Consider the following 72,089-nt stretch of genomic DNA (forward strand, 5'->3'; position numbering starts at 1 on the left):
TAATTTTGCTGCTAAAATTCCTCCCTGATAAATCACTCGGTCGTGACATTTAAATGAAGGCAAAAAGAAGAGGCTTAAAATTAAGAAGTCTTTATGAATATGTTGTTGCAGTGGATAAATGGATTTATAGCAACAGCACAAAGATCAATAATTCTATTAAAATGGAAAAGTGATTTTCTCCTTCACCCCACAGCCATTAGGCTGCAGGTTGCTCTGAAAATAGAGAAATGTGATAAATTGAAAAAACATCAGAATTAGGGCACTTAAAGTGTGAGTATTTGGGGTTAGGACACTTTTAATGAGTGCTGCAGTTACTTCTTAGAGTATCAGCAATCCAGATAAAATGGAGTTGGGGTTTTGTTGTCTGATGTTAAATCAATTCCCAAGAACAGGAATGAAAATGAAACCAGCTCCTCCACAGAGCCCCTTCGAGACAGAGCAGCCAAAATCAATGGGAGGAGGGTTTGGAACTGTGCCCCAGCCCAGCTCTCCACACCACAAATGACCTAATAATCCATGGGCACAGAAAATGTTTGTGTTTCCTTCTTTGAGGAGCCCCTGGAGTGACACATCCCTGAAACCGCTGGAGTCACCGGGGAGAAATGGGAATTAAAGTGACAGAACTGACTCTCAGTGACATGCTGACAAACTCGTGGGATTTTCCTCTCCTCTTGCTTTTGGCAGGGCCGTGGAGTCAAGGAGGAATCAGAGAGGAGACCTGGATATGAACACATCAGAGTGTGGGGGTTCATTTATCTTCCAAAACTTGCAGGCAAGGACATTCAGGGCACTGCCCGCAGGAGGAGGTCTGTGTGGGATGTTCCTACGCTCCACCCAAAGTGGTTCATCCCACTGGGAGAGGTTTGTAAAAGCCTAACTGCTGCTCCAGGAGACAGGGAAATCTTCATCCCTTCCTGGCTTATCGTCCTGCTTCCCATCCCTATGGATAACACCTGCTCGTTACCTGCACCAGAGTCCTGTAGTGGGAAGTTCTAACCCAATTTCAACCATAGAAACAATTTAAAAATTAAGACTTCACCCTCTGAACCTGAGCAGAGCAGCAAAGGACTGTGCAGTGGGGGCAAATCCCTTTTCCTGACTGAACTTCCATGAAAATTATCATTTATTTCCCTATTTTATAGCTCTGATTGCCAGAGGGCTCCTTCTCCTGGTTCTCCATATCTCCCATCTCCAAGTTTTTCCCACTTTCTCTGCCTGGAGTTTCCCCTCAGTCAGTCCCTTCTCCCTCACAGTTCCACTTCACAAGGGTCTGGAGAGACAGGACAAGGGGAATGGCCTTAAACTGCCAGAGGGCAGGGTTAGATGGGATTTTGGGAAGGAATTCCTGCCTGGGAAGGTATTTTGGGAAGGAATTCCTGCCTGGGAAGGTGATGATGACAGGCACAGGCTGCAGCCAGCAAGGGTCGCACCTTACAGCATCACCCAACTGCTTCTGCCATGACAAAATAAACTTCACCTGGGCCTACATTTATTTCTTATCCTTTTCCACCTCACAGCTAAAAATCCTGTTCCAGGAAAGTCCACAAATAAATTTCCCCTGAGTACAAAGGAGCCCATTCCTTTCCATGAGGTCACCCAGGTGTTGGATAATCAGATATTTAGTCCTTGCAGAAGGGATGTGAAAGCCTCCAGGAGAAACAGGAGCTCTGAGGGAAGGCTACACCCACGTGAACACGATATTTATCTCTACCTGATGCCTTGAGATGCTCAGTCACACATAAATAATCAGAGCTAAGGCAGCGTTGGGATGAGACAGCTGCTTTTAAGCAGCACAGAGCTGCTGGAGAAACACTTTCAGCAACAATTTTCTCAATTTGTCCTGCTGATAAATTCTCTGGGCAACAACTTTCTCATTTTTTTCCTGCAATCAAGCACATCAGTTTCCTTTTTATTTTAATTTTTGGTAATGAAAAGCAGATTTTTATTATTATTATTATTTAAATCCCCAGACTAACCCTGGCTCTCAGAGAAGTCTGATTCAGACTTGGTGTCTGGAGCTCCCAGCCCCATCTGCCTGTGCCACCAGTGGAAATCTGAAAGGGAAAGTTCAGCTGCTGAAGATCCAGATTAAAATGGTTCCCTCCATTTGAAAGGATGTGGAATTTTCTCCTAGATTGAATTTGACACTGTATCACTAAAGTGAATATAATTCACTCTGATCTCCTTACCGTTTGGAACCGATGGCCCATTCATGTGTAAATGCACAGTTAAAGGGGGAAGAAAGTACAGCAAAGACAGACCATAATGTCATCTGTATCCAAGCAATCACTTCCATTGTGTTCCTGGGATAAAAGGAGAGGTAAATATTAAACAGAAAAAGGATTGTGGTTTCACAGGCATTCAGGGATGTCCTTTTAGAACAAAATCCAGTCGTTTACTGTATTCCTGTTTAAGTCTGCAGACATGGGAATGGATTACAGAGGCAAAATCTGTTTGATACTGAATCCCACCTACTCTGCAGCCACAAATTAAACAACCCTGCAGGAAATAATCCTGGATAATTTCCCACTAAAAGATCCCAGAGCAGGAACTCTCTAGATGGGAGTGTGACCAACGCAGTGAAACAGCATCCCCAGCTGCGGATTCCAGAACATGGAAAACACTTTCCTGGTCTATTTATTAAGCCAGAAGCCAAGCCTAGGGTTAAGTGAGTCCTACAGCACTAAGGGAATGAGGAGTGACTGATATAAAGAGTAATTTAAGAATGATGAAGTAAGAAAATATTGAAGGCCAGTCCTCAGAATAATCATCAGGGCACAGATAAACAGGGTGGGGAAAATGTCATCCAAGAGATAAAGGCAGAAGCCTCCCCTCTGCCAGTTTTAGTGTCAAAGGCACTGACTTGGTTTCAGACCCAGGTCCAAAGGTTTTTAGCCATCACAGCTTCAACCCTGCCTTAGGGCTCCCAGGTGAGGACCCTGAGGCTCTTCCTGCAGTGCAAAACCTTCCGCAGTGTTGAACAGGTTTGAAAAGTAAAAATATAAATAAATAAGCAAGCAAAGGAGTCACTAAAATGGGCTGTAAATAATCTTTGCCTTTCTTCTTCTTTAGGTGAGGGCCCAAGAGTTTCATCCTGCAAATCCTTCCCAAAACTGAGGAACACAGGAAGGGGCTGGGTGGATTTCTCCACAGGATTTTTTACTGGGGGAAAAAAAAACCAAAAAACCCCACCACAGTCTGAGCTCATCTAGTTTCTAATCTCTCTTTCCCTGTCACAGTTACTAATCTAGATCTGATTTTATGGAAACAACTGCACTCTCCAAGGGGTCCAAATTGTGGGAATTCACTGCTGGAAGGTTTTGTTCATGTCCAGCCCTGCCTGGCTCCAACTGCCGCTCGCTCTGGTACAGTTGTAGATGATTACAAGAGTCATTAAGCAACATAAAATCATGCATGCTGGCTAATTAATGTGGAATTGATTCTCCTTTTAGTTTCATTTTTTATGTCTGTTGAACTCCACTGGAATCAATAAAGGCAAGCTCAGTCAAGATTGCAGTAAAATTGATGTGAGTGAAGGACGTCGGGCTGGAGTTTAATGAGTTACAAAATCCAAAGAAACAGAATGAGAAAATCAAACTTCCAGCTCCATCCATGAATTTATTGTAATTGTATGCGGCCAGGAGCATTTGGGACGTTTTCCTCAACATTAGAGTCCAAGTGGTGCATTGGAGGCTCAGTAGAGGAGAAATGAAAGCTCTCAGGGTGAGGTAAAAGGGGATGAAAACCCCAAAAAGTTCAAGCTAGGGCTCTGGAAGTTTCCATTCTTTACTCCCACCACAAACCCACTCCAGATTTACAAAGAATCTTCCCAAGCTTTCCTTCCATGTGCCAAGGGTTACTACCTTCATCTCCTTTCATGACCCACCTTCACTGTTCACTCTCTGTCCTTGCAGATCTCAAGCCCAAGTCAGGAAGTTTTAACTCGATTTAAACCACGGAAACAATTTTAAACTTAAAACTTCACCTCTGCTATTAAAACCTGAGTCAAACAACACTTCTTTGGTTTCCCTTCTCCCTCGCTGCCCCTCTCAGAGCAGCGTTCCCCAAACTTTGTTTAACCGCGACGTTTTCCGCCGCCCCAGGAGCGTCGCCGTGCTGTGACGCGTGCGGCGGGGCCGTCGTGTCACGTTATGGGATGTGCCTGACGAGCAAACCAGATCTGACACCACAACTCCGCGAGATTCGCCTCCACCCAGCCACGAGCTCGTGTCACACTCTCTGTGAGAGACACGCACAACAGATTTGTTACTTATCTCATTTTTCTTTTAGCTGTAGATTCAGCCCTTGACCTTTCGGGGCTGGCCAGAAATGAGCAGTGCCAGGTTTGCCTGCCTTGAGTGTTTTGACAGCAATTTTGGTGATGAGAGGATCAAGTTGTTGCCGCGCTCTGTACAAAAAAATGAAGGTTTTGCTTCAAAAATAGTTGTATTTTACAGCCTTAATGATATTAGAGCTAGATAGAGCACAGCTTTCATACCCATTCCTTCACAGTTTCAGAAAACCAAATTATAAAAATGAAAGAACTTCAAAAATTGTTGATTCCTCAAAAAAAACAAGCAAACAAAAAACCAAACAAGCCAAATTTCTAAAAGCTGTGCTTAAGTTTTTTGCCCTCTGAGGTGTTTTCTATGGATATTTCATGGCAACTTTAGCTCAGATTCCCATCAAAAGTTAGCTCCAGCAATTAGGCAGAAATACAGGAATATTTCTGTCAGACGCCTTCCATGATAACCACAGCAACATATCCAGGCAGCCTCTCCTCAGGGCACATCTATTTTTTAAATGGAAATACACCCAGAAAATTCAGAATGAGCTGACTTTTCTTCAGTCTCCCAGCTCAGAGAAGGTGCAGGATGGGCTTTTTTTATCCAGCCTTACTCATCTATTACAGTTCCATAAATTGTATTTTTCCTAAGGAGTCATCTGGAATTTACAACAGGCCGAAAATGGCGCCTGGGTAATTGGTCTAAAGAGGTTTCTTATTTATCCTCCCCATTTTTATGTTTAATATGGGTTATCCAATGCCAGTTTTCCAAATGACACGGGAGATATTTAAAAATCAATTTTTCCCTCATCCTGGTAATCAATGGGATTATTTTACCTTCGATGGCCATTTTGTCAGGGAGGTTTGAACCAACTCCGCTTATTCCTTCAGACAAATTACACGGATTCATCCCACTGGAACACCTGCAGCATCAAGGAACGCCTAAAATCACCCACCATGCTGTATGCACAGCTTGTCATTCCCTAAATTCTGCTGTAGGACGTTATTCCCTGGGATATATCCACTGTCTACCAGCATCAGTGGGGAATTCCTCAATGCAAGGAGATGGATTTTCATCCAACAGAACAATACCCACTTTTTCCACACATTCCTCAGAACAGATCAAGAGTTTTGCCGAAATAAAACCAAAAATTGCCTTATGCTTTAGGCTTCAGATTTATTCCACATGGAAAAAAATGACCAGAATTAATTCTAATATACATTAAAAAAAAAAAAAAAACCACAATCCAAGCCAGTGTTCAAAGGGAATTCTCTCAGAGGGTTGTTTGCTTTTTTTTTATCTCCCCAACAGCAGCTGCTGACTCACTCAGCTCTTATTTGCTCAAATTTATGACAACAATAAAATGTTGAAGTCAACCTTCCTTGCAGGATGCAGCTCGGGCTGGAGAGCGTGCAGTCAAAACCTAGGGAAGCGACACGGGAAGAGTGATCCTGGGATGATCCCACCCATCAATCCCCCACCAAGCCACGTCTCTGCTGCCTGCATTCATTTCTCTTTGCGTGCTGGAGGTGGTGTCAGTCTCAGGGAGCTGAATCCCCAGGGATTTCACAGAATCACCGAGTTGGAAGAGACCTCCAAGATCGAGTCCAACCCAGCCCCAACACAACTAAACCAAGGCACCGAGTGCCACATCCAGGCTTTTTTTAAACACATCCAGGGATGGTGACTGCACCACCTGCCCAGGCAGATCATTCCAGTACTTTATTATTCTTTCCCTGAAAAACTTTTTCCTAATACCCAACCCATATTTCCCTTGGTGCAGCTCGAGGCTGTGTCCTCTCCTTCTGTCAGCGCTGCCTGGAGAAAGAGACCGACTCCAGCTGAGCACAGCCACCTTTCAGTAGGTTGTAGAGGGTGATGAGGTCATCTCTGAGTCTCCTTTTCTCCAGGACAAGCAACCCCAGCTCCTCAGCCGTTCCTCACAGGGTTTGTGCTCCCAGTCCCTCACCAGCCCCATTCCCTCCTCTGGACACGCTCGAGCGTCTCAGTGTCCTTCCCCAGCTCAACTGTGAATTTCCAGCACGTTTAATTCAGTGAAACCCACACCCAGCACGGAATAGAAACCATAACTTTCCGTCCTATCCATAATTCAGAGCAACCTTCAGGCCTTTGCAACGGCTGAAATTAAATGGGAAATTAAACTATTCCCCCCAAGGTGGTGGAGTGGAGGCAAGGAGTGCTTTTAGAAAGAAGTGCACAAGTAGTTCATGCTGCTTTTGTGGGGATTACTCAGCACATCTCCTTAGCAGTCCCCTGACACATTTTTTAGGATATTTCCTGAAGCATCCCGAGTTTAAGCTGCCTTAATGCCTCCAGCACGCTCCCAGCTCCCCCTTCCAAGGGCGTTCTCAGACTGGAAAATTGGTTTTCTCCCATTGTAAATCCCTAAAAATCACACCAGGGCTTTCCAAGTGCTGAAGGCCAGGTTAGAGGGTGTGCTCCTTCCTTTTTTGGGGGGTTTTTAAATCAGCACAGAAATGAAATCCGCTGTTATTGTTGAGTAAAAATGAAGATATTCCCTTTCCATCGGGCCCTGCCTCAGGTAACCCTCAGACTTTCAAGGAAAGTGCTGATGCTCTCAAGTCTCAGCCTGTGCTGAGACAAACATTTCCTTTTGCAAAGAAATAAAACCTGGAAAATGTGAAACTTTGAGGGGAAAGAATGGGGTACCTGCAGAGCCAGTGGGATACTGGGAACACCCCAAATTTTTCATCTCACAAAAGTGACAAAAGTGGGAATTGGAGAAGTGGAAAGAATTCACAGCTCCTGTGGAAGGTTTATAATCCTTCCCTTCCTGCTGGAATAAACTGACATTTTAGGAGAGCTGCATTTATTTAAATGCCAGCCTGGCACGTAAATATTTGATTCCATAATGATTATTGGCAGTTATGATAAAAGAGCTCACGAGTTCACCCCGTGAGTTTATTTATTGCATGAAAGGATTTGCCCAGAAGCAAATTTCGGTCGTGATGAGAGCTTGTATTGACAAAGAAAAATTAAATGGGAATTTTTATTGTCATAAAATATCAGGATTAAGCTAATCATACCCCAGCTGTCAGCGACAGAGAGATTTATCAAAATATTGCAAAATTACAAGGCCGTGGAGCAGGGGTGGGTTTGGGGTTTTTTCCATATCATTTTGATATTAGACAAGAGCCTATCTCAACAGTGCACCCTCAGTTGCAATATTTAACAGTTAACTGGGAAAATTCAGCTTTATGAACAGGAGAATATCAGTCATTAATCATTAATTATAAAACCTGAAGAGAGAATACCATGAGGCTGACATTTTATACCGAGGGAAGAGCTGTGAAACCACGGTGTGCATGAGTGGCCCTAATTATTGAGGGAGTTGTGTGGTGGGGTGGTTTATCTGTTCAGGCAGTGCCACAGGAATCAGATTTGGGTCTGGTTTGAAGGAAAATGGGGCTCTGAGAGCCAGGAGGGTGGGAGGGAGCTGGGAACAGCTGGAATGAACCCCCAGGGCCAGAGGGCCCCCACATCCCAAAGCCACAACCCCAGGAGAGTTCAGAAGGACCTTAAATCCCATCCTGATGCCTCAGGATCTGAGCTTTTCTATTTTCCATGCATTTGTTCCCCTGCAGTTCTTTAGTGTGTGACTCCAAACTCCACACACGGCGTCAGCTGCTGCTTCCCCATTTTGGTCAGACACAGCAATTCCTCTGCAGGCCTGGGGATCAAGGACACCTCACTGCCTCAGGCCCCAGAGATGGAAACTAAAGTGAGCTGGGGGAGAAACTTGGGGTGAATGCCTTCATTAGCTGAAGCTGTAATTGGGAGATGAACCCCAATGTGCAAATGGAGCAAACTGATCCAAGTGTGAAACCGTGACCCGGGGTCCATTTTGGGTGCAGCCCCTGGGGGGCTTTGTCTGCCCCAAATGGACCTGGAGGCCCTTCAATAAACAGAACTGCTTTTTATTCCCTTAACTCTGTCTGGCCTCTGTTTTTAGGTAGGCCCAAAAGGCATCAATCCCACCCCTGCCATGGCAGGGACACCTCCCCCTGTCCCAGGCTGCTCCAAGCCCCATCCAGCCCGGCCTTGGGCACTGCCAGCGATCCAGGGGCAGCCACAGCTGCTCTGGGAATTCCATCCCAGCCCCTCCCCATCCTCACAGACAGGAATTCCTTTCCAGTATCCCACCTAACCCTGCTCTCTGCCAGTTTTAAGCCATTCCCAGCATCCTGTCCCTCCATCCCTTCCCCAAAGTCTCTCTCCATCTTTCCTGCAGCTCCTCCAGTCCACCCTGAGCTCACCCCAAAGCTTCTCCTCTCCACTCTGGACAATCCCAGCTCTCTCAGCCTTTCCTCCCAGCAGAGCTGCTCCATCCCTCTGCTCATCCTGGTGCCTCCTCTGGACTCGTTCTTCAAACATTTCCATGAAAATCTCCAAAGAGTGCCATTTCCTCATGGAAAGCATGCTGTAGTTGGTCACTTTTCAAGCTATGCCCCCTTCTCCTAAGCCACAACATCCCCAATTTCCCTCCCTGCCAACACATCCCTGCCCTTGTACCAGGTGTTTACGACACACCAAGTTCCTGGTGTGGGTACCTGGGGAAGGTCCTGCCCCACCTCCCTCTTTAATCCTCATCCAGAACCTTCCTTTCTGTCCCACCCATGCCAAGGACAAGACTCTTCCCCTGAAGGAGAAAAAAATAAATTAAGGAAATTGTAGGGAAAAAAAAACCCAAGAAAAACACACACTCTCAGGTAGGAAAATGTCTTTCGTGCTCTGGAAGCAGAATTTAGAGACTTCCTTTATCTGGGGTTTTTGTCCATCCCAAAGTCTCAATTTGTTCTCCCCTGATTGTTTCCTAACTTTTCCAATTATCTCAGGGGGGCATCAATTTGTTTTCAAAGTCAGGCATTAATTTAAAACAACACTTTGAGCCATCCTGCTTGTTTCTTTCTGAAGGTCTTTTTAATGGCACAAGCATCTGCACAGCCCATCAATCTTCCCTCCTGGATATCTGGAGAGCCATCTCTGTCCTTACAGGAAGGCTGCTCCAGGAGCATTTATTAATTCCAAAAGATTCAGATATCTCATTACACCGTACCTGGAGAGCCTCTTGTTGGCTGGGGACACATCGGAAAAGTTTTGTTGCAATTGTCTGCGACTCGACTTTTTTTTCTCCCTCAAAAATTACCCCAGGAAGCCACAGATTTAATGCAAAGAATTGTAAATAACACTGATTAACAGTAATATCATTTCAGTAGGCCTGAGGTGTCTTGGGAGTGAATATTCCATAGAGCTGGGCTCTCATTTAAGGATGAAGGGAATAATTTCTTTGTATTTGTAGCCTGTGAAATACTGCAGTGCTTATTTCAGATATTAATTGGAATTATCCAGGCAATTCTTCATACTGGCCTTAACTGTGTGCAGCTGAGTTTGTTCCTGAGCAAAGATTTGCTGGGATGAATGGAAAAATGGGATCAACAGCATTTAACCCTCTCCAAGGCATGGACTTGGCTGCTCTCTTCCCATTCCTTTCTCTCTGCCCAGCAAAGAATCCAGTATTTCCACACCTTTTCCATCCTTTTTACCAAAATTTGAGAATTGAGACTTAGAATCAGCACCCCGAGCAACCCAAAGTTTTCCAAAGTCTTCCAGGGAGACTCTTCTGTTTCCCTGAAAATATCCACTGTATTTTTCTTTAATTAATCTTTTAAAGATCCACAACTTCCTAAAGAAAAACGCCACCGAATGCTTGGGATATTTCGGATCTGCCACGAATCCCTCCAGAAGTTACACACAATTCCTTAAAATTATTGTGGGAAAGGAATCTCAGAGCTTTCAGGGTCCATCCCAACCACAGCATCTCCTCAAGCCCTAAATGAACCAGCCCGTTACCAACTCAATAATAAATTAAGGTATTTTTTAAGACTTTCCCCTTACAGTTTTAAGGAAAGGAAACAAAATGAGAAAGAGGAGAGGGAGAGAATTTCTACCATCCCCTTATTGAAGTTTCTACTGCACCATTCCAGGTGTTATTAAAATACAATAAAAAATGTAAAAGGTCAGATGCAAGAAGGAAATTTGAAAGGACTGTACTTGAAAAACCAAAATATTAAGCAGTTGATGCAGGAGATGAGTCAGAACCCTGACTAAACTTAAATTGTGCATTGGGAGGGCAACACCCCCATTTTTTCAGCTTAATTGAGCCTTGTGATCATTATTTAAATTTTGCGTCCTTTGCCTTATGATAAAAATAATGAAGCACCCCATTTTCCATGGTAATTATGCAGGGTATTGCCAGTAACCAGGAAATCAAAGGGATATTTCCTGATTGGTTTCCTACATCGGTTATTCTGGTTCAGGTCAATAACTGAGCCCCAAACTGAAAATTACCATGCAAAATCTGTTTACCATCGCATTTTAATTAAGGAAAGAACCTTACAGGTGATTAAATGTAATCAATCAAAATTTGTGGTTCCAAAGAAAACCTCGCACTTGAAAAGTCTGCGAGCTTTGTATTTTTTTTATAAAAGGTTCCATATTCCTTTTTAAGAGAGTTCCAGAGTAAAACCCCAATTTTGTGGCCTTTCCACAAAGGTCATTGTCCCTCAGAGCAGAATTCCTGTGTTAACAAGGCACCAGATTTGGGATGTAAGGATTAATGTTGTGTTTCACATGGGAGAGGCGGGATTGCAGAACCACAACATTTTAAAATCATTCATTTAAGTAAGAGTTGAAGCATAAACAAACTGCTGAAATCAGCACTAAACCGCTACAGCAACACAGCAGGTCCACTCTGAGAAGTGCTAATAAAATATACACATTAACCAAGTTCATCATGGAATATTCCAAAAGTGCTGGGAAATTATCAGAGCTTACCCTCCTGGATCAGGCCAAAAGCTGGTATTTCCTCCAAGTGAAATAACCCCTCCACTTTTCACATCTCGGCCACTTCTTAACCCTAAAACAGCAGCTGGGAGTTGGGGCTGGAAGCACAAAACTCTTCCTGCCTTTACCTCAAACTCCACCTCATTTTAAAACCCACTAATGAGGCTTCCCTTTAATTTCCAGCTGCATTAAAGAAATTTAATTCGGCCACAATTGCAGGCAGCTGAAAATGCAGAGCCTTTCTTGCCCTGCATTTAATCCCAGTTTTGTTGCATTAATGGTGAGTGATCACTGAGGAGTTGCATTTATTGGCTAAATCATCCCAGAGACATTAGCACCAGATTAATTTCTGCTAATCTGGGGGCAAATTCTGCTTCCCATTATAGGGTTGTGACTGCAGGAGAGCAGCACAATTTCCATGGATTTGTCTGGGAATCTTGCTCTTATTCCTGGGATGTGAAGTGTCAGGAGTTTCCTCAGCACCTGGGAAACACAGAGCAAATTAAAGGGGCTCAAGCTTCCTCAGGAATCTGAGTAGTTTTCTTGTTTCAGGGAAATATTCTCATTTCCGATGATGAATTTAAACCAACCTCAGAAAAACCATTAATTAAATAAGCTGGGGGGATGAGCATGACGAGGTTAATCAGAGGATTTGTCCTGACTGTTTGAAAAGCCGCTTTTTTTTCTGTTTGCTTCTTTGCAACTGTTACACTTCCAAAGAAAATTATTGCAGCTAGAAGGAAGAGAAATCTTTCCAATGGGAGATTTTCAAAACCAGATTTTAACTGGATCTTGGGAAGAAATTCTTCCTTGTGAAGATGGTGAGGGCTGGGATGGAATTCCCAGGGAAGCTGTGGCTGCCCCTGGATCCCTGGCAGTGCCCAAGGCCAGGCTGGACATTGGAGCTTGGAGCAGCCTGGGACAGTGGGAGATGTCCCTGCCATGGCAGGGGTGTCACCGGGTGGGATTTAAGGTCCCTTCCTACCCAAACCATTCCATAAAATGTAGAAATATTGGAGAAAGTATGAACCTGCCCTTGTAGAAACCAACATAATAAGAAATCTGATTATTATTTTGATTTATCTCAGCACACGGATGGCTCCTGACCCAAGCTACTTCTTGGAACAAAATGCAATACAACTTCCCACGGCATTAAGAGCAACCATCACAAAGATAAGTGGAGAAAAAAGTTGTTTTTTTTCTTGTTAAAATGCGGATGCAATTTTAAATTTTCTCATAACCGAAGCCTGAGAGTCCATTTCCTAGGAATATTTTTTATTCCATTAAAGTTCTCCCTATGCCTGCACACACTTATGCATGAAAGCAGTGGTTTGGGATGTTATTACATTCCAACAGCTGCTTGCTACTTTTTCATTAAATAGGGATAGATGGTGGAAATAACACTTCTAGGGGGAAAAAGAAAAAAAAAAGGCAAACCTGGAGAATATTTTGATAACTGCGGTTATCAGGTATTTTAGTTCTGCAAGTGAAAGGGGTTTTGACGAAGCAGCATGGGGGAATTGTGAGGGCATCGCCATGGGAAATTCAATCTTTGTCTGGGCAGGGGGGGTGGGAAAAAAAATTCGAATTCAAAGGCTCCGGTTTTGCAAGATATCAAGGATGACCTAAAGTTAGGGATTGGGAGCTTTGGAGCTTCCCAGGCACATCATGTGCCAAAGAAAATGTCACAGTCAGCAAAAATATGCCCAAACCGCAATGAGAGTCTGAGTGGAAGCGCTGAAGGAGGAATTCCATCCACACAACCCTCCAGCTTCAGGTAAACCCAAGGATCTCAACATCCCTGGAAGTGCCCAAGGCCAGGTTGGATGGTTTGGAGCAACCTGGGATAGGGGAAGGTGGATGAGCTTTGAGATCCCTTCCAATCCAAACCCTTCTGGGGTTCCATGATCCTCGTCCATTTAAATTGTAACATCGGATATCCCGGCACAACATCCCTCTCCCACCTGGATTTGGTATTTTTAAGGGACATCCCAGGGATCCACACACGTGACGTGAAATATTCTTTTTATTTACATTGCAGATTTGGGGGTGGGATGGCAAAGTTGGAAAGAGAAGCCTGGACTGCTCCCAGGGCTGTATTTTCCTGTTACCAATATGAGCTCCTTACTCCTCATCCAGAATTCCAGCAGGAAGCACAAGAAAAGTCCTGCAAAATTTCTCTCTGTGCGGAGAATCCATTTTCCCTCCTCTCACACAGAAAATGTTGTTCCGCAGAAGGCTGAAGGCATTCGCTAAGCAGAAAAAGCTCCTGCTCGTCCCAACAATTGGAGTGATGGAAAATGTGGTGTCAGGAAGAAAATCTGCTGGTGTTCTCCTAATTATGCAGAAATGCTTCCTCATCACTGCGTTCACTCTGCTAAAAGTCAGTTTCCAGCCCTAATTGTTCCTTTGGGCTCCCCGGAGATTGGGATGCTGCTCCCTCTGTGCCATTCCGGCTCGGATGCCGCTGTCTCCGGAGCCTGCAGAGGAAATTCCAGGTTATTTTGCAGTCAGGGAAGGTGGCCCTGGGCAGGAGCTCTACCCTTGGTCCCCACACCCTCACACTCCTTCCCTTTCCTGGGAAGGAGCAGCAGCACAAAAGGGAATGATCATTTTCTAAATCAGACTTGAAATGACTCCAAATCTGGAATTTTTCACCCGGAGGAAGGGAAGTAATAAATGATACTGAATTGCCACAACATCTGGGGATGGAGAGCAACCAACTGAGAGCCCAGCCCCGGCCTGGCCCCCATTCCCTGAACTACAGCATGGATTGTGCTGCCTGATTGGGACACTGGAATAAATCAGGACATTTTTATCCACGTGCTCCCTTCATGAATTTGGAGCATTGTGGAGGAAACCTCTTCTCCATGGCAAATGGAGGGAGCTGGGCTGGCTGAGGGCTGGGCATGCAAATAAATGTATTTTTACCCTGCTGTTGGCTCGGGCTCAGGCTTTGCCATCTGGAGCAGCAAATATTTCATGTGAAGAGGGCTCTCGACCGGGCTTGGATCATCGAGGATTAGACTGGAAAGGTTTGGCAGCAAATCTCCAACGAGGCTGCTCCCAGGAATGACTTCAGCGGGCCTGGGGAGAAGGGATGGCCATCCAACCCCCCCTGGGATTCCCAATCTGCCAGGGATACCTGTGGCCAGGGAGAGGGGGAAGTGCTGATATTCCAGCTAATTGTGGGGGTTTTCACATCGAGGCTGTAATTGAAAGAACGACCCCTTTATATTCCTGATGCTATCGGCGGCATCCAGCTCGGGGCTGGGATAAAAGAGCTGCAGTTTACCCCGCTCAGCATTCCCTGCTGCCAGGAATTCCCATTGTCTCCAGCAGGAGCTTTGCCTGCCTCAAACAAAAGGAATCCTGAATAGGGCCAGAAATAACCCAGCACAATCCCAGGCTCCCCATCATTCCCCACTCCCGCAGTCCAGTGGGGCACATCCTGCTCCATTCCCGGGAATTCCTGCAGATATCCCACCCGGATCCCGGGTTTCCCAACCACCATCACCTGCAGCTCCAGCAAACATCCAAGGGAGATGACCTGGGAGCTCAGCTTGGGCTGGAATTTTTGTTATTTAGGGTAATATAACAATATAATATCATTGTTGAAGTGTCCAAGGCCAGGCCGGAAGGGCTTGGAGCAACCTGGGATAGTGGAAGGTTCCTGCCCATGGAAGTGGAATTTTTTAAGTCCTTTTCCAACCCAAAGTATTCCGTGATTCCATATAATAATGACACATCCCAATGAGCATAAAGTTGGTGAGGAGAAGAGGATAAAAAGCTGGAGAGGGGAATGATGGCAGCTCCTGGGTTTGCCTTTCTCTGTGCCAGCAGCTGCAGCGTGTACAAATCCCAAGGGAATTTAAAAAAAAAAAAAGGAAAATTGATAGAAATAGGATCATAATCTGGAAACATCTCCGAGCTGGGAATAATCCATACAAATGTTGAGTTTAATCAAGCAGCTGGAGCTCCCTCTCTTTATGGAAATCATCCCCAAATGGAGGATGTGTCATCCCTGCTGCTCCAGCTCTCCCAAGGATGCATCAAGTGGTGATTTATCATCCTTATCCACGTGTCACACAAGCAGAGGTGCACTGGGTGTTTGTTCCCACTTCCCAAACTGGGATGGGAATTCCAAGGAAGGTGCAGATGAGAATGGGATTAAATTATCCTCCGGGAATGGAGGGAACAAGAAAAAACATTTAAAAATAACTCCCTGATTCCTCCAGGATTTGTCTTTCTTTAAGTCATCCTAAGACTTTAAAAATCCCATATTCTATAAAAAAGTCATTCCATTGAGTCTTTATTTTATTGTTTTGAGTCATTCTCTTTCCAAATACCATCTTTTATTTGAAGCAAATGTTCAGGTTTCAATTCAAGGGACTGTTTTAAAAAATGGGACTTTTTTTCCTTTTTAAATAGGAAAGAGAGAAGGAGGAAAAAAGACAAAGAAAAGGGAAAGGGGATTTTTCTTCTCCTTTTCCCCAATTCCCTAAATTTTATCACTCTAAATGAATGTTGAGGTCTTACACTGAATATCAAGGTAAGATGTAATACAGAATTAATGGCATTTATGGTCAACATTCTGCATCCAGGAAAAAAAAATTCCCAATTTTTTGCCGATTTTTTACTTCTCATTCATTTTAATTTTGCCATCCTGGAATTATAAAATGGGTGCTGAGATTTGTAACAGTTTGGGGAATTAATTTATAGACCTGGGATTTGAATTTTTGTGGGCGTGCTGATGACTGAATACAGTTTTATATATATAAAGTATTATATAATATAAATAGAGATAAATATATAGAATACATTGCATAATATAATAACATATTACATGAGATATATATATAAGTATACTTATATAGACTATATTGCATAATATAATTATATATAATCATAACTTCACATCAGAGTTTTACCCTGCCAAGAAGAGCTTTTGTAGCACAGAGTATTCCTTTTTACATTTTCCCCCTTTTTACTTTTTTCCCACCCTTTCTCCCCTTTTTTCTTTTTTCTTTCTCTTTTTTCCCTTTTTTCCTTTTCCCTTTCATTTTCCCCCCTTATTTTCCCCTTTTTCTCCCCTTTTCCCTCATTTTTCCTTTTTATTTTTCCCCCTTTTTTCCCCTTTGTCACTCTTTTTCCTTTTTTCCCCCCTTCTCCCCACCCTCTTTTTACCCCCTTTTTTTCCCTTTTCCCCTTTTTTTCCCACTTTTTAACACTCTAACACCCAACTCTTTAACCAAACACTTCAAACACTCAGCTAGGCTGACTCCCAGCAGCTTTTTCCCCATCCTCCCTCAACATTTTGGGAAAAGATCCAAGATCCAGGGAATTATGGAACAAAGGGGGATTGGAGCGGGAAAGGTTCAGGTGAGGCCTGCTCTGTTTTCCACTGATTTTCTGATTAAAAATCTACCTTAAATTAGCTTTCTAAAAAATTTCTGGATGGTGTTTGTCCAGGAAATCCAGGTTGAACACTTCCCTTATGATCTCCTCCATGCTGGAGCTGCCAAAGATCCCAGAAGAGAAACCCAGCAGCTGGATGAGATTATTAAACATTTTCCCATCATTTCCCATCTTTTCCCAAGAGTTTAAAAGCAATGTAGCTGCTCCAGGTTTTCCTGGATCTCACAGGTCAAGTTTAAATCTTATTTATGGTCCCACAAAAATTTCAGAACTGATTCTGCAACGAGGAGTAGATGAGTTGATGGCTGGAATGATGAACAGAGATGCTGATGCCACATTTTAGACTAAATCAGGTTCACAACGGAATTTTCTTTGGCGAATAAATATTCCCCAAAGGAGAGTGAGATTTACTGGATTTACCTGTGCTGGTTCACACAACCATCAGCTGGTTTTGCCCACGGATTTTATAGGAAGAAAAGACTCTACCAATGGATCTGTGAACTCCAAAATTCTAATTTCGTCATAAATTCCAGTCAGCAAAACCCCAATTACCTCACCAACACTTTGGAGTTGTGCTCTCGGAGGATTCTGTCCTGGGAGACTGGAATTAATCTGGTTAAACTCTTGCAAATTCTTAAAATCAAACCTGCTGGAGAGTCGGAGCTGCTGACATTTTTATTTCTTCACCTCTGGAATAATACTTATTTTTCAAACAGTGAGAAAAACAATCCTGGCTTATCATTCCTGATGGGAAAATCCCACACTGATAACTTCCCGTGGCATCCCCAGATCTCTTCCCGTGAAAACAAACCCTGCTTCTGCTCACCTGTGAGTGGATTCCTGCTGCCATGTCTGTCCAGCTCCTGGGGACTGGATATCTACAAAAGTGAAGTTTGAAATTGGCCTGTAAATTCGGGGGGAAATTGGATATTTTGGGATTGAGTATTTACAGCAGCACAAAAGTGAGGTTTGAAATTGGCCTGTAAATTCGGGGGGAAACTGGATATTTTGGGATTGAGTATTTACAGCAGCACAAAAGCGAGGTTTAAAGTTGGCCTGTAAATTTGGGGGGAAATTGAATACTTTGGGATCAAATATTTACAAAGCACAAAAGTGAGATTTTAAACTGGCCTGCAAATTTGGGGAAGAGTTGGATATTTTGGGATCGAATATTTACAAAGCACAAAAGTGAGATTTTAAACTGGCCTGTAAATTTTGGGGGAAGAATTGACTTCTTTGGGATGCAGAGCCCTTTGGGAAGTTACAGCCCAATCAAATTTCCAGCACGATCCCATCACTGAGGAGCAACAATTGCACAGCAATTTTGGAATTGGAATTTCCTTTTTTTTTTTCCCATTTCCCATCCTTTCCTGTCTTTTTGTTGCAATGGGTGAGCGTGGCATAACCCAGTGCTGATGTGAAAGCACCACCATTAGTTTTTCCTCCGTTATTGGGAGTTAATTTTTTGTTTGAGATCAAATTATTACTTTATTATTCGAATCCTGCTACTTTTAGTGGGCAGAGGTGAATGTTGGCCTTTTTTTTTTTTTTTCCTTGTCCTACATTTTCCAGGAAATTTGGAGTTTTTCCGTGTTAACTTCCCAAAGTTTGGCCTTGTTTATTTTCAAGTAGAAAGATTTCAAATTTACCTTTAAAAAAAATATTCTGGAGCTGCATTTCCCCTTCTGAGCAGTTTCAGCTCCCAGCTCACACAAGTTCTGTAGTTTTATATTAAATCCTTCAACTTAGACAAGATGGGCCTTTGTTTTCAGATGGTTTCTCCTGCTTTTTCAAAAAAATAAATATAAATAAAGTGCCGATGTCAGTCCCTGGGATCCAAGTGCCATCTTGTGTTCACACTCTGCATTTCAGGAATTTTTCCCCTTGCAAATTCCTCAAAAAATGAAGCTCCTTGCTCACCATGGAAATGCTTGGAGAGATGTTTGTATCGTTCAGCACCGAATTATTACACCAGAAAAACCATTTCATAATAAATAAAGCTGGATGTTTATAAATATGAGCTGTTTGCACAATGAATTCCTGGGATTTACTGTAAAATCCACTCCCAGTGGGATGCAGGTCTGGCTGTGCCATCACCCTCCTCATCCTTCTCCCAACAAGATGAACCTCAGGGGAATTAGAGTTGCTCGAAATTTCTATTTTATTTTATTTTATTTTATTTTATTTTATTTTATTTTATTTTATTTTATTTTATATTTTTATTAGCAAAAATCAGGAGTAGGAAATTGTAGGCTCGCAGGAAAATATTGCTCAGGAATTAAATTTGGATTTCCTGGAAAGGTGCGGCTGAGATCACTGCAAAAAGGTGGAAAAGCTGAAAGGCTCGTCTTGAGATATTTATAAAGTTTTAGGATAAAAGTTTCAATATTTAATAAGGGAGCAACATTTAGGAAGGAAATAAACAGAAAACTAAATCAGAGTTCTGGACCACATGGAATATCTGGGAGTCTGGATGAGCCCCAGGGCTGGAATTCAGCTGTTGATGCAAAATCACCTCTCAATTTACTATGACTTCCATGGAAGGGGACCAGGATCAGAAAAAAAATCCAATTAATCCGATTTGATGGATTGATTCCGCCCCAATTGAAAACAATCCGCCACAGGTATGCTACAGTTCTACAAAACTCTGTCAGGATAAGCAGCTACAGGTTTATAACAAATAATTCCCAGAAAAAAAAAAAAGAATTAAATTGAATTTGAACCCCAAATCTCTGAAAATAATCTATGTAGGATGTGCTCTGCTCAGCTGGAATTTCTCTGCTGTTTCTCCCTTCTCTACACTCTGTTTTCTCTCATTTTGTCTGTGTTTAAAGATTATATCCCTAATTTTATTTCTCCATAACTGAGAGGCTTCCTTAACTCTGTGCCATCAGTAAGCCAAGAACCACCTGGAATGCTCAAGTTCCCATTAAATCCTCATTTTCCCAGTGGTTTCCAGGAGGTCTGGGCAGTCACATCCCACCCAAGACACCTCAGGATTGATGGAGAGATCTCCCATTTCCCTTTCCCTTCACCTGAGTGAAATCAGACAGAAACCAAGGCAAGATTTACAATAGAAATGGAGATAAAACTGCAAATTGTTGTCTCCCAGGCTTCATTGAGCATGCAAGGCACTGGAATCATTGGAATAATGGCTGCTCAAATTCCAAACACAAGAAGAGAGAGCTACCACACGTTCTCAAAAAAAAAAAAAAAAAAAAAAAAAAAAAAAAAAAAAAAAAGTATCTGGAGTATTTTCTTTCAAACCATTTAATCTTTTACCTCTGCAGAAAAGATGTTTTTTCTCCATTTACATACCCAGAACAATAACAAACCTTTTTATGTGAAGGGAAAAAAACCAAACCACATTAAAAATATCACACAATTAATCCTTAATCCTTTTAAGAGTCCTTCTAAGGCAAGTGGAATCTCTGGGGATTAAAGGAGCTCTTGTTAATGCCAATGAATCAGCAAGGGATGCACATTCCCAGAGGGTTTATTCCTTCCAGGACCTGAAGGAAACCGTGAGGAAGATGGAGAGGAACTGGAGAGAGAGGATGAGGGGGAAAGGCTTCGAAGTGAAAGGAAATTTAGGTTAATGTGGAAGAAATTCCTCCCTGTGAGGGTGGGGAGGGGCTGGGCTGGAATTCCCAGAGAAGCTGTGGCTGTCCCTGGATCCCTGGAAGTGTCCAAGGCCAGGCTGGGCTTGGAGCACCCTGGGACAGGGGAAAGTGTCCTCACGGCAGGGAGTGAGGTGATCTTTTAATTTCCCTCCCAACCCAAACCATCCTGCGATTCCATTTTCCCATTTGCATCGCTCTGTTCGCTCCTAGGGTGCGAGCATGGGAATATTCCCAAAGCAGCTCCCCTTCCCAGTGAAAAAATAAAAATAAAAATGGGAAAAGTCTGAAAACCCACGAACACCCTGAGCAGCTCTGCTGAGTGCTCCAGCTCTGCTTCTCTGCTGGCTTGGAAAAAGCTGCTGGGAGTCAGCCCAGATGAGTGGTTGAAGTGTTTGGTTTAAGAGCTGGGTGCTAGAGTGTTAAAAAGGGGGAAAAGGGGAGGAAGGGGAAAAAGGGGAGGAAAAAAAGGTCGGGGGATGTTACCCTGGTTTTTCTGAGTTTCTTTATTAGCCTTTTGATTTTCATAAATGGAGTCAGATCTTTTAGTTACTGTAGAATATTAGAGCAGTTTTCTACCTTTCCCACAAATGTAACACAAACAAATCCTTTGTTTTTCATTCTCTGTCCTTTGTTTGCGTATTTCTAACCTGAAAACAATTGTAACTGACAGTTGGTCTGGCCACTGAGGCTGAGGGGTGGAAACCCCAAAAAGCCAATCTTCTGCTGGACCCACAAATGTATAAAAAGTAAAAAAACAAACAAAGGGGTCTCTTCTTCTCTCAGCTTTCAGCTGTGAGCTGGGATCGGAAGGACCTCTGCCTTGCGAAATCTCGTCCGCGTGTGACTGCTTTGTGTGTCTCGGTGACAGGGGGAAAGGGGGAAAAAGGAAAAAGGGAGGAAAAGGAAAAAAGGGGAAAAGAAAGGGAAAAAAGGGGAAAAGAAAGGGAAAAAAAGATGGAAAAATATTATAAAAAGGAAAAAAAAAAGGGAAAAAGAGGGAAAGGGGGAAAAGAAATAAGGGGGGAAAAGAAATAAGGGGGGAAAGGGAAGAAAAAAGGGGGAAAAGGGAAAAAGAAGTGGAATATAAGGCTTGGAGCAGCATTTTGGGTTCACTTGCAGCCATACCAATCCCATCCCTCCACGTGCAGAACAGGTGCCCCAGATTTGTCCCGCTCCCTCTTCCTGCGGAATCCTGCCAAAACGCGGCTCCGTGTCCCCTGCCCTGAGCTGCAGTGACAGACTGACAGGTGCTGCCAGCGAGGGGCCCGCCACTGCGGGGGGAGGTTTGGCTTTCCCTGGAACCCCACGAGGCACAAAACCAAGACGAAGCAGCAGCAGCAGCAGCACGCGCAGCTCCGGGAGGCCTTTGGCAAAGCAGCCTTGGAAATGCACAGTTCCGGAAGGTTTGGTTGGGAAGTAAAGAGCGTTGCCTAAAGAGCTGGTTTTAATTTGTTGTCACAGACCTGGATATCCTCGCTGCTTGGGAAGTTGGTGCCACCAAACCTTCGGCTTGTGGTTCGTGGGAGGTTTGGGGTTTATTGTGAGCCTGTGGTTAATTGTGATTTTTGTAGTTTATTGTGATTTTTGTAGTTTATTGTGATTTTTGTGGTTTATTGTGAACCAGTGGTTTACTGTGCACCTGTGGTTTATTGTGAGTTTGTGGTTTATTGTGAGGTTTGGGGTTTATTGTGATTTTGTAGTTTATTGTGAGGTTTGGAGGTTATTGTGAGTTTTTGGTTTATTGTGAGTCTGTTGTTTATTGTGATTTTGCGATTTATTGTGAGTTTGTGGTTTATTGTGAGTTTGTTTTTATTGTGAATTTGTGGTTTATTGCGAGTTTGTGGCTTATTGTGAGTTTGTGGGTCATTCTGAGTTTGTGGCCATTGTGAGTTTGTGGTTTATCATGAGTTTGTGTTTATTGTGAGTTTGTGGTTTATTGTGAGGTTTGGAGGTTATGGTGAGTTTGTGGGTTATTGTGAGTTTTTGGTTTATTGTGAGTTTGTAGTCATTGTGAGTTTGTGGTTTATTGTGAGTTTGTTTTTATTGTGAGTTTGTGGTTTGTTATGAGTTTGTGGTTTATTGTGATTTTGTGATTTATTGTGAGTGTGGTTTATTGTGAGTTTTTTTGTTTATTGTGAGTTTGTGGTTTATTGTGAGTTTGTGGTTCATTGTGAGTTTGTGGTTTATTGTGAGTCTGTAGTCATTGTGCGTTTGTGGTTTATTGTGAGTTTGTGGTTTATTGTGAGTTTGTGGTTTATCATACTCAGCAATCTAAACCCTGCACCCTCCTGCAGGTTAAAATGTGGTAAAAAAAAATAATTAACCACTTTAGCATAAGGCTGTGGCTCAGCATCTACCGCCACTTCATTTCAGAGTTTGTTTGCATGAAGAACATGCTGATGGAAAGGTAATAACTCCTTCCATGAGCTCAGAGAAACATTGTGGGTTTGGATTGGAAGGGACCTTACAGCCCATTCCACCCCTGCCATGTCAGGGACACCTCCCACTGTCCCAGGTGGCTCCAAGCCCTGTCCAGACTGGCCTTGGACACTTCCAGGGATCCAAGGGCAGCCAGAACTTCTCTGGGAATTCTGCTCTAGCCCCTCCCCACCCTCACAGGGAGGAATTCCTTCCTTTCTCTATTCCAGCCCTGTCCTCTGCCCAGTTTGAAGCCATTCCCCTTGTCCTGTGGCTCCATCCCTGGTCCAAAGTCCCTCTGCGTCAGCCAAGCTGTGAAACACCAATGCTGGGACCCTCCCTGGCTGAATCCCTGCTGGGATTCACTGCTCCTGAGCTTGGAGGAGCTAATCCTTGAACATCACCCAGCTTTCCTCCCTGCAGGGCTTTATCCCAGGGTGCTGAACCAAGCAGATCGGTTTATCAGCTCAGTTATTATCAAAAGTAATAAACAACATCATTTGCACTGTAAATAAAAGGGAAAGGCAGCAGATAACAAAATCTCCCACTTGAAAATAAGAGAAAACTGAATTACAGTTGTTCTTGCACAGTCCTAATCCTCTCAGGGCTAATGAAGCCCCAGCCATTCCATGTCCCTGCAGGAACAGCCCAAAAGTGCCAATGTCCAGCAGAGATTCCAGTGCCTGGAGCTCAGCCACGCAGCCAGAGGTTCAGGGTATCGTGGCACAAACATTTAGCAGCACATTTCCCCATTAAAAGTTGCTTTTTGTGCCTTTTTTCCCACAGAATTCACATTTAAACTCCATCCACCAGCTCCCTGAGGGGTGACCGGGAATCAGCGGCCTTGTGGAGGGAACCAGTTCCCTGGGAAATCAGCATATCCTCTCTGAGGGGAAAAAAAATGGATGAAAAGAAGAAATCGTCACCAGAGATGGCAAAGAACGTCCTTGTTATTCCTCGTACACTGCAGTCCTTGTTCAGTCTCTCCTGCATGAAAAGTTAAACCCGACCTTTGTGCTCCTGCCAAGGTCGGCGAGTGCTGCTCCTGCGACTCAGACTTGCCTGGGGCCTGCTTTACCTCACACAGCAAAAAAAGTCCTATAAAGAGGATTTAAACTTCAAGGAAACGAAGGGAAATTGAAAAGTTTGGACCATTTCTCCATCATTTTCATTTTTCCCCACCCTCCCATCCATCTGGTGGGAATCCTTTGTTTGCAGTGGTGGAAATGTGGGTTTGGAGAAGCTTTGGGAGGTGTTTCCCAAGGGTTCTGCTCCAAACCAGCCCTGTCCTCCATCACCCTCCAGAATTCGTCCCTCTGGATGTGTTATCCTTGTTATTTTTCTGTCAAAACCACAGAAAATTGGGTGACATCCCATTCTCCAAAACAGCTTCCAGTGGGTTACATCAGCCAGTCCATGCCTGAGTTTAAAAGAGAATTTCTGTAGCCAAAGCAAGACACAAAAACATTCCCATGCTGAGCTGCACGCAGGAAAAACAGAGCCCAAGGAACTTGAATAAAGAGATGAGCTCCAAAACCGTTATTTTTACATTTAACTAGGGCTTCATAATGTCATTAAAAATTTAGGTCAAGCACACGATGTCCAAAAGTTCTCAAGGAGCACGAGGATAAAATTATCTGCCAGGAACTGATGACCACTGTCGGGTAGCAGCAGGTAGCAGTTAATTGAAAAGTGCCTTATCTCTAATTATTCTGCTCCATTCTCCTTTGCAGCCCCATTAGAGTGAATACACAAGAAACAGCCCTAAGTACTCCTGAGCCTGATGTAAAAAAGAATATTTGGGAATGGTGATACTCTTATTTTAATCCATGTTTTCCAGAGGCTTCTCTTCAAAGCTCTTTTTAAGCTGTATCCGTGATGTTTTCTGAGCCAGGCCTACACATTCCACGATGTTGCTCCCACAAACATAAAATTTAATTTGACTTTAGCTTGTTTGGTTTGGTTTTTTGTTTTGGGGGGTTTTTTTGCCTCTACTTTTTCTGAGTTAGAGCATTTCTATTTTCCCTGCAAATAAAAATGGGTTTATGGCTGGAGGTGTTGCAGCTCATTCCGAGTAACTCCATGATGCTCCACAGACTCTAAAACTGCAAACCCATTCTCAGCCTCTCCATGAATTCCTCTGGAGATTTCTGAGGCCATTCTGACCCAGCAGCAGCAGATGGCTCTTGGCTACAGGAATGATTCTGACCCAGAGTTTCCCATTTCATTATTGCAAAGTTCACGCCTAAGAAATTGCTTTTTCCCTCGTTAGGAAGAGCTGTAACTTCTCCTTAACTACTCCCAACCCAAAACCAGTATTTCTCTTCATTGCAGCTGCTCCTTCCTCCCCCAGTTCTGTTTCCAGATGAGATGCCCACAAAAACAGCAGCATTTAAATTTTCCTGTGGCTTTTCCCTGCTGGGGACAACTGGTGGCAGCTCCCCATGGCCTCATTTGCCACACGGACACCGTCATGGAATTCCAGAGTGGTTTGGGTGGGCAGGGACTTCAGGGATCACCCAGTGCCATCCCCAGCTTTGGGGACACCTTTCACCACCCCAGGTTGCTCCAAGTCCTGTCCAACCCAGCCTCGGACACTTCCAGGGGTGCAGGACATCCACAAGAGGTGTGAGAGGATGTGGGACATCAGTGAGGACAAGGAGCAGCACACAGAGCCCTTCCCCCAGCAAACCCTTCAGACAAAATCCCCAGAAATTCCAGGCTGCTGCACGGGGCTGCATGGCTTCTTCTGGAAAAGGGGAAAGAATCCCCAAAATCACCTTTTAATGCCAAAGATCAGCTCAAAACCCACCCCCAAGGCGGCTCTGCTTTTCCCCACAGCATTTATGGGAATATTGTTCCTCATCCCGTGAGCTGGAGAGAAAAAACTGCTTTAATTACAAAGAGAACATCCCTGCTCCCTTCCAGCATCCCTGTTCTCCAGGCAGGGCTTTCCCAGGAATTCCCCCTGAGCCCTCCCAAGCTCCTCTGCCCTGTGTGGTGCCAGCTTTGATGCTGCAGCAAAAATATCTGCAAAGGCAGAGAGATCTCCCCTCCCCTGCTGAGGGAGAGCTCCCAGCAGGAGAGAATCCCGACCAAATTCTCTCCCAGGAGGAGAGAATCCCAATTAAATGTGGCTTTTCTTCAGGGGATCAGGTTGAGTGTAACCTTTTCTGGCTGGAGCTCAGCGAAAATTGTTCTTCTCAGACTGCAAAACGAGGGCAAAATCTCCCGACAAACTTTGGCGCTCGCAGAGCGAATACAAGAACCGAAAATAAATATTTGCATCCCAAATTCCTCTCTGTGGCAGCCACGTGGTCTGGGGCTTCTCCCATCCCTGGGAATCCACCTGGCAGCAGAAATAAACAGATTTTTCCAGTCTCTCCACATATCTCCTAGTGCTTCTCAGGATCTCTCTTGATTCATAACCTGATAGGGATTCAGAGCTGAGGATAAAATGGCCCCAGCTGTTTAAAGTGAGATTATTCTCAAATCAAACCCCTCTTTAATCCAGGGATCTTTCTCCCAGCTCTGCCCTAACAAAACTTTGTGGTAGTGACAGAGAAGGAAAACTTGGAGGCTGGAAAAACAAGATCACGGAACGATGCTGAGTTAGCAAGGGCATAAAGCAAAGCACTATAACTGATTTTCCAATTGCATTTAGTTTGGGGATTTAAGACTTAAATAAAGAGAAAATCATGGAAACTTCTTGGAGCCAGAAGCCATTAGCAGGCTCTAACTCTATATTACTTTAAAGAGATTCTGTCAAGTCCATTTTGAGCCTTTTAAATTTCTTTTTTCCATGTAATTAATATCCCTGCAACATTAGTTCCAGTGTCTTTGAAGCTGGAAAATGGTGTTTGCTTCCTTCTCTTCCCTGACATTGCACCTCCCCTCACAACTCCTGTGGAGACTCATTCCAGCTCTAGTTTGTTTGATTTATTTGGCCCCAATGATATTCCTGATTCCTGCTTTCCTACACATCTGTGGGATGCTCCATATCCTCTCCTGGGGTTTGGGACAATGACAAAATCACCTGGTGCCATTTAGAAATGTGAAACAACGTTTGGGGCTCTGTTTAGGCCAGTTCTCTTTTAGAACTGTTGGGAAAAGTATTAATACTGGCAAATTTTATTGAGTAAAAAATAGGGATAGATTGATCCCCCATTTTCCTTTCATTAAGCTGACCATCACTGCAGTTGGTGAGATAAAGAGAATTAAGGAAAAGCTTCAGGTGCCTGAATTCCAGAAGTTTCCAGGTAAAATTCCTTCATCCAGGGAAATTCTGATTTATTAAATGCAGAAGAAACTGCTGGAATTCCAACTGATGGACTCAGATGTGTCCAAGCAACAAACCCAGCTGCTTTTCCAGAGTTAAGGATGAAGCCTTGGAAGTTAAACCTGGATATAAATAAGTTTTGCAGTAATTAGTATTCCAAATGTTCTGTGGCAATTCTGCCCGGAACATTGTGTTATCACTCTCCTGCTTTTAATATGGCTTTGGGGGAAAATAAACACCTCCAAAATGTGGAGACTAAGCTTGAATTCCTTATTTTTGCCATGGGTTTGGAGGTCCCTTCAGTACAGGATTTTGCTGCCTCCGTGAGAGAAGTGCAAAACTGCGTTAACAGAAGTTTTCCTTTCCTGAGCATCTTCCCATCGGGGATATTTCAGTTCTGGTTCCACACTGGGACACTCTGGGATGGGTGTAGATTCCAGCTGCCAGGAAACACAGGAATAACCGGTGTTTGCATCACCAAAGTTAATTATTCAGACAGCAAAGCAACCTGGAAAAGCCAGGAAAAACAGAAATTCCTTGGTGCCCTGGGTGTGCTGCTCCCTTTGGGAAAAGCCAGGCCCACTTAGATTATCCAAACATCAACAATGACCCAGGAAAATTATAACCCTATTTGGACTTCTGATGCTTTTATGGTACCTGAAGAATCAAAAGATGCTGTGCCTTAAGTTAGCACAATTTATCTGCCACTAATTCCATACAATTTATTTTATAACATCAATTCACATGGAAATCTCTCTCAAGCAAAATTGCTTTGAATAATTTCAAACCTTTTGCTTTTCCTGGTAATCATTTATTAACTACAGCACTTTTTTTTTTTTTTAAGGCCTCTCAATTAGGGCTTGTTTTAGGCTAAATACTTTCGATATTTCTGAAGATCTTATAGAAACAGCCCCACTGCAGCCACTTTTTCAATCCATGCAGGCACCACTGGGCTCCAGATGGGCTCTGACCTAAATCCTTCAGCGGTCAAACTCCCAGGGCTTCTCCTGAGTCCTTCTCAAAGTCACTTTGTAAACACTGGTGGCTTAAAGAGCATTTTAAGGGACATTTTCCACAGGGTCACAAGTGGCCTGAGCCTTTGCTTTAAGCCAGAACTTGGCATGTGAGACATCTTCAGCAGAGAATATTTTTTTTCCCCAGCCAAACTCCAACTCCCTCCTTCCCCTGGTGCCCAGAATTGATGTTGGCAGTTTTGTGCTCTGAGTAAGAAGCAGAGTTTATCAGTTTAAGTGACTTCAAAAAGCCGGGATGAGCATCTTTGATAACACACAAAAATTATGAGGCTGCTCAGCACTGACAGGCTCAAATTTGCAGCCACGCAGAGAAAATTCTCAGCTCTTCCTAGTTCATATTTTATTCCTCCCCGAGCCTGGAGCCTCCTAAACCTTTACTTAAATTCACATTTTACCCGAGAGCAACAATTCTCACAGCACATTCCAGGTCCTGCAGGGATCTGCAAGGAATAAAAACCCCAAACAGCCAACGCTGAGCTGATTCTTGTGTCAAAGCCAAGCAAGGAGCAGCTCCAAAGACAAAAATCCCAAAGGGATAAATAATCAGACCTTTAGCAAAGAGAAGGCACCAAGTCCCACCTATGTCTGAGGGAAAGAACTGCTCTCAAGCATTTCAATTACCTTAATGATAATCTCAATGCAAATTCACTGCTGCTGAGCTGTTCTGCACCAGGCAGCAGAGACTCATTTGTTGAAAACCAATCTGCAGTTTCTTTCCGAGAGTTTCCGAGAGTTCTTAAGTAGTTGGGCTGGTAAATCCTCAAATAAAAAATAAAAATTCAGTAAAATTCAGCTGCATCAGGCCATGTGGGCTGTTGGGAGCCTGGCAGCTCCAGGGTATCTCAAGCCTGAGTGTGCATTACAAGAAGCGACTGGAAAAGTTGGAGGAAAATAAACAGTTTTTCAAAAAGCAGCTGTTCTGTCATTTTTTTTCAGTCTTGGGTAAACACAGGAGGTGCCAAACTGCAGCAGATTGCAAATACCCAAAGTTTGGCTTTTTCTGCACCATTGCCACCCGAGCTGATCATGGGAAAGAATTAATAATTAAGGGTAATTATCTGAGTGGACACTTTTTTAATATGCTGAACTCAGGCTTGTGTTGTTTATGGGAAGGGCAGGAAGGAGGCAAAGAAACTCTGGAACTGCCAACCTTATAATCTGGAATTTTTTTGACTGGGTATTTCATCTCACCTCTCATGACCACCACGTTCTTCTTCTCCACATCCCCTTTCCCTCTAATGCCAGAGGTGACAGGAATGGGAAAAACCCTTCCTACTTCAAGAATCTAAACGTGTTGGAATTTCACTGCCCTGGTCCTTTCCTTCCTCTACGTAGAAGAAGTTTTGCTAAGGAAAAGTTCAACAAAGGAATGACAAAGCTGTTGAAAATAAAATTTTGATTTGTGATCTTAATACTGAAAAGATTCCCCCTCTTTCTGACTTTGATGTTAAAGAATATGGGCTGAGAAATGTTGATTGGAAGTTAACAGCTGGAACTGAGAAATATCTCAGGATGAGCCAGGGAGGATCAAGGAGTGTTTAGGGGGGGGTTTCTCGCACAATCTCTGCATCATGGAATCATGGGATTATGCAATTATTTAAGTTGGAAAAGTCCTCTAAGATCATCAAATCCAACCAGCGCTGTCAAGGCCACCTCTGGCCCATGTCCCCAAGTGCCACATCCAGGGGGCCTTTAAATCCTTCCAGGGATGGAGACTCCATCCCTGCCAGGGCTGAACAACCCTTTCCATGAAGAATTTTTCCTTATTTTCCACCCTGAGCCTTCTCTGGCCCAGACTGAGGCCGTTCCCTCTCCTGCTGTCCCTGTTCCCTGGGATAGGATCCCAAATTCCCCCTGGCTGTCCCCTCCTGTCAGGAGTTGTGCAGAGCCAGAAGTTCCCCCTGATCCCCCTTTTCTCCAGGCTGAGCCCTTTTCCAGCTCCCTTGGCTGCTCCAGCCCCTTTCCCAACCCCATTCCCTTCCCTGGACACCCTCAGTGTCCTTGTGAGGATCCCAAAGCTGCCCCAGGGCTGGAGGAGCCTCAGCAGTGCCAGCACATTCCAGTAATTCCTCACACAGATCCCTGATTCCCGACACTTTTCCACACCAGGTTTTTCAGAGCTGCCGCAAGCTGGTGGCTGTCACTGCCAAAATCCCAACTTTCCCCTGGGCCTGAATTCCCACCTGGCTTTAGCAGCCCCTCTGACTTTGCTGCGGCCTTTCAGGCCTCAAATTTCTCATTATGAACCATATTTACATATAAATATGTAAATATGTAAATATATACGTATATAAGTATATAAGTAAATAAATATATATTAAAATATATTTACATATAAATATATAAATATACTTATATAAATATATAAATATATAAATATATAAATATATAAATATATACCCATAAAATAATAATAATATATAATATGTATAAATATATATAGATATAAAATATATAAATATATATTATAATATATATTTATACATATTATATTATATTATATTATATTATATTATATTATAAATATTTATATAAATAAAACATATATAATAAAAACATTATATTGCTATCCCAAGTCACAAAACCTAGCTTCAATTTAATTCACTTACATATGTCCTTTATACTCTCTATTAAATAACAAATATTTTAGATAAAGTGGGGAAAAAAGTAAGAACTGAAGGAAAAACAACTCCTGCTCCTGTTGCTGCTCCGCTTTGCTTCCTGCACAGAGAATTTCCAATATCCAAGCGATAATTCCAGCCCAAATTGGACCAGTGGGGTCACCAATCCTCTTTAAGAGGCACCTTTCCCCAGCAGGTTTTCAGTCCTGTGTCTCTGCCGTAAGCGTTGGATAAATGATGTGCTAAAAGCAGATGGTAAAACCCTTCCCAGATATGACTAGAAAAATTGGACTTGCTCGGAGTAGTCCCAGGAGCCTTTTCACAGAGCGTTCCTGTACAAGGAGAAGCAATTCCTTTCCTTCTGGCTGCTGTTGTGTCCTGCTGAGGGAGCGCTGCGCTGGAACGATGAACTCTGTGAAGGGTGAAATGAGGGTTGCTGCTCTTTCACACCTTCCGTGATGAAGAGTTTGGGCTCCCACAGACCTGCCAGGACTTTTCTGGCTGCAGTCACAGCCTGGGCTGGAGTTTTGCTCCAAGTGATGTCACCTGGTGTCACCTGGCTGCCGGCAGTGAAGCCTTTGAGCCGGGTGTTGAGCACTGTTGTGTTTTGCTTTATGTTTTTGGCAGAGCCGTGATTAAATGCACAAGAGGGTTTATTAATTCTTATCTATATTACAGCCTCACAAACCATGAGTTCTACGGCACCTCTAGGTAACAAACTAAAAACGGCCCCTATCCCTTTCTCTACAAGGTCTTTTAAGGATAAACTGTCCAATTAAGGAATGACACCTAAATTATTTTTACTTTTAACCCAGTAACCAGCCACCACTGGCCCGCAATGTGGACTTTTCTACCCAATTACAAAATACAACTCAGAGCCGTGGAGAAGAAGGTGAAAAAGAAGGACTCAGCCTCTGCCCTAAATCCTCCATCTTGCTTTATGTATATTACTACATTCTAAACCCTTAAACTCTAAGTTTTGCACCCTGTTCTATCACACACTTCTACGCAAACCACCCACCCACAATCCCAGTGCTGTCACTCAATTTTGGAAGCCTCCTCCACGGCCTCAGGTCAATGCAGTGTTTGCTTGGGGGTCAGCGCCTGCCAGCACAGAAAGTCTGGAATTCTCCGTGACCAGGGTTCCAACAGAGCACGGTTCAATTCATTCCCTACCCTTTACTAATAAACTGGTTTTACTGGAGCTAAGTTACGAATCCTCAGGCCCCAGTAGCTGAGTTTAGCACCACATCTGCCCAACCCACTCATGGATTTGCCCATAAATTTTCCAAGCTAAGCAGGGACAATCTTGTGTTGTCCTCAATACACACGGGATGGAAGAAACACCAAAAAAAACATGGCGCAGAAAGCATCCACCTCCCAAAAAGGACTCATTCACCTTCCTGGGAATGATAAGAATAAGGCTTGCATCCCTAAAAACTGCTTTAGCTTTTGTCAGACTTGCCACGATCTCGACTGCCAGGAAAACAAATCGTTTTTGAGCTCGTAGCCCTTAGTTACCATCTCAGTGATTTAATTAAAAACGAAAAGTTTCCTCCTACAGCCAGGAGGCACCTGGAAGCACTGGACAGTTGGAAAGAAGGGCAAAACAGCTCAGGGATATTGTTAAAAACATCTGCGTATGAAAAAATCTTCATCATTTAACAAGTTGTACAGACCAAACGCTGAATTTTAAACCAGGCCCAAAGCAGAAACTCATTTTCTTGAATTTAACCTGGGCTGCAGAGGCTCTTCCACAGCTGGAATCCCCACCTCCGAAACAGCATTTTCAGCGTCCCTCTGAGCAAAATGTGCATTATCCTTAGGAAAAACAGCCCATTCCTCCGGATCCAAAGCCAGGATTTTGGGCTCACCCAGCTCCAACTGCCCAGACTTAACCAGGAGCAAACGGAACCACCTGGAACCTCTCACAAAGGGAAACAAAATCCAATATTATATCCCAGAGCTTTCGTCCTTCTCACTGCACGGCGAGGGGAATGGAGCTGACGGCTCTCCTGGAGAATTCCAGCACCAGGGAACTGTCCAAACTCCACTGGGAGAGCCCTCCCTGAGCCTCTCTTGCGCTCCTCTGTTGGGCAGGGAGCTCTTCTCCTCACACAAATGGGAAATGAAGAGCAGAACTCCAGCTCGGATCCAGCTGAAGGAACCAACACTTGTTTTCTCTGCATTGTCCTTGTGTCAGGGTGAATTCAGAACACCAGTTAAGCCCCAACTACGCTCATCACTCTTCATGAATCCTCAGAAACACAGAGGAAAATCTGCTTTTTTACCTTTGGTGGCAACAGCATAATTTCAGAGGTGATTTCTCCAAAAATCTAAAGGAAAGAGGTTTTCATGGGTTCAGGAAAGAGACCTTGAAAACTGCTCCGTTCCTGAATTCACCCAATTTTTTAAACCCCAATTGCTAATTATAAATCATCATTATTTAAATTTGTGGTTAGTTTTTTTTCTAGAAGGCACTGGAAGCCTTCCAGCTCCAGAGCAGATTCCTCAGGGGGAATGGAAGCAAAAAATATTTACCTCAAACAGAGCTTTTACAAAGAGCTTTTTTTTTTTGTAAAACATCATTTCTTAAACATCAGCACACATTTTTTCTCACACTCATTTTACCTCTTTGCAACTTGGAGCACTTTTAGAAAATTCATTCTTATTTTCACCTTGTAAGTCCCAAGAAGCCTCTTTTTGGCTGGAATGGATCCTGCTTTTCCCAGCCTGAGAAAAATACCTCAAGCTCGATTTTTTTTTTTTTTTTTTAATGTCATTTTAATGTAATTTTTATTCAGCGTTTGACACCGGTGCCAAACCCCAGCACGCTGTGGAATTTTACTTTTAAAGAGGTGTTTTTATCAAGCAGCCATTCTCATCCTCCTGCAATATCTCATTTTCCCAGCAGTTGATTAAAATCCATCCAGTTTCACTGGGAGACACCCAGTGACACTCCCCTGCTACAGAGATACACAGAGGAGATAAGAGAAAATAAAATATCGCTGGCGGTGCCCGGAACATTGGTAAAAGCAGATATTCAGCACCTACTTATCTTTTATGTATACAGATATCCGTGGTGACAAATAGCCTATTATGGTCTGTGATTGACTGAAAATTGGGAGCAGAGGCTGGAAAAGGATCCTGAATAACTCCGAGGAGCAGTTCCTGCTCGTATTTCACATTATGCACTCGCAGATTGCCCGCAGGGAAAGGAAAATAGGAAAGAAAACAATTTCATTTTAGCATGGCTCAGCTAAAGCTGGAGATGGTTGTGGATTCTTCCAGTAATTAATCCAACTAACAGGACTTGGGTTTGGCACTGGATGAAATTCCAGCATCTCCAGATATTTATCCAGCAGGACCAGGAGGCCTTGACCCTACAGAGCTCATCAGAAAAGAGGGTGAGGACTGCAGCAGAACTCATTCAATAATTAAAAAGTCATAAATACATCAGGGGTTTTTCTCTCTGAGCCCAACACCTTTGGTCAAATTCTCACAGCTGGCAGGGAAAAATCCTTGAGCCCCTTCCTGGGTTTCTTCTCAGTTTCCACTTGGGCAAATTCCCATTATTTTTTGGGGAATACAGCCCTCAGTGGTGTCCCCGGGAGTTTTGATGCTGAGTTCTAAGGATCCAAATGTCACAATCCAGCAACAGCCTACAGAGGAACCGAAATTTTGGCCCCCAAAATCCATTCTGGTGCAAATCCCAAATGGGCTGTGGTTCCACTGGCAATCCTCTGTGTACTGGAATGTTCTACAGCAAATTTCCAGCAGCTGCTATCCCAAATCTGTCAGAGCTGGACACCAAAGTCCTGAAATTCCCAGTTAGAACTGGTGAATTAACCAAGGATTCTGAGGCCATACAAACTATCAAACCTTTTATAAAAGTTATTTTTGTCCTAATCACTTTGCACCTTCCCATCCATAGACTTAAACCTCTGAACTCCTCTCCTCAGACAGATAAATCCATAATTATCCAAGGGAGAATTCTTTGCCCTGTGGTTTTTTTTTGTGAGCATCAGCTGCCAGAGAGGAGCTGCTGCTGCTCCCATCCTGCTGATCTAACCCAAAATCGCTGTTCCTGCTCCCCCAGCAGATCATCACTCTTTTCATCCTCTTCCTTCGTTCCACCCAATCCATCACTGACTCGGGAAAGCTCCTGGAATGTTTGGGATCCATCACTGACACAGGCAAGCAATCCAGATTTAGCTCCCTTCATAAATCTTCACCCATCAAGTCATCAATCTCTTCAGTCCTTTCATCATTTCTGTTGCTCTTCTGGGAATGCCTTCCTGCTTTTCCCAGATCTTTCCAGACGGGAGTGCTGAGCTAAGAATTCAGCGTTTCACCTGCACTCCCACAGGAGCCCAATCCAGAAAAACAAACTCCTCCTTTTACCAGGTATCTGAAATCAGAATTGTTTTATTTGCCTCTTTTTTAGTTCAAACTTCAGCACCTAGTCTAAAAATCACTGAATCAGCTTTGGAGATGCTCAGGGATTGGGATTATTTTCTTCTCAACAGATTTCTAATTTTTTTTTTCTTTTTTTTTTTTTCCCAGGGAGTTCAGGTTTGAAAAAAGCTGGAAACACCAAACTTCATGGTTGCTTTTTTTTTTCTTTTTAAGACGACAAAAGCAATTCAATTGCCACACAAACATCAAAAATCATGATTTGCTTTCTGATTCCTGTGGAATATTTTTGCTCAGCTCCTTGAACTTCCCATTTCACCAAAACAAATGCTCCAAGGTCTCCTCATTCAGGCTGTGACCAGATCCAGAGCAGTTTTCTCATGGACACAAACTGATTTAGGCTCATCTGAAGTTTTAAAAACATTTTTGGAGGGAAGTTATGGAGCTCCCCTCTTTTTGATATTCCTGAATCTTTCTTCTTTCCAGGCCTGGAGTTTTCCATGAGAACACTGAATTTTGAGGTGAAAAGTCACCTTTAAAAGTCTCACAAGGGAGATCAGGAGTGGCTTAGATGCTTTTCAAGCTGAATAAACACCAACAACCTCTGGAAACCCAACTTTTCCCAGCACCAAGTGAAGTTTCTGAAACAACACTTTGAACCCTTTGCTCATTTCGAGCTGTTAAAAATCACCTCATCCCTTCCACTCAATAATTTTCTGATTTATTACAGAAAGGTGAGAGGTGCTCCCTCCCCTCACCAATTACCTGAGCCCCTGGGTGCTCTCTGATGTGTCTTTGCATGAATAACTTTGTTTTCAGACTTCCTCGTCCTTCTTTAACTTGAATTATTTGTCAAACAAGAGCAATTTTCCCCTCGCAGAAGGCAGCTAATTAGCGTGGCGGGCTGTCACTTTGTCACACCGTGGTGACAAACAATGCAGGAGATTAAAGAGTTGTTAATTGGCTGGTACTTCTGGTAGCAATTTCAGCCCGTTAATGCAGCAAGAAAACGTCGAAAAGTTGTTTTGATCAGGCCACGGAAAAAAAAAACCAAATTCGACAAAATTCAGCTTTTTCAAGAGGAAGAGCGTTGTCCCGCAGGAGAAATCCCAAAGGCAGGAAGCCCTTCCAAAGTGGGATTAAGGAAAATGATTGCTCTGTGTGTTGTAGGAATGTTCTGCCAGAAGAAAGTTCATTGTAAATTATTCTTGGATTTAGGGCCTCTGTTAAAGACCAGCGTTTCCAGATCACAGATCTCCGGATTTCCAGATTCCTGGTCGGTGCTTTCTAAAAGGGCATTCAACAATGAAGATTAGAGGGATTTGGGGTCCTGGGGGTGGTTATTTGCATGTTAAAAGGATCATGGAATCACAGAATGATTTGGAGCAGGAAGGGACCTTAAAAATCTTTTCACTCCATCTGCATCCATGGGCAGGGACACCTTCAACTGTCCCAGCCTGCTCCCAGCCCCATCCAGCCTGGCCTTGGACACTTCCAGAGATCCAGGAACAGCCACAGCTTCTCTGGGAATTCCATCCCAGCCCCTCCCCACCCTCACAGAGAAGAATTTCTTCCTTATTTAACCTAAATTTCCTTTTTGTCATTTTGAAGCAATCCTCTCTTCTCCTGTCTCTCCATTTCCTCTCCATCTTCCTCGTGGTTTTCTTCCAACCCAAGGAGTTCCAAACTACTCCAACGTGAAACTCTGACCAAAAAATTGCCCAGATTGCCCCAAAATAATTCAAAATTTCTCCGCAGCCACCGAGGACGAGTTAGGAAAGCCTGAGAGAGGATGAAATGGCCTTTCAGTTACGAACAATTAAGCAGCAAAGGACAAGATTATCAGGGTAATTAACAACATTTAGATGAAGGCAGGGTTATAAAAACCAACAGCATTAATTTTGTGGCTCTTGGTAAATGCGGAGGTTTGCGGTGGGTGGGAGCAGTGAGGTCAGTGCTCAACGTTCTTCCCCACACCTGCAAATCCCCTGAGGAAAACCAAACTTTAGCAGCTGAAAACACGTCAGAGAACTGTTGTGAAAAACCCCGGAGCGCTCCCTTCTTCTGGGGAGAAAAATCACAGAGACATTTAGAAATATAACCAATACCCACAGTTTGGGGAATATTGGGATACAAAATCCTGGATGAGCTTCTGTTTTTCATTGCCAAATCCTGTTTTTCATTGCCAAAGCCTTGCTAAATCTTCATATTTTTTAAGAAATCCTGGAAGGAGAGCTGATAATGACCACACTTGGGAAGATGTTGTCTCCTACCCCATCCTGAGCAGTTCAAATGAGTCAGAGCTGCTCTTCCACTTCTGCTGCTTTCACCTGGAATTTCCCGGTTCCTGTAAGGAAAACGAGGAAAGGAAATAAATCAGGAAAGGAAATAAAAACACCTCCACACAGTTTCCATGATAAACAGTCCAGGCTGAGGCAGCCTCCTCAAAATGCAAAAATTCAGAATTTTTTAGATATCCTAAAGAGCTAAGGTAGGGATCTGCCATCCTATGGAAAGTACTTTTAATTAGGAAAAGGTCCTGGCAAAAAATGAACAGGGAATTGGGCAAGTGTGGATGTCAAACCTACTGGAAAAATCCCAAAAATACCGGTTATTGCTGGGGAAGAGAGGTGGGAGCTCATTTTTATCAACATAATCATTGAAAAGCAAATAAAGACCCTCAGGAAATAATGGAAGTCTCTTTCCTGGCTTTCTGCTCCAAGTTCTCCCCTTCAGGAGCTGAGCACTCCACAATTAAAGAAGAGGGAGGTTGGAAATGTGGCAGATCCAGAGTCCCACCCGCCTGGCTCTGCCATTCCCCGGATAATCAGCAGGGACAGGACACTTTGGCCAGAGAAAAGGAGAAAATAATGAGGTTTCTGCTGGCAAAGTGTTGCGTTTTGGCACCTTCAGCTCAAGACCAGGCCACTGCTGGGTTGTTGGGCTTTTTTTTCCCCTTCAAAAGCCCAGAACTTTCTCCTGAAGAGGTACAGGAAAAAACAAATCCAAAGTTTATGTGTTCGGGGGGATCCAAATGTCCCCACTGCATATTTTTCCTCTATTTTCCCAATTAATCTCAATGCAACCACCGACGTATCATTACTCATTAAAGGAGGAGAAGAATCCCACAAAAGAATCCCACAGAACAAATTCCAGCTCCAAGCAAAGCTCCCGGTTTCTTTCCAGCTCCTTCCCAATTTGAGGCACTAATTGAAACCACTCTGCTCCTTGCATCAACAAATGAAGGGTAATTATGTTGTTCCCTCAACCTCGTGTTCACTGATCACATTGATCTTCATTATATTAATAAATCAAATGATTCCTTCCTTTCTGCTGGCTGTGGAAGCAGGGAATTATCCAGGAATGGATAAACTGGGATGCTGGGCATTGAATAAATCCCTTTTTCCACCCCCACTTCCTTGTTTACCATTAATGGTTGTACTTCATCTGCTGCTTAACACCATTAGTACCTAAATGGGGTGATATTAATTCAGGCTGATTACAGAATCTTTAAGGCAAGGACACGGGGATGGCTGCAGAATTCTGACCAAATTCCAGAGGATAAATAATTCCTGCAAGCTGTGGGGTGCAGATTCAACTCCTTGCTCCACTCCTTCCAGGGAAGGAAATCATGGAAATGGGGTAAAAACTCATAATTCCTGGCTGAGTGAAGTATCTGGGAATTCTCAGGCATCCCTATTTCTTGCTAAACCCTCCCAAGTACTTGAGCTGGTCTCATAACCAATCTGTTTGGAAAACAGGAGAATATTTCAGGAAGAACTCGCTGCCTGTATTTAACTCAGTGCTCTCCCGACCTGGAATTCATCACTTTTTACCCTCCTCCATTTCCCAAAAAATTTCCAGGAGGGAGAGAGAGAGAGAGAGAGCAGAGAGCTCAAAAATATAACTGTGAATAAGCAGAGGGGGAAAGAAAAAAGCATTTAAACTTTGCTCCATCCTCGTGCAGCTATTTTAGATGCTGCATGTGCAAGAAATTCTGGACAAAATTGGCTTTTCACTCAAGCTAGGAATTGATTTTTTTTAAAAAACTGTAAATGTATTAAATCCTCCTTCTTTTAAACAAATTTTAAAAGTTACCTGTGATGTTTTAGAAACACAAATTCTAACAAAGGAGGAATTAATCCAACAGGATAGGAGTCTTATGTGAACAATATTTCCATGAAAAACTCCAAAAAGTTCCATTTCCTCACAGAAATCCAGTTGCAGTTGGCACCTGCCTGTCCTTACCCTCAGCAGGGCACAGACACTCCTGAACACCTCAGGTTACCCCAGATCCCATTTTCCAGGGGGGAAATAAATTCCTATTTAACCTTAAAATCTGTTTTCTATTCTCCTAATCCCTACCTGATTTATGGGATTATTGCACATAAAGCTCACCGTGCAAATATTCCATTAAACTCCTATGAAACTGAAAAAGAGGAGGGAAGTGTTGTTCTTGTTTCCAACCCCAGTGCCAAATTTATTGCTTTGTTACTGATTGAAAGTATCAATTTTAATAACACAGTTGTTGGTGATATAACTGGGATTTATTATCTATGGGTAGGTCTTCAGCACCATTTTTAAAATTTATGCTTGTGTCTGGACAACCTTAATCATTTTCTAATTAACATGCAGGATATTAAACAAATTCAATCTTTTAAAGCTAATATTTTATGAAAGAGCAAGAGGAACGGATGTCCCACAAAATAGGAATTAGTTATTTAAATTTTTTAAAGTTACACCATCTAATGAACCTTCCCATCCATTTAACATTCCCAGCCTGCAGAAAACATTGGGAAAATCCTGTCTGCCCAGGGAACAAAGATCTTTAAATCCCTCCCAAGCCAAACCATTCTGGCCTTCTGTGAATTGCAGTTTCTGTTCATTCAGATTTACAAGGTAGCTAAAAAAAGTGTATTCAGTTTTTATCAGAGGGAAATCAGAGAATATCCTGGAAAAATCATTTCAATAGAAGATGAAAGCAATTAAATCTGTCTTTTAGCGTTACTATTTCACACCAATTTGCAGCTTGTACTAATTACTCCAGTCAGCACATCCAGTAATGCAACAATAACATGAGCAAAATCATTATAAATATTCACTTTTTTAAAAGTTTTGTCAACTCATTTTACCTCTTTCTTGTCTCTCCTATGACAATTTTTGCATTTATTGATTTTAAATATTTTTAAATGCTTAAATATTTTTAAATGCCATTAGTCTGCTGTGAAAAAAATTAAAAAATAAAAAAATAATAATGATGGTAAAGCAAAGAGATTTCATGAAATGGAAAAAAATAATCCCAAAAATGTCCCGAGGGCTGTCTGGTCAGTGCTGCTGCTCCTCTTTATCTCAATCCATCGAGGAACAAACCCCTGGCACTGGGATTTTCCACACATTTTCTCTGTGTTTTCAAGCCTCATCCCCTGGCCCGGAGCAATCCTGGCTGTGACTGATACAGGAATATCCAGAACTGGAGGCAAACTTTTGAAAAATACCAAATACTCCATGGACAAGGCTCTCATGGGGTTTGTTTGCTCTACAAAATCCCCCTGGAGGTGTCCTGAGGGCTTCAAAGGATCTTCTGCTGCATCCACAGCCACTCCCTTCAGGGTTCTCCCACCCTTTCCTCTTCCCTTTCCTCCCAGAACTGCCCAAAATTTATGGTGAAAATACAGAAATGGCTTGAGCACATAAATGTGCGGAAAGTTTTCCAAAACACTCAAAATCAAACATTTTAAATTGAGATTATTAACTGCGATTTTGTAGGAAACTTTTCTCCCGCTCTTCCATGAAATATCAGCTTAAAAGGTTAAATTTGTTTCAGATCCTGCGTGTTAATTAGAAAATTATGGAGATTTTTCATGGCTTTCCCCCCTTTATAAGAGCTCCTATTGGAATCTCACGCATCACTGAACACCCTTTAAAATTTTAGCGATAACAGATCCATTTCCCAAAGTTTGGGGGTGAATGGTTTTTATTTCAAGTGGAGCCAGGTACACGACACAGCTGGGAGCAGTCAATCCAATTGTCTTCCCCACCAAGCTTTGATATCCCCAAAATATTTTGGGAGATGTGGAATAGCTGAGCAGCGAGCTGCCCACACAACCACCAACCTCATCCCATCCCACTTCCCTTCCCAGAAAACCCCAAAATCTCCTTGTAGGACTCAGCAAAAGAACGGAATTTGAGGGTTTTTGGGGATATTCACCCCAAATGTCGTTAAAGGAGCTGATCCCTGCAAACTAAAATACTTTAGTCCAACACAAAAGTCACCTTAATTATTTTCCCCCTCAGGAAGTTTCCGCCTCAGGGGAACTGCTCGGGAAAAGTGTGAGCAGGACATTTTGCACATCGGGGATGTGCCACCTTTTCCAGATGAAACATCTAGTTGAATTTACCTCTGGCAGCTCCTATAAACTAAATAATTCCATATCAGGAATAAAACATTGCAGCAGAACAAAACAAAACTGGAGTTTGACCCAATTTCACATTCCCTTGGTGAAGTTTAGAGGGTAAAAAAAAAAACAAAGTCACATATTTTAAGCCGAAAAAAAAAAAAAATTATGCAGAAAGTTAACGGGAAACATTTAAATTAAAGTGGAATTAAATGGAAGATTTGGAACTATGCAAAAAAGCAGCTCAGCTCTTTAGGGTAATGCTGAAACATCGTTCCTCCAGGTGCTCTTAAAGGAATAAAGGCAGTAATGGAGCCATGAATCACCCACTAAAACATCCCAGCTCCAGAGCAGGGACAGCAGGGATGGAAAAGCAGCCAGATTCCAAAAACTCAATCATGCACTGGCTTTATATTAATTAAATTCTATGGTTTATTGTTTATTAAATTTATGGGTGGGAAACAGAGGTGACATTTCATCAAAGAAACCAGTTTAAGACCTTTTGCTGTCCATACTGTGCCCCCCAAAAAGCAAAATCCTGGGATCCAGCATCCAGAGTTGCCAAAAAAGTGGGGAAGGAGGGAAAGGGAAAGGGAAAGGGAAAGGGAAAGGGAAAGGGAAAGGAAAAGGAAAAGGAAAAGGAAAAGGAAAAGGAAAAGGAAAAGGAAAAGGAAAAGGAAAAGGAAAAGGAAAAGGAAAAGGAAAAGGAAAAGGAAAAGGAAAAGGAAAAGGAAAAGGCATCATAAACAAATCCATTTGACAGAGCTCCCAAACTGGGTGCTAAAAACAAATATTCTTCAAAGTTTGACTGAAAGCTGTTCAGAAGAGAAAAAACCTACCTGAGAAGGTGCACAAAACCTTGTAAGGCAAATGCAGCCTCGGTTTCTTTGCTGTTCTTTGGAGTTCAAAATGCGAAAAGCTGAGTAAGCAGAACAAAAAATAAATAGTGAAATGCAGGAGGAAATGTGGTCAGCAGCTCACTAAAGCAGCATTATTCACCTGGACTTTGACTATTTAGCTCAGTTAAATTCATGATCCATAAAACAGAGAGCAATAAAATCCATTTTTTGTTGTTGTTGCAGTGTTGAATTAAAGTATCACTAATGCTTGAGAAAACATTGCTCTCACTCAGCTGCTGTTGTGGGTTTTTTAATCAGGAAGCCGAGCAATTTCAGGTTATTATTTCCCCTTGACAAGTTCCAACCCAAGCCTCTTTTAACGCCCCGGCACCTTAAAGTCTCCCACGAGTGCAGGGGGCAGAGCTCCAGCACAAAGACAGAGCTCCAAACTGTTTTGCAAAGAATTCGGGTTCCAAGCAAAGTTTTCTTGGGTTTCAGCCTAAAAATGGGGCTGAAAATGATTCCTGCCCTCCAGGATTTGGACATGGGCCGGTCATTCCTGGGGAAACTCCAAGCTGAGCGTGGTGTGAGGAGGAGAAGCAGCAGGATGGGGATCCGGAGCCTGGTGTCCCCCTGTGCTCTCCTGCTCCCATGGGACACGGATCAGCGGTGGCCTTGGCTGGGTTGATGGCTGGACTCAATCTTGGAGGGCTTTTCTAACCCAAACAACTCCATGGGTGCTGCTCCTCAGCCTCTCTGAGGTTCCTCAGCCTCTCTGAGGTTCACTCAGAGTGAGCTTTTGAATTTTTTTTCCATGACATCCTGTGCTGACATTTCTGTTGTTACTTCTCCCATGCTGCCCCATTGTCCAGAAAACTGCTGGAAATTCCCAGTGGGAATCTTCACCTGTGCCTCTGAAGCTGCCTCTGGAGCAGCTGGCTGTGGAGAGCCCACTGTGGCCACATGAAGGGCTTTAAACTCTGAGTAGATTTATGGTGGATATTGGGATGAAATTCCTCTCTGTGAGGGTGGGGAGGGGCTGGGATGGAATTCCCAGAGAAGCTGTGGCTGCTCCTGGATCCCTGGAAGTGTCCAAGGCCAGGCTGGACAGGACTTGGAGCAACCTGGGACAGTGGAAGGTGTCCCTGCCCATGGAGGGGTGGAATGGGATGAGCTTTAAAATCCTTTCCAATCATTCCGTGATTCCATAACCCTTTTAACATGCAAAAAATAAAAACCCACTCCCAAAAATCCCCAAATCTCGCTAATCTTCATTGCTCAATGCCCTTTCAAAAAGCCCCGATCGAAATACAGGTCTTTAACAAAGGCCCGATTCCTCCCAGTAAACATCCTTTAAATCTGATTTTGGGCTCCTGCCTTTCCATCTCACAAGCCGTGTCCTGTGGCTCCATTAACACCTCGGCCTCATTTCTGCATTAACTCGAGTGATTCTCTGAGCTGGCTTCAGCCTTTCCTGAGAACCCCCTGTGGAGCCTAAATGGCAGGAAACTCCTTATCCCCGGGTGCTGAATTGCAGATGAGGATGATTTAGGCAGAGTCAGGCCATGTGAAGTGGGTTTGAACTACAGGTGTCTGACAAGAGTTCCTTCGCTTCTCCGCCCGCAGCTTCAACGCCAAAATTCATCCATTTCGTCTCCCAGTAAAACTGAACTGGCTGCCTCGCTCCTAGAGCTTTGGGAAGGGTTTAGAAAGGTTTCCAAAGAAAATATCGGGGGAAAAAAATATAAATAAAAATCAGCTTTTGCCCAGACTCTCCAGCAGAACTTTGTTATCGCAACAACTTGGCCAGGTGCAGGAGCAGTTTGGTGCTGATGAGGCTTTGCTCTTTGCTCTCTGTGGGTTCTTTTCCTGGAAATTCCCTCTCATGAGTCATTCCAATCCCACCTGGACGTGCTCCTGTGTAAGATGCTCTGGATGCAGGGGGGCTGGAGCAGAGGATCTCCAGAGGTTCCTTCCAACTCAAACTCTTCTGTGATTCCACGGCTGAGTTGGATTGACCCAACATCCCTTGCCCCCAGATCCATCAGCTGCCAGCCTGGAAGGGGCTTGGAATGAGATCTTTAAGGCCCCTTCCCACCCAAACCAGTCTGGGATTCCATGAAATCTCAGTATGACATTAATAAGATAAACAGGAATTCCTCAGAGCACAACTGCTGCCAAAATACGTTAATATTATCCCTTAACTTGCAGCTGGATCTAGGAACTTGATATTTTCCATCAGAATCTTGATGGATTCTACAGATGGGAGAAGCTTTGCATCCACCAAACGAGAAACTTCAGTGGCACAGATGGTTCCATAAATATTGCCCTGGTCACTAGCTGGGAACAGTCTGTTAGTTTTAATACCTGCCTGGCCCTTTACTGAAAACCGCAGTAAAACAGGCAAAAATATCATTGAAATGAACACTTTCAGAATGAATAAAAAATGACTCGGCCACTCCAGAATCCCAATGAGCACAAATGACCTGTAAGTGTCATCTGCTGGCTGATAAAAGCAATTGAGGCAATGTCAGCGGAGCAAAGTGAGATGTAATTTAGTTTTAGCATTCCTAGAATATCACAGCAGAAAAAAAAAACATAAAAATAAGGCTGTCATATCTCAAAAGCCAAAGAAATTAATTGATGAGTCTTTAAAAGACACCTTGAGATAATTTTTTAAAAGATTCCTTATCATTAAATCCAGTTAAATGGAAATAAAGCAGCAAAGCCAGGAAAATGGATAAACTTCAAATGATTTAATCCAGATATCATTTCAAAATGAATCTAAAACTTACCGCAAATGTCTCGAACAAGTAAACCAAAAAATTCACTCTGGAAATTCCCTGTGAATCAGATTAATTCAGAGATTTCCACCTTTTAGTAAAAGGAAAAGTAATTTCAGTCACTTCAGGCACTCTTTCTCACCTGACCAAATTCCCAAAGGAACCCAGCATTCCCCATAAATTTCAGAACCTGCCTCCTTTTAACCAAAATACTTGAGGATTTTACTGCGGCTCAGCACAGGAGCCATCACTGTGTGGATTCCCTGTTAGGATCATATTTTAAATAGCATTTTGTTCAGAGGGATTCAGAGATCCCAGGGACGTTGGATCTGGGATCAGCTCATCCCAGCAGGAACCACTTCAGGTGCTCAGCCCATCCTTTTCCTGAGCTCCCTGAGTGCTGACTCTTCAATATTTTCCAGGATAACATTTTATTGGATGAGAGCAGCAAGAGCTGTGGAATCACTTCCCTTTTTTATCATTATTTTCCTCCTTGAATTTTGAGGGAAATGTTAAACAACCGAGGAACCCCATGGGCAGTGAAGCCCTGCCCTGACAGATGAAGCCATCACGGGGGAAGTTGTTTCAATGAACAAGAAGAGATTTTTCAGGACAATTTTTTAGGATAATTTGGGTGTTTAAGAGGCAGAACCTCTGGTGAAGTGTTTTCCAAAAGCGTGTTCCAGCAGGGTCTGGAAATCACAGAGCCAGGGCTCCTTTTTCTGCACACAAACACTTCAGGAAGAGGCATTTGATGTTTCCCAGCTCCCATTTAGCTCCAGCATATGTTCAGGTATTCCCTGCTGTGTCTTTACAGCCACAAACTGTAAACTACCCAAAGCCCCGAGGAGCAGAGGAACAGCCTGTGAGCTGTGTTTCATCCCAGGAATCAGGGGAACATAAATTAGTGAAGTCACCTGTGCCATTTATCCCCCTAATTGGGTTTCCCTAAAGGAAGCATTTTTCCCTTTCCTCCTTTTAAGCTCCCGGAGCACCTCCTGGGTTTGGATGCAGACACATCATCCCTTAAAGAGGAATAATAAACCCCATAAATCAGATCTGCACTGAAGTCCCAGGAATAAAACCTCGCTGATCATTAATGGTTCATCCTTCCAGTTGGCTGAGGTGCCAACTCCCACGTTCCCATTCCCAAATTCCCATTTGGATATGCAAAATCAAGCTCATTTTTGCAAATCTCTTTGGGTCCTTCCCCGGCACTTTGAGTGCAGCCTAAGATGTTGATGGTGTTGTGCAGGCTTGGCTCAGGATCCTAAAAATCCAGTCAAGGTCTCTTGGAATCGCTTCCCTGAGCATCGGTCCAAGGGAAGGAAAAGTCCATGGTTAAGGAAAGACAAGGGTTGGGTGACGAAAGTTGTTCCTAGGCAAAGCCCCACCATAAAATCCTTCAGAACTCAAAAAAATATTAGATTTTCTACCAAAAACTACTCATCTCTACCCCCAAAAGCCATGAACTCCTGTTTCTAACCAACAGCAGAAGGAAAACTGATGGAATCTCCCCCGGAATTTCCCTCACTCACAGCTCTGTCCTCCCTCCCATCAGGATTTATCCACCTGGATCACACCCGCCAGATGCCCTTCCCAGAAACAAACCCCAGAACTTGGAATAAAATATTTCCAACTTGCTAAAAAAAAAAAAAAAAAAAAAAAAAAAAAAAAAAAAAACCTCACTGATTTTTTGCCATATTAGAGTTTTATTGGAGATATTGGAGATAGTTCTGCCACCTTTGAATGAAATCTGATTTTAGCAAGATCAAATCTGTCAGTTTATCCTAAATTATTGCTGGATTTCCTTGAAATGATCACGGGTAGCTGCTGAAAATTATTCCATAGCAGCCCAGAGGCTGCACTGAAACATTTTGTAAAGTGTAAAGATTTTTACATAAGATTTTCCTTTTTTTATTTCTTCCAATGCAGAACCAGGCCCATAAAGGTCTGTAAGTTTGTTTAAGCACTGCTGCTTTTGCAATAAAGCTTAAATAGGCCCCATACCCCAACTCTGACAAGCCAGACTTGGATTATTTGGAGCTGAGTGGTTTCTTTGTTCTCTCTTAGTGAGAGATGTCACAGCCATCACAGCCTGGGCTTGCATTAAACAGGAGGAAAAAAATTGCACTTTTTATTTAGCTATTTAGAAAGATTTTTGATGGATGGAGGATTGGGAATGAAATAGAAAAAGGAGTAAAATGAAAATAAGTGATAAGCCAGTAACAAAGACGGACACAAAAGAGGATTTTTTTAAAATTTTTTTTTGCAGGAGTTGTTGAAAAATTTTCCCAATAATAAACGTACCTGTTCAGGTGAAATAGGATCCTGTTCTTCCCTCATTTTAAACAAAAGAGATGATGCCAGAAGACATCAGAGGAAGCAAATTCACCCAAGGAGATAACAGTGAGTAAATCAGAGGAGGATGAGCTGGGCTGAATATTTCATCAAACAAAAAGCTGCCAATTTGTGAGCTATGGCCTCAAAACCCTGGAACTCCAGGTACTCACAGCCACTGCACAACGTTCACATTCAATGAAAATTTGTAGAATTTAAACTACTAAAACTAGGCTTTAACACTGTGATGCAGCCTAGGAGCTAAGGAGGAGCCTGTGGCCCTCAGAAGAAAATCAAAACAAAACTAAAAAATGGTGGCAGAAGTTAAAAATGGCATCAGGAAAAAACTTCATCCCTGAAAATGCCATTTTTTTTCCAGAGAATATTCAGGAAGTCACCTCATGGATGGACGGGAGATATATCAGACCCAGCCCTAGAGGGTGCAATCAGAACTATTTTACATGGAATAAGTTTCTCCTTTGATATTTTTGAAGAGCACTGAGAAAGGACTTCAAAGAGACAGAGGCAGTCGTGTTTATTCTCCCTCCTCAACCCCAGGAGTATTCCAAGAGAAGGGCAGGAAATTCCGAATTATTATTGTTATTATTATTATTGTTATTAGCTGTCACTTATATTTCTATCTCTGCCTGGGATTAGGGAAGTTTCTCCTTCTTCTCAGGAAAATGAAAGTAGCAGGAATAAAACTGCAGAATCAACAACATCTGCACAGTGAATATTAGAGAGAGGATCCATTTCCCAGAGGGATTAACAACTGCAAAAAGCAGGGATCAATATTGACAGAGTCAAATTATCCAGATGCCTGCAGAGACTCATTTGCTGCTCCTGGAGATAAATTTTAAAACTTTATAAATATAATTCCTCGTTACCAAATGTCTGCTGTGGATGGGCATCTTTTGAACTTAACAAAGAAAGGAATTTGAATGTGGCTTCTCCGAGCTTTAAAATTTTATTTTCAAGGATATTGTATGGAGGATTTAGCAAATTATTTTGAAATTTGATCTCGTGTTTCTGAATGTATCAACAATCTTCATGGACCGGGAAACCAAAAAAAAAGTCAAATTTTATGAAAATCTAGCAACACTGAATCAAAAAAGAAGAGATTCACATCTCTGCCTCAAAAACATAAATCACAATGGTTTGATTTTTGTCACGATCAGGCCTCTCAGCTAGAGAGAAGTTTATGAACCAGGACAATCTTAATTTAAGGATTTTTCTACCACTTAAACTACTTAAATAAGATTGTGTAATCTATGGGTTGTTGATTGCACTTCTATTTACCTGAGGATGATGATGCTTCTCAATTTAAAGAGCAAATTAACTACAAACGAACAAACCGAGTTCGGACCTAAATTAACTAAATTTTGTTCCCCAGATTTTTTTTGCTCACTTTTAATTATAGCTAGATTGTATCATTACTAAATTAAAGCCAAGCCAAATTACTTCTGCAATTCTTGCTCCAGGAATTAATACTCTTTGCCTTCCAGGAGCACTAAAGTACAGAAACTGCTTGAAATTATATATATTTTTAATGTGGTCTTTACCTACTTCTAATTAAAACCATTCATCACTGCAGTATCTTTTGGGTTTAGCTGGGTTTGGGGTTTTTGGTTTGGTTTTTTTGGTTTTGTTTTGGTTATTGTTCTGATAAACATTTCAGACTAAGCCTAGTATACTTAATTTTTACAAATCAAGGCCTTGTTCTCCTGGGATGAACCCTGAATATTTCCTAAGTTAGGGCTGATCCCTGCTCCTGGAAGAAAAGACTCTGGAATTTCGACCCAGACCTCAGCCCCTCGATTTCCAGACCTGGTTTTGCTTCCTCACAGTTCAGTGTTTTCAGCTTAAATGGTTTTAAATTTAATATTTAATTCAATTTAGTTTTGCATTTTAACTTTCATGCCATTTAAAAGCCAAGTCTGCTTCGCACAAAACGCTTCAGCAGCCATTTCCCTGAGGGGGAAACAGGTTTAAAACTGAGATTAAGCCTGGTTTAACAGCACTGGGATACCTTGTCGAAAATATATAAAATACATCCTGAATCATTAGGGTCATCGTCCTTCATCAAGGAAACCACGAGGAGAAAAACACAGAACTCAGAGCAGATATTTTGGAACAGCATTTGAGAAAAACGCCTTTTGTTAGGAAAGGAGATGAACCTCGATGTGGTTTTAGCACTTTTTAAAACAAATCCCATTTCTGCCCACTGGGCCTGAGCTGGCAATTCCCTTGTTGTGAGAAAGAGTGGGAATGTTCCGGAACACCTGGAGCCAGGCCCTCAGAGATGTCCCTCCCTACCCTGCCCTAAAAGGCTCTTTCCAGCTAAAACCGTGGAACCTGCTGCCTCAAAAGCATCCTGTTCCTTGCTACTGGCTGAGCTAGGAAAAGGGAATTGAAAGGCAGGAATGTCAAAAAAAAAGGGAGACTGCTGAAAACCTGAGGAGCTTTCATCTCCCTCAAAGCCAGGAGAAGCAAGATTTTTTTGATGAAGGGATATCTGGAAAGGCTGGGAGAGGTGAGAAACGTTTCCACTCTCACTTTTCCTAGCATGTAATTATCTGGTTTGGGGGTTTTGGGGACTTTTTTTTGTTTTTTTGTTTGTTTGTTTTTTGTTTTTTTTTAATCAGACATGCAGTTTTTCCTGTGAGGAATTCATTCCCCAGTGAGCAGATGACGGAGAGGGGCTTGTCGAGCCCAAGGAAGCTCAGGGATGGAATCTCTGAGGCAGCTGGGATGTAACCAGGATATCTGAGCAAGGGCCCTCCCTGCTCCCTGCTCCCTCCTGGGAATTCCAGAGGGAGGGACGAACCCACGGGCAGCACATTCCCAACCCGGGGGTGACAAATGTCCCTCACAACCGAGGAGTCACCGCAGAGAAATCTCCTCCACCTGAGCCCGGCCTGGAGGGTCTCCATCCCTATGGAACGCAGAAATGGATCTCATCTCCTGATCCCAAAGCTCTGCTCATCCCCAATATTGGGATTTTATGGCAGCCTGTGATTTGTGCCTTTATGATTCCTCCTGAAGCAAATAAACCAGGAATTTACACCAGCTCTGTCTCGTGGAGCCCGCAGAGTTTTTGATCCCACCTTTTATGAGGGGGCTGGTTTTAGTTCGCCCTGCAGAGAAGAAAAGCACAGCTTTGGGTTTTAATAATTTGCTGAAGTTCCTGCCGTCCTTCCTCCGCTCTTAACACCCAACAAGGAACCACAAACCCCTCCCAAAGGAAGCTGCTCCTTGCTGAGCCCTCGACTTGCCCACCCAGCATGGTACCAGCATCAACACCCCCCAGAGCTGCTCTCACCTCGGGATTGACTGGAGGAGCTTTGATGGAAGTGCAAAAACCAGGAGCACTTCAAAGTTGGCTGTCAGAGATGCAAAGCAGATAAAAGAAATGAGGAAAAATGTGCGTCATCAGTGAAGGGGCTAAATAAAATGATGCGAGGAGAAATATTTGGGATTGCCACTTTTGGTGGGGTGTCGCAGCTTTATAAAATCATGGAGTGGTTTGGGTGGGAAGGGACCTTAAATCCCATCGCATTCCATCCCTCCATGGGCAGGAACACCTCCCCCTGTCCCAGGCTGCTCCAAACCCTGTCCAGCCTGGCCTTGGACACTGCCAGGGATCCAGGGGCAGCCACAGCTGCTCTGGGAATTCCATCCCAGCCCTCACCACCCCCACAGGGAGGAATTCCCTCCATAACACAGGTATAATCATAATTATATGTGTAATTACAACAACCTAGACAGACCCGATCCACCACAGAGTGTAACAATATATACATTTCAAACCAGGCCAGGCAGAGAGAAGAACTTCAAAAGAGAGAAACAAAATTCCAGCAGGCTGGACCCTCCCATCTCCACTTCTGCTCTCCAAAACCTGCAGCACTTCCATCAGAATGTGGGGGTGACTGGTGAGAAATACAGATTTAACTGCAAAACTCAAATCCCACAGTTTGCACCTGGGTCAAAAGAGTCTTGATGACGCAACCCAGTGGATTAAAATGCCAATAAAAACCTGTTAAAAGCATGCCCACACGGGTTGTGCTGCACGATGCTGTGTGCAGGGAGAGCTCCAAAGGCAGGAAAGCCCTCCGTGGAAACCCCGAACTGAAAACAAACAACATTATTCACCAAATTATGGTCTGTTTGGGAAGCTGAAACCATTAATTGCTTTTGTGGCTTTGTGGGTTTAGGTTTTTAAACACAGCACCGGAGTGCTTAAAGATCCTCCTGATTAAATAATTCAAAATGTTTGCACTATATAACATGTTTGAAGGGGAGAGAAAACTCTGCTAAACACTTTGAATCCACGAGCAAGCACCTCATTAACATGCCCTGAAATCAAATATTTATTACCTTCTCCACTGTAATGAGCTCATTTAAGACAAATGTGAGAAAACCCCATCCTGTATTAAAGCTGGAAATGTTTTATTTATGGCCACTTTAATATTCACTTTAGGCCACACCAAAATATAAACACACAATTAATATTTCATTGATGAGAAAACAAAATCTATTTCTCCAGCTCGTGCAGGCTTGGAAGAGGACAAAGCAGGTTTTGTGCGCTGTGATGCTGCACCAGCCTTGCCCTGAGGTGGGAACAATCCATAACCAATTATTAAAATTATCTTTTTCCTTCCCTCTTCCAGTGCCTGAACACCCTATAGGGGGAAGAATCTTTCCCCAATTTCAAACCTAAACCTCCGCTGGCACAGCTCCAGTCATTCCAGAGGAGAAATCAGCGTCTGTCCCTGCTCTTCCCCTCACGAGGAAGCTGCAGATCCCAATGAGTTCCTCCTCAGCCTCCTCTTCTCCAGCTGAACATTCCAGGTGGCCTCAGCTGCTCCTCATCCTGCTTTCCCTCCAGACCCTTCACCATCTCCACTGACCCCCTCTGGACACCCTCTAATTGTTTAATCCCTTCCTCCTATGGCAGTGCCCAAAACTGCTCACAAGATTCCAGGTGAGGTCACCCCAGTGCCACCCTACCCGCAGCTCTCCTCCAGATTAAACCTTGGATTCACTTTTTTCCACGTGGAGAAATGGGAGTGGGTTTGGGGAGGAGGTCTGAGCTGCAGTGTTCATCACAAATCAAGCAATAATTCCCAAACTGGGCAGTAGATAGCTGAAAGTTATTCCCAAAGGCAGCGCTGCTCACACATCCCAAATTCCTGCGTTTTTTTCCTACACTTATTTTTCCTTCCAGCAGCAATATTTGTAACTTCTCCCTATGTACACTGGCCAGATAAACACTCACCACCACTTACCTACCCGGAATTGCTGGGTAATGCATTCATGAATAAGGAAACCTCATGTAAATGCAAATTTTTCACCCCTCTTCTCCCAAGGATGCTGCCAGCGGCAGAGTTTGGGGTCAAGGAGCCTCTTCCTATTATTGTGAAAATCTTGGCAGAGGCATATCAGAGAGAACAGAAACCTCTCAGAATCTGGGCTCTGATCCCTCTGGAACAAGCTGTGATCCTCAAGATGACTTCAACAAGCCCCTGTTGGGCATCCCAGCATCAATTCCACCCCAGGTGCCCTCAGCAGCTCCGCAGGAATCTCTTGACAGGGAGCAGTGCCAGGCCTTGAGGTGCTCCCTCCATCCAGGGCTGCCGGCACCCCTGGAACAGCAAAAGCTCTGCTGGAGCTCACCTCGCTCAGATTTCATGTTCAAGTGTCTCTCATTGCTGGGTTTTTTGGGTTCACTCTCAGGGCTCCATCACAAATGGAATAAATCTTGGAAGATCTGCCATGGGTGGGGATAACTTTATCCCAGGTTGCTCTAAGCCATGTCCAACCTGGCCTTGGACACTCCCAGGGATCCAGGGGCAGTCACAGCTTCTCTGGGAGATCCATCCCAGCCCCTTCCCACCCTCACAGGGAGGAATTTCATCCCAAAATCCCATCCAACCCTGCCTTCTCTCTGTGGGAACCTGTTCCCCCTGCATGGAAAGCTGAGTACTCCATGCACACAAACAGGAATCTTTCTGTAATTCCCAGATCTCTCAAGAAACGGTTGCATCTCCCATTCCTAAAACATGAATCTATTCTTGGATCCAACCAGGGCACAGCTTTTCAGCACCATTAAAGCAAAATGTCGGAATCCTGCCCATGACTCTCTTGGCGTAGATGCAGGTAAAGGAGGGAAAATACAGAAAAAACATCCTCTAGACAGTTTGGACAGGGTAAAAGCCTCTTGGATTTGGAAATAAATGTCTCTTCTTCACCTGGATGCTTATTTCTGATAAGTATCCCAGCTTTCCCTCCATCTCATGACAAGGTCCCGTTCCACGGGCATTATCTTAGCAGGGAAAATCTGATCCATTTGAAAAACCCAAAATGCACAATTTTCCCATGAACATGTCAAAACCACCCCAGTGCTGCCCAGGGTACAGTTCAACAATTCCAGTGTACAAGTCTCACAAAACAGGGTGCAATTAGCTGCGATATTTTCGATGAGGTTCTTGCACACCAACAAGCTGCTGCCACAATCCTTTGAAATGGATTTTTCCCCCTCAGGTTCCTCAAATCAAACCGGTGGGTTTACACCCATTATATTAACATAATGGCTTTTAACCACAATTATGCATAATCGCACAGTTTCTATTGCCTGGAAAAACATTTAGCACAGGTCTGCATCAGCTTTTGGCAAGAGAGGAAGGAAATGCATTTAGTGAGGCAAATGCAGCTAAAAATGCATTTTTATGCATGAATCATTCCAATTAGATGCACGGTTTGGGGATCAGGCACGGTTTTAAACTAGAGAAAAACCCAGCGTTTAGAACCCAATGAAAAATTCATTGTCCTTCAGGGTACATTTGACCACAGAACAATATTCCAGAGGTGAGTTGGCAATTCAAACTCTAAGGTCCTGAGAAAATGCTGGGAAGGATCTGTCTGAGCAAGTTTGAGCAAGGTATTTATTATTATGGTTATCTCTTTTATATTCTAACACCAAGCCATTGTCCCAAATAGAACAAAAGTGCCCTTTTGACCTAAAAAATATGAGGGGGGTGGGGAGGAAGCTGAAAATTCCATTAAGACCCTCGGATGTTGCCATAGATTTATATTAGAAGTTCATAAATATGAAATTATATTAAGTCCTTAAACTAATTAGAGAAATGCCCTGCAGTTCATCTCCATCTCAACACCCCCCACGCTGCCTCTTTCATCTTCTCCTAATTCTCCTCACAAGTTCTCAAGGTCTTTCTTCAAACGCTGATGGGTTCTGTTCACTCCTTTGAGCTCAGTTTCATTCAGGAAGGTGTGAATTCAAATCAAAAGCCTCCAGGTAAGGAGGTTGCACCTTGCCACACCTGCTGGAGCTGCTGGAATAACCCTCAAATTCATTTCTGAGTCTGCATCCAAATCCACCTGCAGCCATCACACCCCCAAGTCCATCAGATGCACAAGTCCAGCACAGCTGGAGAATTCCTCCAACTTTAATTGTGGAGGTTTTTGGAAGAACAAAATCCCTCTTTTCTGGCCACAGCAAACATCTCCCTCTTGAGAAGGTTGAGGGTCACAGCTCAGGGGTGTCCAGTGAAGAGCAGCCCCAATCCCAAATCCACCTTGTCCCTGACGTGGAAAGAATCTCTAATTCCTGCCCCACCAAAAATCATCATCAGAACCGAACCAGGGCAGGCTCCAAGTCCAAAAGCACCACCTACACTGATTTTCCTCAGGAAAGAGTGAGGAATACAACAGCAAAGACCGGGACTGGGAATAGCCCGGGCTCACGAAGGGCTTGGCCCTGCAGAGCACTCAAACCACACACACACGAAGCTCCCGAGTGCAAAGAACTGACAAAGGACCTGTAATTCAAATTGAGCGGGAAAAACACCTTGAATCCCTGTAAAATCCCCTTTTATTTCCTTAGAAGCCTTCCTGAGACCCAGACAGCGATGCCTTCCAGCCTTTAACAAGGGACCACCATCATGTGGGTCTTCTGCTGAGCAGTATTTACTCATGTAAGAGGCACAGTCACATTCAAATTTAATCAGAGCGAGAGCAAATCAAGCAACAAACCAAATAAAGTCTGCAGCTTCAGTGGAAATAGCACAGCCTGCCCATTTTTGACTGCAGCAATGTAAAGAGTTATTTCAAGTTAATTCCATTTGCTCTTCTGAGACTGCAAATCACGAACTCTCTCCCCATTTTTGTACTTTATCATCATTTTGCTGCTCTTAAAATGACAGCAGTAATCCTTTCAACGTAATTAGTTACTGTTCAGAAAGAGCCGCCACAAAAATGTTGCTTTGCAAGAATTTCAGTCAGAACACCAAAATAATATGAAATATTTTAGAGGAGTCGCTTTGGATGTCAGGCCTCATTCAAAAATTGTTTTGAAAAATTCTGTTTGTTCACATAGATTCAATAAAATCTTTCTGTTTATCATTTTAGCATAATGTCTGTGAAAGAAAGGAGGAATTTAACATTCAACCACCACAAAGGAGGGCCCAACCAACTCTTCGAGGAAGAGTTTTGGTCTTACACCAAAATATTTTTAGGTCAACCAAAATAAAACCAACCCTTCCTTTGGGATCTTTCCCTGATCCAATCCCTTTAAAAAATTCTGTTTATTGTTTATTCTCACCTTCATTGTCCAGAGAAGCTGTGCCTGTCCCTGGATCCCTGGAAGTGTCCAGGGCTGGGTTCGACATTGGGGCTTGGAGCAGCCTGGGATGGTGGAGAAGGAGCTGGATGAGCTTCAGAGTCCCTTCCAACCCGAACCATTCCATGATTCCATGATTCCTCAAACGTTTTGCTGGAGGATATTTGACTTAAATTAATGGAATGCTGTGATAGAACTTGATGAGCTTTAGGGTCCCTTCCAACCCAAACAAGCCCAGGATTCCTCAAAGGTTTTGCTGGATTATTCCTTTGCTGGAGGTGTGGCTATCAGGCATCCCAGTACTAACTCCTGGGTCCTAAGGCCACATCTGGAATTTCAGTCCACATCTGGAAGGAACTGACCAGATTTTGTGGGATAAAGATGAGTCTTCCCACCCTCCTTTTCGGTCCTGAAGGCACATTCCCATTTTCTGGCCCCTCAGAGGAATCCTTGGAAGAAGCAACACAAAGGATATTGCCCGATGTGACTGGCAAATCCACTCTCATCCTGAAAACACACAATGCCAAAGTCTGCAAAACCTGGGTTTCTTCTAACCTAAATAAAAAGGAGTTATTTGATACATTCTGGTGCATGATCACATAATGTGGGTTCAGAAACTCAACATTTATTGACAGAAGAGTAAATTTTACCTTTAGCCACAATTTAAAAGTAGGGGGAACCAAACTGAGCCTCTGAGAAGAATAATTTCTTTTACTGCTGAATTTTCACTTTGTCCCTGGATTTCTTTTTCCCTGAATCCTTGTTTTCCTTCCCTTGGAAACAGCTCCAACATTCCCATTTGGAGCAGGCAGAGATACTCCTTGCCAACAGCCTTTCTCCCAAATTTCCAACTTTCAGTAGAGACGCAACCATCAGAATAACTCTCTTCAGGAAAGTCACATTAACCACAAAATTGTGCTTCAAAAGCACTTCAAACCTTGGCCATATGTTCATAAATCTGGTTTTTCAAAATCTCCTCAAGTCGCACAAAAACAAGATGCAGAATTTCAGAGCTGTTTCATCTGGAAAGGTGTCTCAGCACTCAGATCCTGCGTACACACAGCTCTGATTTTGTGTTTATTTAGACAAAAATCTGTTTTTCTCACTGGCACTGGCAGAAATGTAAAGCAATCTGGATGCTGCCTGGCCAGTATTTAGATTATTGCAAGTTTAAAGGATTAACTTGGGAATTTTTTCCCTCAGGAAAGGCTCTTGAAGAAATGAAACCTCCAGCTTGCCACAAGGTTCATCACAACGCCTTCATAAGGAAAAGCTCCTTTTATTGTTCTGCTTAATGAAATCCAGCTATGAAATATATAACTCCACCAGACTTCCAGTAAGTATTGATTAGCTAGTGGACATAATTCAAAGAAAAAAAATAAAAAACACTTGAAGAAATTAATAATAATTCCTAATCCAAAAGGCTTCAGTAAAATGAGACCCGCTGAGATTTTCAATTCAGTGTTAATTCAAATATTATCACAGCACATTTCTGTCGGCATAAATTCAGTAGTTAATAATTTTCTCATTAAAAAGTGGCCAAATCATAATTTCCAAAGAAGCATCTGGATGCTGGGAGTATTTTAAAAAGGGTGGAGGCAGACTGAAAGTTGTGTTGGTGGATAATGGATGCACACAGGACACAGCATTTAAAATAATCAAGCAGATTTCTTATTTCTCCACTCTGGTGGAATTTCCTTCACTATTTATTTTCTACTCCCTCGACTAAAACCCCTTTTTGACAGCCTACAAATGAATTTTTAGCAGTCACTTTTCTGTAACGGTCAAACCTTTCTAGAAGACTTTAAAAAGTCTCTTTTTTTGGTGTCAAACTCCACCAGAACTCCACCAGTGTTTTGTTCAGGAGAGAAACCAGATCAGAATTGCTCGTGAAAATCAAGATCACATGGAGAGAGAAGTGCTCATTGTCCACCTATGTCCCAAACAGCAGAATTTGGAAAGTTGAGGCTTTTAGAAAACACTCAGCAGCGTTTTCCATGACCCAAAATAGAAAATTTTGGTGGAGGAAAAGTTTATCAGCTCAAAGCGATGACACAACTGAAGAGACTCCGTGACACATTCAGGAAATAAAGAGGTGCAGATTTCCACCAAATCCATCAGCTAAGAGGGGAGTGGATTCTCTGATGTCATTTCAGAACCTAAAATACCTCAAAATTAAGACTTGAACCTTGCAAGAAAACCTTCCCCCTTCAAGCTGTTCCTTGCAGGGTCATTAAATGGGTTATCACAGGTGACATTAAAGGGCTAAACTCAATTAGAGCCTATAAAAGATGTGGCAAAGACCAGAGAAGTCAGGTGGATTAATAACATTGGAGAAACAGAACCTCCAAAAATGACAGAATTCTGAAACAGATGGCATTGGGAAAATAAAATCTTATTCTTAAAAAAAGAAAGAATTCTAAATTCATTATCAAAACATCCACAAAGCCGTGTTTTCTCCTCAAAGTTCAGAGTTTGAAAGGGCAAAAGCAGCTTTATTTGGAGTAACAACTCCACAAAATCCCATTTCTGTCTAGGGAATGGTGGGAATGCAGCAGCGCACAGCACAGCCAGGCACAGGAGGGAAAAGAGGAAGCAGAGAACTGCACTGCAGTCACTGTCTTTCACCTTTCATCATGTCCAATTTTCCTTCCTCTGCTTTGAAATGTGACATCTGAAGTGGCACCAGCTCAGAGGTGGCAGCGCCTTGTCAGGCCACACGTCGCTCGTTCTCCCTCCCCTCACACAAACCTCATTAAGGCACAGCTTAGAATGTAAAAATTATTGATTGTCATTTAAATATCACTGATTTCTCCTTGTGGATCGCTGTTGTTTTTATTTCCACACGCATCCTGCGGCAAGGAGAGGCTGGGTGTGGTTTGGCTCTCTGTTTGGAGCAGACATCGCCTGCCCGCTGATATTTCGGGCTGACAAAAACCCCACACGTCCCTTCCCACGTGTCACCAGGGGTTATTGGGGAAGCACAAGGTCTGGGCAGACATGTCAATAATTCCTTGTCCACAGGCTCCACCTGAGGCCGTGTGATGCCTTGGGAAGGCTGAGCTGGAACAGAGACTGGGCAGAGCTGGAGAATAAAGCAGAGATTTATCGAAAGCCTTTAGGGTGCACCTTGGGCAGGACAGGAACCTGGCCAGGGACAAACCCAAGGTGGAACCAAAATGGGCGCAAAATGGACACAAAATGGACTGACAATGGTCACAAAATGGCCTACATGATGAAATCTCACACTTTTCTAAGTTTTGGTCCATTTGCATTTTGGGGTTGAATTGTCCAATTACAGCTCCAGGTTGTGAGCTCCCATCCTTCTTGTTCCTCCCTCCAGCCACCGTTGTTTGTGCTTTCAGTCCTGAAAACTTGTAACCTTTGTCCTTGGTGTGCAGCAGGAACAGGATTTGTTTTGTGTCGCTGCTGTGTGCAGAGAGCTGAGTGACACCGAGTGTGAGCTCAGAGCTGCACCTGGGCAGCACAGAACATGGAATACAGCAAAGATAAAACTTAAGGCATCACACGGAGCCTTTGTCCAGTGGATAAATGTCCTGGACACGGAGTTCCAAGCATCTGTCCTGGTGTCACGGTGTGGGGTTTTGTCCCCCCAGAGGAAACTCGTTCTCCTGTAGCAAACGCCGCTGTAATGACAATAAATGCAGGAGCCATCTGGAACTGGGAGATGCTTTTCCTCAAGAGGATTTTTAAACTGTTTTGGAGCAGCATTTGTTGTTGCAGATTTAAAAAATCTGCATCACTCGTCTTCTGAAATATGAGCGGGCAGCAGGAAGTTGGGGGGATCTTAGTTAAAAATGAAAATCAAAGGAGCTTTTGTAAAAAAATATATTAAGCAATACATAAAAAAATACAAAGGATCCTTCATTAAAAAGGGCATCATCACCTGTAATTCCTGCTCCCTGTCAGAAAAAAAAAATAAAAAATACAGCTTTAAAAATAAATGTATATCAGCTCTGGGGGCTGTACAGTAGGGGATGAGTAAAATGGAACTGGAGCACATGGGATAAGAAAAATATCCTTTCATTAAGGAATTGAAGATGTTATGGCTCATCCAGTGGCACAGAGCAGCTGTGGCTGCCCTGGATCCCTGGAAATATCCAAGACCAGGTGGACACTGGGGCTGGGAGCACCTGGGATAGTGGAAGGTGTCCCTGGAGTGAGATCTTCAAGGTCCCTTCCAACCCTAGGATTCTCTGGTTGCCTCTGGAATCTGGTGCTTGCAAGGTGGCTCTTCCCTCTCCAGCAGGAGAGGTTTTCACAGCCAGAAATTCCAAAAATTCCCAACTCACCCCACGACACATGGAGATGAAGAGGGCTCACACAGGATTTTGGGGCAGAGTTGCCAGGGCTGGGTGGTCCCTGCACCTTCTCCCCATCCTGGCTGGCCCCGGGAGGCTCCTCCAGCTTCTCCAACCCAGCCTGAATCATGGGATGGTTCTGTGCTTTTCCCAAACCCCGCAGGGATGGGTTTGGAAGGAAAAGCAGCATTTCTCAGAGCTCTCTGGGAGAGCTGTCTCAGTGCTGGCAGAGCCTCTGCCCTCCAAACTGACAACAAACTCCTCGAGTTTCCAGCCCGGCGCTTCCCGGGAATTCACTCTGCTTTGAAGGGCAGGAGAAAGCAGGGAAAGGTCAGCGCAGACAATGACATTTTTAAACTGAAAATGTAATTGCAGTTTCCCTCTGAGGCTGGTAAATACGCTCTCAGCTATAAATAGGCCGTTTCCATCGCTTCTAAAAGAAGCTTAATTAATTTATCAGTGATCACAGCAAATGCAGCTTCAGAACTTTGCGACACGCTCAGGGCTGTCTCCTTGAGGTGTCCAGGGCCACATCTCACCTGCCAAAATGGGAGAAGGGGAAGGCAAAGCCTCTTCCCAACCAAATCTCATTTTCCCCTGCAATTTAATAACCAATATTAGGCTGTTTAACATGCACAGGTGGCTCTCCACGTCCCCAGAAAAGATCTTCCCTGTGCAGATGCGGGATGCGTTTTTTTGCTGTTGGCTGACACAGCAGCAATAAAAGGCTGTTGGCATTCCAAGGATGCACTGGAGCCACTGGAGAAAAGATGGATACTGGACAGGGCAGTCAGAGCCAGTTATGCAGAAGTAATTTCATGGGTGAGGAAAAGCAGAAGGTGCTTTAAGAATATTCTTAGGGATGCAATGAGCCGAGGAGTTTGAGTTCAGAGCTGCTTTCTCAGCTCCTTGGTCCTTCCCTAGGATCTGTTTTTCCCCAGCGGGATGCAGGGTGGGGAATGTGGGATGTTGGTGGTGCCATTCCCAAGGCACCAGGGGAAGATGCTGTGCCTTGAGAGAGTGTGAGGCTGTAGAACACCTTGGGCTGTGTTTAAAATCTCCTCATTTTGCCATGTTTGCTCTGCAATTCCATGGAAACTGTGAGCAAAGGTGAAAAAAATTCATCCTGTGTCAAAATTCTTCATTTTCATTAAATGCCCCATTAACACCTTCAAGAATTTTCCATTTAAAGAAACAGCACTTGTACTAAAAAAAAAATTACAGATTATTTTGCTTGTGAATCTCTTCTGGTTTTCCATGAAATATAAAAGTAATCGGGGGTACAACAAGCTGGGTGTGAAGAACGGATAAAAATATAAAAGGGCATTTATAAAGAGCACAGTAAACAACACTTGATTAATAACAGCTAATAAACCCATTAATTGGTGAAGAGCCTCAGTGTTATGATGAATAACGCCCTCAAACTCTTAACAGAAAGACTGGGGAATTAATCTTGGGAGAAATATTGAATGGAATAGATGAGTTGCTGGAAAAGAAGCTTTGGAAACCTTTACATGGGAGAAGCTGAGAGGTCACAGGAGACCCCAAAGGGGCTGAAGACCTCGAGAGCTTCCAGAGTGGCTGAGGCTGCCTCAACCCGAGGTTAATTCACCTTTTGGCCTTTCTCCTTTCCTCCCCTCTCCTGCTTGTTAATTATTTTTTGTATTTTCCAAGTTTTCAGTAAAAGTGGGATCAGGAAGCCCAGCTGGATGTGCCCTCCCTAACACGAGGCACAATCAAGCCCAGTTTGATCATAAAATTTCAATAAATCATTAGAGAAAAAACTGCTCAGCCACTGCCTGCCCCGGACCTCTCCAGGTCCATAAAATCCCTGCCGGGGTGCTAAAGGATGGATTTGAGTCCGGACTCGTACACCTGAGTAATGGATCCCTGTTTATATCCCGACTAAACATCGTCTTTTCCAGTTTAAACAGCTCCCTTCCCAAAAATAAGCAGCCGGGGCGAGGTTTACCCGCAGGCACGAGGCTCCGTTCACTTGAGCTGGGCTTAAGCCTGGCTTTGATGGTTTAACAGGAATTTCCACGGTGCACAGGGCTCGGCGGAGTTGCGGACATGGGGAAGATTTCACCCTTTTTGCACTTCAAAGGCACTTTCGGGAGCGCACATCCCATTGTGCTCCAAACGCTCCTCATCCATCCAAATCCCACCGTGGAGGCTCAGGGAGCTTTCAGAATCAGCCTGTGACCGGCAGGGATCCTGGAGGCAGCTGGAAAAGGGGGATAGCTCCAAGCACCGACGTCAAGGGATGGCCTGCGCAGCCTCCAGCATCATTCCCCCCTCTCCAGGGCTGCACCTTCCCAGCTGGAGTTGTTTTGAAGGAAAAGGAGAGGAAAACTTTCCAAGCTGACTCCGTGCTCATGCTGCAGGAGCTGCTGGATTCACCCCAACCAAAGCTTTTACCGCATCCAGGATAATCGGGAATTTCGCAGCTGGGATTGCACCCACTGAAGGCATCTTGGCAATCCCAGCTCACTGAGAATTCCAGAGCCACCTGTTCATCCCAAAAGCTGGGCTTAGGTAGTCTCAGCCCAGGGAAAACAGCTCCTGGTTACTCAAAATGCCAGGCTTGGTGTGGGGGGGAAAAGCATCTGCTGCCACTTGAGTGTTTTAGGCAGGAACCAGAGTGAGGCAGGAGAAATTGGGGAAGGGGAAATGAAGGATTGGATGGAAGGAGTTGGGTGATATTTTTTTAAAAGAGCAATAATAAGTAAGAAGGGGTAAAGGGGAAGGGGAAGAAATGGGAAGAAAGGGACAAAAAAGGGGCAAGAAGAAAAGAAACCAGATGTGCCCAGCTCTCCCCAACTCCAAGTCAGACATTCCTGAAAACAAAAAGCCCCATTCCTCTCTGAAACAAGGAAAAAAGATTTGGATCTCCTCAGTGCCCCCTCCCAAGAGAAAATCCCTGGCCACCTCTCGGCATTCTCCCCTTTGGAATTCCATGGCCACGGACCATTCCACATCAGCCAGCCCCAGGCAGAACCACCGGCTCCAAAAATCCCTCTGGAATACCAAGGTGTCAGCACAAAACCAAACCCCACGCTGGACAGAGGAGGAGGAACAGAGTGATGGCTGATTTTCTCGAAGTTTTTGCTTTTTCACCACTTGTTTTGCACATATTTACACGTGCAAACAAGTGGCTGTTGTGCCAGCCAGGGCATGGCTGCATTTTCCTGGGATTTTGCTGTGTCAGGAAATAATGGATGGATTTCAACAGCCCCAAACACAGGTGAGAGACAAATACTTTGCCATCTTTCAGGAATATTTTAACAGCTTCCTCACATATCCACCGGCTGAGTGGCAAATTATTTATTCAACAATTTGCCTGAATAGCATTGCACACCTCCAGTAAATGTTTTTTCAGTTGAAGATTGAGAGACAAAATAATCCCATCAGCTCTCCTAAAGACTTGTCCAGAGTGTTGGAAGTTTTTCCAGCTCAAGTGATGAGGTCGGGCAGGAGAATATTTGGGGTCTTTTCCTCCAGAGCCCAGACGATCAAACCCAAAATAATTCAAATAGCTCATGGCATGAATCAATCTTAATTGCTTCCTACATTTTCTAGGAGCGAGGAGAAGAGCCTTGACCCGAGCAGGCAGAAGTGGCAGGAAAATAAAACTCCTCGGAGCCAGCTGACCTTCAGCACTGCCCTCCTGCAGCTCCCCCAGCCCCAGGCAGGGACACGTCTCCATCACAGTGGGGGAAGGAAAAGGGATCTGTCAAAGCCGTGACAGTGCTCAAATTAGAGCCAGCAGTGGCATTCGTTAATTTGCCCTGTGCTTCTCCCTTTCAGGGCTGGAGGACTTATCGAATGCATATTTGACCCAAGAGACAAAATATTTAACTCTTGCCCAAAACCTCACTTTTCTAATAAAGATTTAAGCTGGAATTTATTCTCTGTCCGAGACACTTCTGTGAGAGCATTTCCAGGGGACCTGAGCATCCCAAGACCTTTGGGGACTTCAATTTTCCTTTCCATGAAGCAAGGCCAATATCTCATTTCAGGGAGATGGTGCCACTTCAGCTTTCAAACTGCAGAAAAACTTTGTATACAAGCTGCAGAAATCCTTTTAAAATCCATTCTGAAGCGCTGGCCCTTTGCTTTTGCCACTTAGCCCTGTTTAAGGAACATTTTCATTGAATTTAAAAGGAACAAACAGCAAAGGAGAGGTTTTGTTACCACTTCCCTCAATTCCACCGCTCACAGAGCATTTTGCCAGTCTGAGAGATGGACAATAATTCCAGAAAAATGAGAAATCCCAACAATAACAAGTCCAAACCATAAATTCCAGGTGGGAAGCTCCAGTGGAGCACCATTTCCACTGGATAAGTTGTTCATTGCACAGGAACATCCAAGAATCCCCCCCCCGACATTCAGCTGGAACAAAAAGTTTCTGTTCAAACTAACCAGAAGCAGAATCCTGACAAAAATGAGTCTCCAGCCTTGCACATCTTGCAGAGGAATTAATGCATTATTCAAAGTGTGAGGCTCGGGCTTGGCTCCATCACTCAGAGCAGCAGCGCAGGAGAAACGGGGATGCAGGAGAAAACATTTAAAGGTTTTATTGCCTCATTTAAAAGTAAAAAAAATTCCAAATCTAAATAAAATATGATTCCACTAGGGGAGACAAAAAATGAAGAAAAGAAAAAAGCCATTTCTGCCACTGGCAGGTTTTGAAGCAGATCTTTCAGCTGCTTAATTCACCTTTACCTGGAGAAGTTAATTATTGGTAAGGTGCTGATGCTGGTGATTATTTAGAAATCTGTGAAATGTTAGTAGCAAAAAAAAAAAAACCTCCAACATCAGGTTCTGACCTTCTCCTTCTGTTTTCATTATGAAATCCTTGAAGCACAGACAGATTTTTCTCCTTTTCTAACGGGAGTGAGACTCATTTTCATGCTAGGCAGGGCTAATTCCTGAGCAAACGCCTAAAAACTTTCAGAACAAAAATGTTCATGCATAAAACCCAAATTCTTTGCACTCCTGTTTTGCGTATTTTAGAATTAAATCCACGTTAATGGATGGTTACCTGAATACGAATATCTCAAGGGAAAAAAAAAAAACAAAACAACAAAATTCCTTTGCAGTTTCATACCCTGAAATGCCCTGGCAAAAATATAGAAAATAATTCACTTTAGTGGGCAGATGTTTTGGCATCTTCACATTGAGTATTGAGTCAGAGCTGAGATAATTATTTTTCTTTATATAAACTGCGGATTTAATCAATAAAAAGCCCTTTTTTAAATCCAAGATTCAGTACCAGTTCTCAGAACTCCTTTGTATCATGCAGGTATTTTTCTTTACACAGTGTCAGCAACTCGTGAAGATTCATGGGGTTTTAATTTATCCAACAGAAAAAATTTCAAAATTAATTTCACTTTGACCTAAGTAAGTTTTACTCTTATCTTTGACGGTAATGGAGAAGAACTCAGAGGGCTAAAACACAAAAGGGCAAGAAGGGTGGACTCCACATGAATTTTAATCATCTCACCCTTCCAGCTCATGACTTTAGGGATTATTCATAATTTTTTAAAGTTTTACATTTGTAGACAAAGACAGATGATTCAGGTAATCAAGCTAAACCTGGTCCAGCCTTACTTTAGAAAAAGAAAAAGAAAAAGAAAATTATCTCAGTTCAGCCTCTAATGCTCAATAAATCCATGAGTACATTACAGGCATTTAACTCCCTGATTTTCAGATACCAGACATTTCACAGTAATACAATTCAGCGAATTTGCACCCAGTTATTTGCAAATGTGGAATTGGGGCCCTCTTTTCATTCTTAGAGACCTCGAAAAGAATGTCACATTTCAGATCCTCATGGCAAGAGCTGCGATGCAGGCTGACAAAAATGGCTTTGAAAGCCAGGGAGAGAAGCAGGGTCAGAGCTCTAGGTAGGACCAGAGTGATCTGCAAGAGAGGCGATCACAGAAATTACACCGCAGGATGAGGCCGACTAAGAAAGGCCATTTTTTACCACATTTTCTTCCTGTTACTAAGAAAAAAAATTAAGGAGAAAAATCCCTTTTTACTCACTGCTAATGCAACAATATCACAACCTTTAAATGCCCTTAAAGAGGGATAATGTAATCACTCCACAACTCCATGAAATGATGTTTTTAGCGCTAAAATACTGAGCTGCAGTCTTTAAGAAGCAAACAGCTCGCGGAGTTGCGAGCAGCTACTCAAAGCAGGCTCTGCTCACCGCTCTGTTCTCTCCACATTTCCTTCCACTCTTTCCCTAAACGCTTTTGAGCACAGACCCCTTAACACATTCCAGGAGAGTTTGCACTTTTGCATAAAACATGAAATTGTCGAGGCGCGGGGGCCTGCACAGTTCACCGCAGCCGGCAGAAGCCATCGATTCCCGCATTTATTTCCTCTCCATCCCAAATCTATCCCTCATGCTGCCTGTCACCGAGGGCTGACACGTGTCACAGGCTGCCATTATCCACCCTGGCAACTCGAAATGCCACCTGAAAGAGAGGAAAACGTTTAAAATACTCCTGCGCACAGCTTGTTTTGTTCGCCGCGGCCTCCTTGCGGCCCAGAGTCAACCGTCGCAGAAACAACCCCGGGAATACAAAATCGCTCTTCTATTAAAGATAAGGAAAACGGAGCTAAGGTCAACAAGCAGCAGCAGAATGATAAATCTCCACAGCTTGTTTTACACATCACTGGCTTTAATGCAGAGTTCGGAGTTTGCTGCAATTTTTAGCGGGGGGGAAAAGCAGCGGAACTGCCTCAGGGAGAGTTGGTGGTGTGGCCTGGAAATCCCGGATCCTCTGCTTTTGGCCTTGGTGCTGCCACCACAATAAAAATTGGGGTAGATTTCACCCACCCTGCCTTGGGCGGAAATAGAAAAATTATCCTATTTTTACTCTGTAACGCTCCAAATTACCCTCGTGGGCTCAGGTATCCTCAGCTTGCCAAAAACCCCCAGTGCCATTAACAGGAGAAGTTTGGGGCTGCACAGACACAAAAATAGGGGTGCGACAGCACCAGAAAACTGGGATTTTCCACAGAAAACTGTGGAATGTTAGACTTTACACAAGGTCTGAGAGAAGCAGCACATGCGCTTCAAGACAACTCAGAGTTACATTTCTTACCTGCTCTGTCAAGCATTAAAAATTGTAAATTAATCCCACTCTCACATGGGAAGAGAATTCAGACTTCATACAAATGCAGGAATGCTGTGGGATTATATCCCACAAAGTGATTTCCTGTGGTATCCAATATCATTAATTGCTAACACAAGGTGCCAAATCCAAGGGAAAGGGGAAGAAAGCCCAGAAAGTCTCTTTGAGCCAGCACAGAACCCACACATTTCAAATGTGTCAGGATGAGATCCAGAAGAATTCAGAAATCAGGGAGTTTTTCTCGTTCAGCAGATCCTGCGTCCAGCAACCCTTCACCGTGTCCTCAGGAGGAGATCACTCAAAAGAGGTGCTCTTTTAGGAGGAGTTGGGGAATTCTTTAGTAGTACTTTTGTCATAAAATTTTGCTTCCTTTATTATTTTTAAGGCCTCTACTAAAATACTGTCATCTCAGACATGTACCTTTGGAATAACCACACAATCCTGGAGAGAGGTTTTTCTGCAGCTCCTCACATCCTATAGTTTTTTTGCAAGGGGGAAGAAAACTCCATAAAATGCCTCTGTTCTCTGTAATTAAAAGAGTTCTACTTTCTTTACGCAGAGGGCAGACGGGCTCGGGAAGAGATTGCCCAGAAAGCTGAGGATGCTCCATCCCTGGAAGTGTCCAAGGCCAGGCTGGACAGGGCTTGGAGCACCCTGGGACATGGAAGGTGTCCCTGCTCATGGCAGGAGTGGCGCTGGGTGGGCTTTAATATCCCTTTTGATCCAAGGTTTTTATGATTCCTACAGAGCTCATGAATCCCCCCAGGTGTGTGTCCTCCATGGGGACTCCAAGGCTCTGGAGTGACTCAGTCCTTGGTTGCAAACATCTCCCCCAACAGACAGAGGCACTTCCAGAGCTTTGAGAAAACCAATTCTCATTAGTTGAGGCCCTGTCCATGAGAAGTTTGGTCTTGTCTATTCCCAGCACCATCCAAAGGCCTGGGAACAAACAGCAAACCTCAAATGATCCTTATTCAGGTGCATTTAGGCATCATCCCGCAGTTTGGAGCCCCTTCCTTTGCAGCTGAAAGCTCTGACAAAACCCTTGCTGACCTCAGGAAGGTTTCAAAGCGGAGAAATAACACAGAAATTCCTTTTATCAGCTTTGTTCTTCTGATCCCAGCGCTCTTTAAAGTTTTTACATACCTATCAGCTTAAACGATGGCTGTAAGTTTTGACCCGAATTTGCTCCTTCCTTTTAGTATACAATTAAGTTGATAATGATACGAGACTTAGTACCCAGAATTTTTAAAATCCATCATCTTTTTTCTTCCTTGATGGGGTTTTATATCTCCAGCACTGTCTGGGGCATAAAACTCCTGGCTACTCTGAAATGTGTCGGCTGGTCAGCATCCCACAGGTATTTTTCCAGAATTTCCACACCCTCTTTCTAGCTCATGCTTTATTTAAATAAACTTCATTTAATACAGCCCCTCATTCCTTACCAGGGGCTTCCATGAAAATGTTAACACATGGAATACCAGGCTTGTTCAGTAAATCATTTTATATTTCTTTGACTGTGGAGCTGAGAGTAATTACATAAAGTGAGTTTAAAATGTCGCCAATGTAAGGAGGAACGTTCCCCTGTGTGGAATGTGCTGTTTGCACAGACAGGAACTGCTCACAGGAATCACTACTCCCATGTTAACAGCAGGAAAAGTGGTTTTCACACCTTCCTGAAACACGGGAATGGCTCCAGGGGATTCCCTTTAGCTGCACCAACCCCAGGTCAGCACAGACAGCATTTCACTGCACGTCCTTTACTCAGCGCAGAGCACAGAGCTCTGTCCTTAATGGATTTCTCAACCTTGTGCCCTCATGGCCATGTTCTGGAGCCACCCTCATTTCCCTCCACAGATCCCACAAATCCCACAGGACTGCAACGGCTGCCTGAAAAGTTGTTCTCCCAAAACGATTCAGCCACGACAGCAGTGAGTTCAGAGAGCTCTGTTCCTGCAAGATGAAAACTCTGAATTAAAACACTCCAGGGCAAAGGCAGCTCTGAATGCCAGACTGCTTTGGGATGGAAGGGACCTTAAAACCCATCCAGTTCCACCCCCTGCCCTGCGCCACAGAACTCAATCTTTCCAGAGACTCCCAGCCCTGTTCTCCTCACTGCACAAGGAGCTTTTACTCAATCAGGGCTGATAAAAAAATTAAATCGTCATTCTCCAAAGAATGAATAATCAGATTGGATTAGTCTGAGCAGCCACTGAGGTCTCAGCGCTGCCACTGAGTCAACAAGAACCGTTTGATAAGATTCAATATGAGCTGAACCTGGTTTTTGCCCCAAAATGACTATTAACTATCAGAATATTTATTGCAGTTTATCTACCCAGAATATTAAATCTGCCAGAGGTAAGGAATGACTGCAGGAGTCACTGTATGAATGAAAGCAACGTTTTTTGGGGTGGTTTTTGTTTTTGTTTTAATTCAATTAATTAAGTCTGCCACTGAATGTCACAAGTCTCCATGACGTCCCTGACTCTTGGTCTTTGCATTTGAATAGCCAAAATATAAATAAATAAAGTGTAAACTCATCCAGCTCCGACAGCTCCGTATTGAGCATCCGTCAGAGCTGAGCCGTGTGTGCTGTTTATTCCAGCATGTGTTTGGAATATATTTTGTTCCTGATGAGCCACTGACAGGACTACGTGGAAAACAAGCGCAAGGAAAGTGAAACTTCTTTCCTCTTGTTAAACAATTTTGCTTCTCTTTGTCTTCCAGCGCTGGTCTGTAACCTTGGGAAGGACGGCAACATCTCGGCACAGCTATCAGAGCACAGGAGTCCCTCTTGAATGTGACACAGAGCTGGATCCAAGATGAAAATCAAAAGTAAAAAGGCACTGCATTATCATTCCTGCCCTGATATCCCAAACATTCCATCTTGTGATCTCGGCTGCGTGGCTCTGATATTCCCAGAATACAGATCACAAGAAAGAAAAGGCTGAAAAAATGTGGGAAAATGGTCTCAGCTTAATCTTCCAAGGCTGGTTAAAAAATGCATTCCTTTAGGAAAATTGATGTAATTTAGATAACTTTGGGAATATTTTTTCTTCTTTCTTATCTTCTCCTTACCTCTCAGGGGAGGGCAACAGCTTATCCCTGAGGATGCCTTCTACACCCAGAGAAATCTCCTTTGCTTGGGCTCCCAAAATCTCCACATTTGAAGAGAAAACTCCACCTCCAGCCCAGCTCCATCATTTTCCCAGGACACCCAACACCAAGAGCACAGGAGCTGTGTTCTTCTATAAACCTGAGAAAGCATCCACAGAACAGCCTAAGAGTATTCATGTCCCTATATTTATATGAATTTGCTGGGAGGGTGGGCAGGCCCTGGCACAATTCCCAGAGAAGCTGTGGCTGCCCCTGGATCCCTGGCAGTGCCCAAGGCCAGGCTGGACAGGGATTGGAGCCCCTGGGATAGTGGAAGGTGTCCCTGCCCATGGCAGAGGTTGGCACTGGCTGATCCTTAAAATCCCTTCCAACCCCAATCACTCTGTAATTCCATGATTCAAACCCCGGTCCCATTTGCTGTGTCCAGGCCAAGAATGTGTTAATTGATGTGATTTTTAACTCTTTATCCAAAGGTAAGATCCAATCAGCCCGCAGTTCTTTCATATAAAAAGGAGAAAAGGCCCAGGTTTGATAAAAAGGGTTTACTTGGGTTTGAGAAACAGAAACTGCACAGGAAAAGTGGATCAAGGAGCAGGACAGAGCCCTGCTAATGGGATATTCAAGGGAATTGGGAGCCAGCCCCCAAAATGCACGTACAAATAGTTCCTACCACCAATTTGTGGACAACCGGGAACTTGATTTTAGTTGTAAAGGTGGATCCCTTAATCTGAGAGTTTGGGAAGAGAAATGGAGTCCATGGAAAATATTTCCATCACTGGAAAATAAACATGACAGGGATGTTCCATGGAAGATGTTGAACTATGGCAAGTGCCAGACTAAAATATCTTTTCTTTGCCAGAAAAAAGTTTCAAGTGTTTGGGAAAACCATTGACTTCCCAGTTTGTTCCCTTAAATCTCCCTAAGTACCTATCCCACCGAGCATTGTCCATAGATTGAGCATTTTGGGGAAAATCCTGTGGGATTGGCTCTCAGTGGGGGACTTTGTGATATGGTTTGGTGGGAATGGTGGTATTTGGTCAAAGGTTGGGCTTCTCTTGGAATATTTTTCCAAGCTGCATTCCCAGCTCCCCTGCACAATCCTGCTCCACGTTCTGGAAGGGTTTTCCCATCCTCAGTCTGTTCAGTAACTGTGCTGCAAATTGGGGAGTGCAAACAGAAAACAGCCACGTATTCCTGTAAATAACCCTTCTCATACCTGGAAATAATAATAATAATAATAATAATAATAATAATAATAATAATAATAATAATATATTCTCCGGGGGGAAGGAAAAAAAAAAAAAAAAGAAAAAAAAAAAAAGAAAGGAAGTGGAGCAGCACCTGTGCCTGGGTGCCCCAGGCTGTGGCAGGGAGCACATATTCAACTGCAGATTATGTCGGTGTCAGACACAGGCAGCAGCAGAAAGGATTTCAGGAGTTATCAGAAGAGCTCCCTGCACCTCTTATCATCCTCAGGCTCCGCAGAAACTCCCGGGCCCCAAATGGATTCACCCAGCA

General features: G+C 43.5%; 1 long non-coding RNA gene across 1 annotated transcript; it reads right to left on the bottom strand.

Annotated features, from left to right (window-relative positions):
- Positions 1-3,030: 3,030 nt before the first annotated feature.
- Positions 3,031-11,300, bottom strand: LOC120757486 (uncharacterized). Its single transcript, XR_005702528.2, has 3 exons — positions 11,163-11,300; positions 5,123-5,208; positions 3,031-4,408 (listed from the first exon to the last, which is right to left on the bottom strand). It is a non-coding gene; the product is annotated as an uncharacterized LOC120757486 (long non-coding RNA).
- Between the last annotated feature and the right edge of the window lie 60,789 nt (positions 11,301-72,089).

This window comes from Hirundo rustica, chromosome 10 (genome assembly GCF_015227805.2).
Source record: "Hirundo rustica isolate bHirRus1 chromosome 10, bHirRus1.pri.v3, whole genome shotgun sequence".
Taxonomy (NCBI): domain Eukaryota; kingdom Metazoa; phylum Chordata; class Aves; order Passeriformes; family Hirundinidae; genus Hirundo; species Hirundo rustica.